We start from the raw sequence: 72,089 nt of genomic DNA, 5'->3' as shown, positions 1-72,089 counted from the left end.
CCTGCATGCGGGTACTCCATGTAGGCATGCTCCCTTGCCCCTCCACCCCCCCACTGCACCCCAATTCCACCTTAGCGTTGGTATGCTTCAATTTTGCCGTTGAGTAATTCCCTGTTCATGCGTCCTGTGTACATGCTAACTTCCAGCAGCCAATCTGCCAGAAATATTCAGTGTGGTACATCCTTTGTACTTGATGAAGGGTGTCTCACTGTGCAGAGGTCAGATGCCCCGCAGGGACATGAGTGCCCATTCATGCTCCATGTGTATTCCTCTCATGCCCCTATGTGTCCTTGACTGGTTGATCATTGTAGTAGGAGTCCAGGGGGACCTACATTGCATGGCATTTCATCAGCCTTCCCATGTCCACTGTGGCTCAGTCCTGCGTCGCACACATGTTTAGGGTGTGACAGTCTGTGTGGGTCACAGGCCTCAGCCTGTATAATGGCCAATGACTCTGTCCAACTGGTGTAGTGTCTTCTTCACACGTGGGTGTACTCCAGAGGTTTCATCATGTGTCCTGCTTACTGTCCCATCATCGTTTATTGTGTTGTCACTTGACTCACATGATGAAGTTGATGCTAGTCTACACTGTCTGTCAATACACAGGTCTATGGTCAGCCTTTTGATACCATGCTAGGCATCCCTGCATTTGCACCTGGGGGGAGGGGTGGTTTGCTTGTAGCCATGCTAGCCATTGAATGCACATTGCACGTGATGGCTGAAGTTGACCTTGCACTGCCTTCACATTTTCAGATACACATCATGAAGTACTTGTACATGTAGACAGTAAGTAATGTACAAATTTGCTGCACTGCATCGACCCACTTCTGTGCAAAATGACACCATTCTACATGCCTAATCACATAAGCAGTGTCAAGTTGACTCAGCATGCATGGCAGGTTCTCTTTTGTGTGTGACATGTCTGCTTGATGTGTTTGGTGTCTGTGTGATGTCTGTGTGTGTGTGTGTTGTGTGCTTCTAACATGTGTAGTGACCTTTTTTCTCTCTACTTTTCAGATGATGACGCAATGGAGCCAGAGGATGGTGTTGTCATGCCAGGCACAGGGTTGTTATCACTACAGCAACCCGGCACATGTGGGGGTCGTGGGGTGGTTGGCCACGAAAACCCACATGTGCTACAGTCCATCTTGTCTCTGGCTGGCAATGAGTCCAGCCCTGATGACCACTCTGACGTCCATGTCGAGTTGGATGAGCAACAGGTCCATCTGTCTGGGGTGAGTGATTCTGATGTGGGCACTCCTCTGTCCGCGACACCTGCACTGAGGGGTCAGACAGTCTTGGAACCTCCGCCTGTGTTGGATCGGGACGCAGGGTCACCCTCCACACCAGTCACTGATGTGCCTGGGCCATCACGTCGACGGGGGCATGTAGTCGTGCAGCCGCGGGCAGTGCCAACACAACGAGGACACCCAGTCCTTGGGTCCCGCAGGGGTGAAGCCCGCTGTATACTGAGCGGGAGCAAGAAATGACTGCCAATTCTGAACGCCAGGGGGCAGCAATGGAGAACATCGCTGTGAGCATGGAGCGTGTGGCCCCATCCGTGCTCCCCCCTGCTAGGCAGGTGCTTCTCCAGTTCAGGCGGCACGGTCCACGGCCCGCTCGCTCAGGCTGGGCATGGCAGCCTCAGACAGGGCACGCCAGGCTGAGATGGTGTCTTTGCGTCGAGCAATTGCTGCTCATGGAGAGGCACACATGGAGGCCCTGAGGGAGGAGTATGCTTCCCTCAGATCCACTCTGGGTGTCCATATGATGTCCCAGAGGGAGCGGGCAGAGGAGAGGTTTGCGCAGCTTGAGTGTACCATCTCGGCTGAGCTACATGCTTGCCGGGAGGTGCAACAGTTGTCCAGCCAGGCCTTGCAAGAGGAACTCCGTGTTACATGTGTTACGTTGCAAGAGGAAGCACGCGTATCACGTGAGGTCCTGCATGCAGACCTAAGTGTGATCGCCGCACAGAACCAGGCTCAACCATCCGGCAGACTTGCTGCTGAGGAAGGTCAAGCTGTGGCTAGGCGTGGTCAGGCTCCTGTGCCACGTCCTCCTTTCCAGGAAGAGCCAGACTCGGACGACAATCTATCTCCCACATAGGTCGGGTTGTGCAAGCGTTGAGCCCATGGAGGTTTTTTTTTTTCCTCAACATCATTGCATGTGGGTGTTGAGCAGCACCCTGTACCTCCCCCCTCCTGGATTCCCTCCCCCTGGGTCGTATGTGGCCATTTTTGATATTTCTTTTAGTTTAGTTAGTTAAGTTTCTATTTGATAATTAGTTTAATTAGGTAATGTAGGTTTTTCATAGTTAGTGTAATTAGTTAATATAGTTTAAAATTGCTTGTCTATTGTGCTTTCATGTGACATTGTGGTGCTTTGTGGCTTTTGAAAGCATCCACTGTCTGTTCCAGCTGGGCCCGTCAAGCTTGTCTTGTGTATGTGTTTGCAGCTTGGGGTCCTTGACTCACATATGCCACTCCTGCTTCCCTTATCCATGGGCTCACAAGGATGATTCAGTGTAACAGCCTATTACACAAGGGCTCTGGGCTGTCATATCTGGGGCATGTCTGCTGCTGTCGAACTTGTGTTAACACCCCTAGTGGGGATGATAGGGGTGTTATTGACCACTGTTCTTCTTTCGCTAGATGGGGGGTTTCATGATTCATGTGTACATTCATTGCTATGCATTGTGTAGTATGTTTCTTATCTTTACTGTACATGTGCTTGTTGCAATTCATGCAGTAGATAGTGTGTTCCACACTTTGCCTGTGAAAGACGGACTGATGTTGTGATTTCTGATGTACGTCTCTGACATGGTCCAGTCATGATATGCCTGAAGAGAGACACACAGATGAATTTAAAGCATTCATCATGTGTTTCATGCCCTTTCTGCAGGGGGATGAGCCTCCAGACCACCTTTGCCAGCAGACATGGGCCATTGGACGTCTGCAAGCTGGACACGTTTGGTGGTGCCGACATGCGCATGTGTGCGCAAGCAGAGGCACAAGGATTGCGCTCATGCATCCGAAAACAGCTGACATGTTTCAATGGACTCCAGGCAAGGTGAGCAGCACTGGGGGGCCACAACACAGCAAACCTTCCACCAGGCCAGTTGCACATGCATGCTTAGTAGCAGCACTGACGGTGATCTTGGACAAATATTGGTGTTGAAGCGCACAATACAGCTGAGATGTGTTGGTGGACTAATGGCTAGTTGATGTCAAAGTTGTCTGGGGCACCTGCAGAGGCAGTGGCACATACCCTACGGTCCACCATGGTACATTGAGGCACTTGTATTAGCCAAGTATCATTGCGAGACATGGAAAGAAGCAGCTCACAGGGACAGACAGCAAGGGACAGACTCGTGTGCAGTGCATTTAATTTCCATGTACAATTTGACACATGCACTACCTACTTCATTTCGGTCATGGTGCAACACGACTTGTTCTGAAATGATACCTTGCTATATGCGTTTGGCTGCTTACCCAGGGAACATTGCATGTTGTGTAAATCGTGACACATTGGTCTTCCATTTGCCACGCACCCACCGGCGCCTGACTTACTGCATTGACTGTGTATGAACCATCACAGGGGTAATGTTACATATGGGTACAAAGCATCCACACCAGATTGTTTATTCGTAGAGTAGTTTGTTAGTTTGGGGCATATATGGTGGTGTGTTTGTGTGTTATGGGCACGCACAGATTAGTAACTGTGGCTCTCTTTGCAGCATTGAACTGCTCCTGTTACCGGACCTGAGAGTGCGCAGGCAGGAGGCCAGCACTCACCCCAGAGATAAGTTTCTCTTTGTCTTCCACTTGAGTAATTTGTTACTATGTGCATGATGATCAAGTTTGGTGTACTTGTGTATGTGTTAATGTGAGTAGTACAGTTTTGTGCATTTTCTACTTTCCTGTGTCAATCCTACTCCCCTCTCCTGCCCCTCATTCCGGTTATCCAGTATAGCAATGCCTGTCCCGACTACATATCCCTGACCCTCCTTCCCCACCAGGGTCTAAGAGGCCTGTGTGAGTTTGACCTCGTGGTTGGTTCGTGACACTCCTGCGCCTGTACATGGGAGCTGTGACAGTACACATCAGTTCGTGGTGCATCATTCTGTGTTATGTACCACACATGGTACACATCCTGTTGTGACATTGTTTTACTGTGGTACCTTATTTGTTATGTCATTGTGGTAGTACTTGGGCTTTGTGACATACTGCTACTTCAAGTCGTCTACTGGAGGCTCTTCTGATTTGTTTTGCTGCCTGCAGGCTTTTTGCTTGGCTTCTGTGTTGGCCTGCTTTGAGTTCTCTTTGATGTGGTGTTTTCGCAAGTCAAGGTGGCCTATGAGGGTGCTGGACGCTTTTTGCAAACAAGGTGGGAGATTGTGACAAAGGGGAAGGGTGATCCTGTGGCCAGGTGAAAATCAAGGATGAAGGCTACATAACACAGGTGCAGTTGTTCAGTGGGTCATGGTGATTTTTGAGGGAGGGGGGGTGTTTTGTTGTTGACAGTTGCCTTGCCCTACAGTGTGATGTGCACCCTGACATTGTAATTGCGGTATCCTATTGTTATGCTTGAACTAAAACTGCGCTGGCGCGCAGTGTATTCTGGGAGCGCTCAGAGCCATGATGGATATTTACTTCATGCCGCAGTGAAAAGCTGCACACATTTTGCTGAGTGTTAGATTCACGGTGCTGAGAAAAACATGCTTTCCAAACCTTATTGCGGTCAAGGACATTTCTGCTGGGAAAGCTAACTTTGTTATGGTTTGCTACTGTTCTCCGTGGAGCGTGTTTTTAGAGAAGGGAGGCACTCCGCTTCTTGGGGGTAGCTCTCGATTGACCCAGCTGGCAACCGACGGCTGCTCATCAACTGCGCAAGTGCATTTTCCGGAAGGTTCGAGAATTGACTCCCCTTTGTGGAGTGTGTATATATGCGGAAACCCGGAGGTGGTCAGCTGAGACTTCAGCCGGAGAAGGACGCTTACGTCCGGCACTCCTGTGAGCTGTGGTGCTCTCGGCCTGGCTGTTCCCGGGGTCTTCCAGCCGCTTCTGGGCGAGATGAGGAATCCTGGTACGCTCACGCTGATGTATTTCCTTTTGAATTCTTTGCTTCTTCTGGGATTCATGTCCATATTATTTTTGTGAGTTATTTCTATGTACTTCTAAGCTTTAAATAAATAGCCGTATAAGAGCTGATTATCTTCTAAGAGTGTGTGGCTGTGAGTTACTGTGTCTGTCTGAGTTCAAAGTATTTGCTGTGTAATTGCATTGGTGATTTATGTTTTTTCCGTGCACTTTGGGGAGAGCAATATATTTTTGGCGTCACGAACAGGATACTTGTGATGAGTTGTGCCGAATATTCAATAATCTGTTGAAACGTAGATAGGATTTGGTTGTCTTGTAAGTGAAGTTTTTGAGTAGTGAATTTTTCGTTTGCCGGTGTGTGAGTGCCTGTGGGAGTGATTGCAGCGTGGAGAGAAAAAATATATAGATACATCGAGGTTTTGTTTTGTTTGCGATAATGAGTAGTTTGTTCAGGAAGAAGAGCGTTACCGCTGGCGTTGACTGTTCTGATGTTGTTATTCCAGGCTGGACTAAGAGTCTATATGATAAGTTGGCCAAGGCGTGGGCATGTGGTGCAGGTCTAAGTGAAACATGGGATCAAGGATTGGGAGATGCCGATCCGTGGCAAAGAATGTGCGGCATTAGGTAGGCGAGGTTGGGTTCTTTTGCATGCTTATAGCAAAATACATCAAATGAAGGTAGAAATGAAAAATGAGGTTTTGCGATTAGAGAGAGAGCTAGCTGCAGAACGGCAGACTGCATTAATGCAGCAGATTCAAATGAAACTGTTTAAAGATAAGGCCGACACATATCAGGCGGTGGCCGAGAGGGCAGCAGTCAGAGTAGCCCGGTACAAGTATAGGAAAAGACGGGGAGGGGTCAACAAAAGAAAGGTGGCAACTGTAATAGCTACCGCTGGCGTGGACTGGGATACGGATAAGTGGGATGGTGATATTTTTGATTCGACCAGTCTAGAAAGTAGTTCCGCAAATGAGTCTGACCCCAAAATGGAAGTGAAACAGAAAACAGTGGCGGCTAAGCCCATTAGAAGACGGCGAGCTGGACCCCACCCGCAGAATCCTGCCGGCGGAATGGTGGATTTAACCATGCTGGAGGATTACACACAATAGGAGGTTGGGGAAATTATTACCCGTCTGAGGCAAAAATCAGGGGAAGCTTTATTGACATGGATGGTGAGATTACTAGATGGAGGTTCTGCAGGATTGTTGGTAGATTCTACGGATTCGCCACGTTTTTTACCGCTGTCAATTGACACCAATGTACAGGAGGTCTTAAGGGCAGGACCACCCCCTGATGCAAATGGTCAAGATACTCATGTGTCTTTGTTGCACCTGGTAGCCCAAGCATGTAACCGTAAATACCCCATTACCACAGATTGGCCCAGTGAAGAAAAAAAATGGTATACATTGAGAGAAGCAATTCAAAAAGTCAGGGAGCATGCTATGAAAGAGGCTATTCACATAGATGCTCCTGATCACATGGGAGCTGTGCCGCTCTCAGTTTCAACTCGAAATATGGTGATTAGAACCGCGCCACCCGCATACAAAAGTGTCATGATGACTTTGGTCGTAGGTATGACGGGCAAGGCTACTGATGAGATAGCAGATGCCATTCGGCAACTTGCAGATTTGGGGGAGTGGGATAAGAGCGATAACAAGCCACGGGAGAGAGAGGGGCGTAGTGAGAGAAGAACCGAAGGCAGGCGGCAAGATAGCAGAGACTCCCGATGTCCCGAAAGGACATGTTTTTGGCTTTGTTAAAAGATGGTGTGCCACACGAAGAAATTGATGGCATTGAAACCAGAGTAATGTATGAATTATACAAAAAACGAGGACTTGCAGCCAAAGAGCGCTATAAACAGGTTAAGAAACAGGTAGTTACCACGCCACAGAGGGACACCTCACCTTCTGCTCCCCCTGCAGAAGAACAAGACGAAGGGTCTATGGGGACGCCTTCCCCATACCAGCCAACATACGCTGATTTGAGAAAGGTGGTGAATGCGATGCTAGAGGCGGAGTCGAATCACACTCATTCGAAGTTTGACTAGGGCTTCGGCCAAGCTCCAGCAGTGTCTGCCCGCATAAAAGTGGATAGGCAGCCTCATGTTGATGTAAAGATTTTTTGGGGTCAGGAAATACACAAGGGGTGCGAGCATTGATAGACACCGGGGAGGAGGCCTCTTTGATTCATGGTAATCCAACACAATTTAAAGACAAACAGTTTACTATTACAGGTCTACGGGGAAAGGAGACCCCCGCAGTACAAACGAAAGTGGAGATGAAAATAAGCAATTTGAATAGGCAGAAATACCAAGTGTTGATTGTCCCGATACCTGAATATATAATTGGCTTTGACATTTTGGAAGGGTTAACCTTGTGACTTGGCGGTAAAACGTACCAGTTTGGGGTGAGTGCATTGATCTGTACACCCATTACCGTAGGCAAATTGAAGATGCCCCCAGTGCAAGTGCCATTGGCAACCAAGCGGGTAGCAATGAAACAATATCGCATTCCTGGGGGGCACAAGGAATTTCAGACACCATCAAAGAGTACGTGGAGGCGGGTGCATTACGCCCTATTACCACCGCATGGAACAATCCTCTCTGGCCTATTAAAAAGGGAGATGGGTCGTGGAGGATGATGGTGGATTACAGGGAGTTGAATAAACACACTCCTCCCTTAGTGCCTGTAGTCCCAGATGCCATTACCTTGATTGAAAATGTTCAAAAGTTTGAGGGTACTTGGTATGCAGTGATCGATTTAGCCAATGCATTTTTCTCCGTGCCAATTGCTGAACAGTGTCAAGAGCAGTTTGCATTTTCATGGATTGGACGTCAGTACACTTTCACGAGGCTAGCTATGGGGTACATACACAGCCCGACTATCTGTCACCGGCTGGTGGCAGAGCACTTAGACAAGATACCGTGTAAACCTGATATACAGATCTCTCATTACATTGATGATATGTTGATCCAGGGCAAGAATGAGCACAGTGTGCAAAGCCAGTTAGATGTCATTATGGAAGGATTGAAGAAGGAAGGGTGGGAGATTAACCCGAGTAAAATTCAAGGTCCAGCTGAAACAGTGATATTCCTCGGGATTCAGTGGCATCATGGGCATGGAGAAATGGTGTCAAAAGCCCGACAGAAAATACTTGAATTCATCACTCCAATGAACAAAAAGCAAGCTCAGCAGTTTATAGGGCTGTTTGGGTTTTGTAGACAGCGCATTCCCCATTTAGGGCAGATATTGGCCCCCCTCTACAAGGTGACACAAAAGAAATATGAGTTTCAGTGGGGGGAGGAGCAGCAGAAAGCCTTTGAGATGGCGAAAGACATTGTGCAACAGGTGCTTGATTTATGGCCATTGAAGGAAGGTGAAGTGGAATTAAATGTGTCTGTACAAGACAATTATGCTAGCTGGAGTCTGTGGCAGAAACAAGACAGGAAACGTGTGCCATTGGGGTTTTGGAGTCGTAAGTTGCCTGACGCTGGTAACTCATACACTCCGTTTGAGAAGCAATTGCTGGCGTGTTATTGGGCTCTTGTTGATACCGAGCAGATGACGGTGGGCTATGATGTATTCATGAGACCAGAAATACCAATCATACAATGGGTACTGAGCTCTCCTAAAACACATAGAATAGGACATGCTCAAGAAGCCAGCATAATTAAGTGCAAATGGTATATTCAAGACAGAGCCAAATCAGGAAAGGGTGGAGTGGCAAAATTACATGAGCAAGTAGCCAACATACCGCCCTCAGATTACATACCACAGGAAGTGCTTGAAAATCATGAGTCTCCTGTGAAATGGGGAGTACCTTACAGAGATTTGACCGTGGAACAAACAGAACATGCTTGGTTCACGGATGGTTCAGCTCGATATGTGGGAATTGAGCGGTACTGGAAAGCAGTGTCGTACAATCCCAAAACAAAAAAGATGTTGACAACGACAGGGAAAGGGAAGAGCAGTCAGTTTGCAGAGCTTTACGCAGTTTACCAAGCATTGAAACAAGAGACCCCTGGTCAATGTTATGTGTACACAGATTCATGGTCAGTGGCGAATGGATTGGCAGCGTGGTTGCCAACTTGGCAAAAGAATGGGTGGAAGATTCATTCAAAAGAGTTGTGGGGAAAAGAACTGTGGCAAGATATTGCAGAAATGTTATTACAAAATCACTGTATATCATGTGGACGCGCATTGTGCCACAGACTCATTAGAACGTTGGTTTAATTCTGTTGCAGACAAACACACCAAGATTTCAGCTGTGGATGCAGAGGCTCAGAAAGACGATTTGGAGGGTTTGGCCAAATGGGCCCATCAGAAATGTGGGCACCTTGGAGAAAAGGCTACTATCAGGTGGGCACAAGGTCGAGGAATCAGTCTTCCTTTAGAAGTAGTGAAAACAATCATTTTGCAATGTCCCGTGTGCCAACACCAACTGCATAGACCTATCCCTCAAATTGTTCGAGGCACATTGAGAAGAGGAAAATTACCAGGTCAAATTTGGCAGATTGATTATATCGGTCCCATGCCAATCAGTAGAGGTTGTCAGTATGCATGCACTATTGTGGATACATACTCAGGATATTTGATGGTTTTGCCGTGCAAACGTGCAACACAACTGAACACCATCAGGTTGTTAGATCAGATCATACTACATTATGGAGTGCCTTTGCAGATTCAAAGTGACAATGGGTCACACTTCAAAGGCAAATTAATCCAGGAGTTTTGTCAGGAAAAGAGCATTGAGTGGTTATACCACGTTCCCTATTACCCAGCTGCTTCAGGGTTAATTGAACAAATGAATGGGTTATTGAAATAACAGTTGCGCAAATCTGGAGACAGCAGTTTGGCAGGCTGGCATGATTGTGTGTTTGATACGGTACAAGTATTAAACAATAGGCCTGTGTATGAACATGAAACTCCTTTGATGTGATTAATGACTCCTACTTTACAGGTTCAACCCAATTCAGTCAGAGAAACACTATTGTACTGGGAAATTACTCCAGGTTCTTTAGCTCCCTATCGAGCAACTCCAGAGTCAGCAGGGGTAGACTTGCATTTCCATGAAGAAATCAGATTAGACCCAAGAGGAATAGTAATTGAAACAGGGTTTGGAGTACAGATTCCCCCAGAGCATATGGGATGGATTGCCCCTAGATCTGGCCTAGCATTGAAGGGAGTTCAAGTGCTGGGAGGGGTAATTGATGCTGATTACCAAGGTGAGATTAAAGTCATCCTAATGAATAGTGGGGACCAACTGTTATCAATCCACAAGGGTGATTGAGTGGCCCAATTGATAATTATTCCTGTTAAATTGTCCATGATTAAGAAGGGGGAGCCTCCTACAGTGTTAACTAGCCATGGAGACCGCGGTTTTGGCTCTTCAGACAGTATGGTACCGGGTACAAAGGTGTGGGTGGAAAAGCCTAGTGGCCCACCAGTGCCCGCAGATGTCATTGCATCGGGCAAAGATCAAGTAGTTTTAGTTATGGAGCCTGGTAGAAAGAAATGGCAATATGTACCCGCAGACAAATGTTACCTGAGAGAGTGATGTGCCACACTGATATCTCTTTTCTGGGTTTGCCTTGTAGATCCTGTGTCTGGCTGGTGTAATTGTGGTACTAAATGGACTCCATTTGGAAGAGTTAAACAGTCTGCTGCTACCAACAAAAAATGTCACATCTGTGCCAGTGATCAAGGGAATACTGATAGTGATGAATAATGTTGTCCCAAAGCAGCCTTATGCCGATGCCGAAAAGCCAGCCAGACTGAAGACATGGAATCGTGAAATGCGGCAAACACATCAGGAGCAAGTGAAAACAACCTTGATGCCAGTCATGCAAGATGCACTTTCAGGAAGGCGAAAAACATTCTCCTATGATCACCCAAGCGGAGAATATGTGGATATATCTGGCACAGCAAGTACTGAACATATCACACTTTTGTCTTACTGATGTGCCCAATGCTGAAGCTTTATTGACTACGTGTTTAGTAGCAGTGCCAACGTCTGTTCTGGTTTTAAAGCATATCTTCAGCATCACACACAATGATTCTTTGGTTCAAGACTCAGATATTAGGCAATCTTTTTCCGTTTACGAATATTGTAGGTTCTGCCAAGAGACTGATTGTAAATGGAGAAATTTGACACGTGTTATTACTTATAATATAACCCAATGTGATGTATGTTTTATGTTATGACCTGCAAGGCACAGGAAATTGGCAAATGCCGACAAATCGACTTAACCAACCAGCACAATCATACAATGTTTGAGAGACGACTATGTTCGCGAGTGCCACGCAAATTCACAAGTGTAAACAATACTATGTCTTGTAATCATACAGTAATAGCTGCCAGTCATTTGAATCATGTGAAATTTCCAACAGGATGGCTCTTTTCATGTGGTAACATTACATACACTTATATTCCAGCTAACATTTCTGGAGGTCCATGTGCTTTAACTTGATTAGGACTAATGATGTTTCCTTTACACCCAGCGATAACTCGAGGTAAAAGGTCAACTTTCAAATCTGTAGGTCTGTCTCCTGATTGTGATTCACATGTACACTTATTATCAGAAGCTGAGGTTCTAGCATTAACCCTTTCATTAGTGGGAGTTTGGGGTTTAGCTGCTGGAGGTTACAGATCTTTGATGAAACTAGCATGTTTAGTAGTCAAAAGCCTTAATCATACTTCTCAGGCATTAGAAGAATTACTCCTTGATAGTCAAGTTATTAGAAAATCAACTTTGCAGAACAGAGCTGCTGTTGATTATCTATTGCTAAAACATAATTTAGGGTGTAACGCATTTGAAGGTATGTTTTGTTTCAATTTAAGTGACCAGTCACGATCTATTGAAAGTTATATTCGAGGTTTGAGGGATTTCATTTCTCAAGTGTCTCAAGATCGTACTAGTAATTGGTGGGATTGGTTATTTTTATGGATACTTGATATTGGGGGTACACTACGTTACGCTTTTGCTTGCATTTATATTATAGTAGCTGTCATAATTGCTTGTTGTTGTTGCATTCAATGTATTCCCAATTTAGCTTTAATGTTTCGTAGGTTTCAGAGACCGGTTCCTGTGCCACCGGGCTATGGAAGGTAAATATCCAAGGGTGGAATTGTTAGCTTGAACTAAAATGGCGCTGGCGCGCAGTGTATTCTGGGAGCACTCAGAGCCATGATGGATATTTACTTCATGCCGCAGTGAAAAGCTGCACACATTTTGCTGAGTGTTAGATTCACTGTGCTGAGAAAAACATGCTTTCCAAACCTGGTATGCGGTCAAGGACATTTCTGCTGGGAAATCTAACTTTGTTATGGTTTGCTACTGTTCTCTGTGGAGCGTGTTTTTAGAGAAGGGAGGCACTCCACTTCTTGGGGGTAGCTCTCGATTGACCCAGCTGGCAACCGACGGCTGCTCATTAACTGCGCAAGTGCAATTTCCAGAAGGTTTGAGAATTGACTCCCCTTTGTGGAGTGTGTATATATGCGGAAACCCAGAGGTGGTCAGGTGAGACTTCAGCCGGAGAAGGACGCTTATGTCCGGCACTCCTGTGAGCTGTGGTGCTCTTGGCCTGGCTGTTCCCGGGGTCTTCCAGCCGCTTCTGGGCAAGATGAGGAATCCTGTTATGCTCACGGTGATGTATTTCCTTTTGAATTCTTTGTTTCTTCTGTTTTTTATGTCCATATTATTTTTGTGAGTTATTTCTATGTACTTCTAAGCTTTGAATAAATATCCGTATAAGAGCTGATTATCTTCTAAGAGTGTGTGGCTGTGAGTTATTGTGTCTGTCTGAGTTCAAAGTATTTGCTCTGTAATTGCATTGGTGATTGAGGGTTTTTCCGTGCACTTTGGGGAGAGCAATACACTTATGTACACGATGTATTCTGTAGTCCCCTGTTCATGTGTTGTGTTTACCTTTCAGGTGTGAGGGAATAGTTGTGGCTTGACATGCTGGGGTGTACACATAGTTAATGTTCACATGTGATGTGCAGAGGAAACTGATGGTCACTTGATTGCACTTGCATATATTGAGTGCATGTCCCTACTGACCCACACACTCGCACTATGATCCACTCATGTACAACCACCCTTCCATGTCCACATGTACACTCTGTTTGCCTTCTGGTGCCCACTGTGTCTCTGCAGCACATGATCTATGACCAATTGTGGATTCTGTACATGTGTAATTTGCTTTCTGATGTAGTTTGTCACTTAGATGTGATGCTCAGGGTGTGCGTCACACACAGTGGCTGTTCACTATGCTGTGCGCTGAGCAGTGGGTTGCAGGAGGTGGGCACGGCACACAGAAGCTGCAGTGTTGATTTTGCAATGCACAATGTGCATGTAGACAGGCATTCATTGTTATGTTACAACTACAACTGTTGGAATTCATTTGGGTATGACTTATTTTGGGTGGGAGTGTGTTGGTCAGTCATTTCATCTGATTCCATGTAAGGCATCATTGTCTGATGCCACTTTAGATTTTTCACATGTCAATATGTACCTTATTGGTACTGTGTTGGTGTATAGCTATTGCTTGCCATGTCATGTTGTGGTTTGGGAGGGCTTTGGTGACATAGCAGTGATAGTCATGGCCTGATTTGCAGGTCTGTGTGATTCACACCTTGCATGTGTGCCTTTTGGTCACACAGGATTGCTTATGTTTAAGTAGCTAGGATGCACACAATGTGGCACTTCCATGGAAACATTGTCAGGGTGGTAAGGTTGTGACAGTTGGCTGTCTCTTTGTCATCATCGATTGTCACCTGGTATGTGCCAGGCCTGTGTGCACTCCGCAGGGGTGGGAGTTTAGGTGAAAAATGTGGCCACAAACTGGGTCCGGGCTGCCTCGCCACATGCCCTGTCCCCTCCCATGGGCAGCACCTGTGCCTGTGGTTGGGGATGTGGGGGCACCACCATGTCCACGGTACACCCTGCCGTGTTGCAACATTGTGCAGGACACATGCTGCCACAATGATCCTGCACAATACTGGGGGTGCATAGAGTAGCTGCCTGCCACAGTGGTCAAAGGAGCGGAAGTGTGACTTCAGCACTCCGAATGTGCGCTCCACTATGGCCCTGGTTGCAATATGGGCAGCGTTGTATTTTACCTGGGTGGTGTTGTGGGGTTCCGGATTGGTGTCATCATGTGGTTGCTCAGAGGGTAGGCACTGTCCCCTTGAGAGGTTATGATGGTTGTGATCATTGGGGTTTGTGTATTTGTACTCACCTAGGAGCCATGTGTCACCATGCTGCCCAGATTCCAGGGCCCGGCCCAGGGCGGACATTCTGTATATGAAACTGTCATGGGTGGAGCCAGGGAAATTTGCATAGACAGAGGTGATGATTCCCTTTGCATTGCATACCACCTGCACGTTGATGGAATGCCAGTGCTTGCGGTTTTGGTAGATGTGCTCAGTGGCCCTAGGTCGACGTAGGGCCACATGGGTGCAATCTATGGCACCAAGCACTTTGGGGAAGTGTGTCACCCTGTAAAAGTCCTAGACAACGGCGTGCCTTTCTGCGGGTGTTCTGGGCATGTATATGTGCCTGCGGACTGAGGGGCGTGCTGTCATGATTGCCAATACCTGGTGTAGGAAGCGTGACTGCGTGGCCTGTGAGACCCCCCCCACTATGTCAGTAGTCCGCTAAAATGACCCAGTGTCCAAAAAATGCAGGACATTGAGCACCTTCTCCAAAGGGCTCAATGCTTGGGAGCAGAGGGTGGGGGATGTAAGGTCATCTTCCCACTCCCTGACCAGGTCTAGGATGATACAAGGTGGAAGCCTATACCGGCCGTAGACCTGGTCATCAGGCATCCCAAAAAGGCTTGTCCGGGGTGAAAAAATGCATGCCCTGGCTATTCTCCTCCTCCTGCGGTGTCCCACGATCAGTGCTGCGACAAATGGGGCATTCATCGTAGCTGAATATACGTGTTTGTTGTTTGCGCGCACTTTTATACTGTGCGCGGGGATGCTTCCGCCTGCCTTCCTGTGGAGGACGCGTTGACGCCTATGCGCGTCTTTTGCCGTGCACAGGTTGGTTGTTCGCGTGCGTGTGGGCGTTCCGTGTAGTTCCCTGCAGTACTTCCCCAGTTACGCCTTCTTTTTCACAATTTGTTCCCCATTCGGTGTGTTACAGCCACTGTTCCGCCCACTTTTTTTGTGTGCACCGCGCTATGTGCGCTTTCGCTGTGCGCGTAGCCACGCCATTTGATGATGTGTGCACCTGCGTGCAGTTGACTACATGTGTAGTTGAATTTGTACTAGACAGTTTTATGGTTGTATTATTTGATGGAGAAGCAGTTGGTTGTTGTTTCTTTTGAGGTATTATTGGGAGATATGCTATAGGTTCTGTTTGTATTAGTTCTCTTTTTAATGGTTTTCTTTACTGAGGTACAGGTTATATATCTAGATGGGGTTGTACAGTTCACATAGCCTGTTGTATCCTAGGATACAAGAAATCTCAGCATTGACTTAGTTTGCATCAAAGTTAACTAGGAATAGACCATTGAGTGTACACAGACTTGAAAGAGCTGTTTAACTTATACCTTCCCTAAAGACTGAGCTGCCAATGTCAATCAATGCGTGATCTAGGATTACACCTTACGATTTTTGAACATTGACAGCAAATGCAACAGATAGAGAGAATTGTTCCTTGAGTAAGTACACGTCTTTGAAAAGAAGGAAACATGCTATTGTGCACACATTGTTTTAACTTCTGCAAGTTTGTCAATGCGGTGTTGACAAACTGAATGTTTTTGTCATGTGGATATGTTTGGAAGCCGACAACTGTACCAATTGCTCCATTGACTAAACCTTGTTCTACTCCAAGGTTACGTTTTAGAATAACTCTGCAGTTCATTAACAGAGTTAATACTATTTCTAATCAAGCTGTGTTGGATATTATTTTTTCTCAGCTATTTAGTCATGCTGTTGCTTGTTGACACATATGGAGTGTCATGCCATGCACTTCTAGTAAGTCTGTAGAGCTCAGTATTGGTTGCACTTCTTTTTTAACATTGTCTTGTTGAATTGACTACAGCTTGCAAGAGTTGGCATTAAGGACATGCATTTTATACTTTTTTGAGTTAATTGTTCCATGACATCAGGAGCAGATATATTTCGCCCATGTAGCTCATGGACTAGTCTACTATTTAAGATGAATTTTGGATCTTTAGTAAGCAGACCAGTTATAATACTTGAAAAAAAAGTTAGCATAGGTCAGGTCTACATGTTTTGATTTAATTCTTTGTAGTGAAAATGTTGCCACAGATATACATTTCCAATGCTGCCGAGTGCGATCGGCACTGTTTGTGTCCTAATGTTTTGAACATAGGTTGACATTTTCAGGCCGATTCATGGAATAATTACCGCGGCGCAAGTGGGCAAAAACGTGCGAATCGCAGTGGAATAGCGAAAATCGCAGTGCAAGTGCGAAAATCGCACGAAAAGCAGCGCACGTCGATTCATGGAAGTCCGTGCGCGAGAAAACCAGCGGATGTGCGATAAAAAAGTGCGCGGCGCACGTTGGCGCACAGGCCATCTAACAGCGTGCGCCAGGTCACAGCGAAAATCGCACAGGCCACAGCGAAATTCGCACATAGCGCGGCGCACGCAACAAAAGTAGGCGGAACACGGGCGTAACACTCGGAATGGGGAACAACTTGCCAAAACGTGGGCGTCACGGGGGAAGTACAGGGCACAAGTGCGCGGAACGCCCACACGCTCGCCTACAACACGTATTCGTGGAATAGAATAGGGGAAAAAAGCGCACGCTCAAACCAGCGCACAGGCACAAACACGACCGCCACAAGAAAGCAGGCGGTAGCGTCTCTGCGGCTGTAAGAAATGTGCGCCAAAAGGTGCGCCAACAAATAGCACCTATATACTGCCATGATGAATGCCCTATACTGTGGCCCTCCAGGACAAATGACCTGCAAAGGGGTACCCACAAACACGGACACCCGCTGACAAAAAATACGTGTGCGTGTATACCGGGGTGCGCGGGAAGTCTCACACGCGATTTGGCCTGGTACATGGATTTCAGGGGTGCGCGGGAATTTCCACACGCGATTTCAGCAGGGTACGTGTATTTCAGGGGTGCGCGGGAAGTTCCACACGCGATTTCAGCAGGGTACGTGTATTTCCGGGGTGCGCGGGAAGTTCCACACGCGATTTCAGCAGGGTACGTGTATTTCAGGGGTGCGCGGGAAGTTCCACACGCGATTGGTCCAGTGCGAGCAGGGTACGTGTATTTCAGGGGTGCACGGGAATTTCCACACGCGATTTCAGCAGGGTACGTGTATTTCAGGGGTGCGCGGGAAGTTCCACACACAATTTCATCAGGGTACGTGTATTTCAGGGGTGCGCGGGAAGTTCCACACGCGATTGACCCAGTGCGAGCAGGGTACGTGTATTTCAGGGGTGTGCGGGAATTTCCACACGCGATTTCAGCAGGGTACGTGTATTTCAGGGGTGCGCGGGAAGTTCCACACGCGATTTCATCAGGGTACGTGTATTTCAGGGGTGCGCGGGAAGTTCCACACGCGATTTCATCAGGGTACGTGTATTTCAGGGGTGCGCGGGAAGTTCCACACGCGATTGGCCCAGTGCGAGCAGGGTACGTGTATTTCAGGGGTGCGCAGGAATTTCCACACGCGATTTCAGCAGGGTACGTGTATTTCAGGGGTGCGCGGGAAGTTCCACACGCGATTTCATCAGGGTACGTGTATTTCAGGGGTTCTGGGGAGTACCACACGTGAATTGGCCGTGTGGGCCCTCCCAGGTGTACGCTCCACAACCTCCACGGACCCTGCAGGCAGCCCACACCACGGGGGACTACCCTGCACCCATGCTCATGTCCCGCAGGCAGCCCATCCACCATGGGCATGCCCCGCAGCCAACCCACATGTCACCTTGCACTACTGATCAACAATGCATGTCTCCCACCACCCCCACCCCCCTGCCACCATGGGCAGCCTCCACCAGGCCCCCACTCATGTCTACCATCACCCCCACCCCCCAGCATCCAGGGTCACCCTCCACCAGGCCCCCACTCATGTCTCCCACCACCCCCACCCCCCAGCATCCAGGGTCACCCTCCACCAGGCCCCCACTCATGTCTCCCACCACCCCCACCCCCTGCCACCATGGGCAGCCTCCACCAGGCCCCCACTCATGTCTACCACCACCCCCAGCCCCCAGCCACCAGGGGCACCCTCCACCAGGCCCCCACCCATGTCTCCCACCACCCCCACCCCCCAGCAGTGCAGGGGCAGCCTCCACCAGGCCCCCACTCATGTCTACCACCACCCCCACCCCCCAGCAGTGCAGGGGCACCCTCCACCAGGCCCCCACTCATGTCTCCCACCACCCCCACCCCCCAGCCACCAGGGGCACCCTCCACCAGGCCCCCACCCATGTCTCCCACCACCCCCACCCCCCAGCAGTGCAGGGGCAGCCTCCACCAGGCCCCCACTCATGTCCCCTATCACCCCCACCCCCCGCCACCAGGGGCAGCCTCCACCAGGCCCCCACCCATGTCTCCCACCACCCCCACCCCCCAGCCACCAGGGGCACCCTCCACCAGGCCCCCACCCATGTCTCCCACCACCCCCACCCCCCAGCCACCAGGGGCACCCTCCACCAGGCCCCCACCCATGTCTCCCACCACCCCCACCCCCCAGCCACCATGGGCACCCTCCACCAGGCCCCCACTCATGTCTCCCACCACCCCCACCCCCCAGCAGTGCAGGGGCAGCCTCCACCAGGCCCCCACTCATGTCTACTACCACCCCCACCCCCACCCCCCAGCAGTGCAGGGGCAGCCTCCACCAGGCCCCCACTCATATCTACCACCACCCCCACCCCCCAGCAGTGCAGGGGCAGCCTCCACCAGGCCCCCACTCATGTCTACCACCACCCCCACCCCCCAGCAGTGCAGGGGCAGCCTCCACCAGGCCCCCACTCATGTCCCCTATCACCCCCACCCCCCGCCACCAGGGTCACCCTCCACCAGGCCCCCACTCATGTCTCCCACCACCCCCACCCCCTAGCCACCATGGGCACCCTCCACCAGGCCCCCACTCATGTCTCCCACCACCCCCACCCCCCAGCAGTGCAGGGGCACCCTCCACCAGGCCCCCACCCATGTCTCCCACCACCCCCACCCCCCAGCAGTGCAGGGGCAGCCTCCACCAGGCCCCCACTCATGTCTACCACCACCCCCACCCCCCAGCAGTGCAGGGGCACCCTCCACCAGGCCCCCACTCATGTTTCCCACCACCCCCACCCCCCAGCCACCAGGGGCACCCTCCACCAGGCCCCCACCCATGTCTCCCACCACCCCCACCCCCCAGCAGTGCAGGGGCAGCCTCCACCAGGCCCCCACTCATGTCCCCTATCACCCCCTCCCCCCCGCCACCAGGGGCAGCCTCCACCAGGCCCCCACCCATGTCTCCCACCACCCCCACCCCCCAGCCACCAGGGGCACCCTCCACCAGGCCCCCACCCATGTCTCCCACCACCCCCACCCCCCCGCCACCATGGGCAGCCTCCACCAGGCCCCCACCCATGTCTCCCACCACCCCCACCCCCCAGCAGTGCAGGGGCAGCCTCCACCAGGCCCCCACTCATGTCTACCACCACCCCCACCGCCCAGCCACCAGGGGCAGCCTCCACCAGGCCCCCACTCATGTCTCCCACCACCCCCACCCCCCTGCCACCATGGGCAGCCTCCACCAGGCCCCCACTCATGTCTCCCACCACCCCCACCCCCAGCATCCAGGGTCACCCTCCACCAGGCCCCCACTCATGTCTCCCACCACCCCCACCCCCCAGCCACCAGGGGCACCCTCCACCAGGCCCCCACTCATGTCTCCCACCACCCCCACCCCCGAGCATCCAGGGTCACCCTCCACCAGGCCCCCACTCATGTCTCCCACCACCCCCACCCCCTGCCACCATGGGCAGACTCCACCAGGCCCCCACTCATGTCTACCACCACCCCCACCCCCAGCCACCAGGGGCACCCTCCACCAGGCCCCCACCCATGTCTCCCACCCCCCCCACCCCCCAGCAGTGCAGGGGCAGCCTCCACCAGGCCCCCACTCATGTCCCCTATCACCCCCACCCCCCCGCCACCAGGGGCACCCTCCACCAGGCCCCCACCCATGTCTCCCACCACCCCCACCCCCCAGCCACCATGGGCACCCTCCACCAGGCCCCCACCCATGTCTCCCACCACCCCCACCCCCCAGCAGTTCGGGGCGCAGCCTCCACCAGGCCCAAACTCATGTCCCCTATCACCCCCACCTCCCCGCCACCATGGGCAGCCTCCACCAGGCCCCCACCCATGTCTCCCACCACCCCCAGCCACCAGGGGCACCCTCCACCAGGCCCCCACCCATGTCTCCCACCACCCCCAGCCCCCAGCCACCAGGGGCACCCTCCACCAGGCCCCCACCCATGTCTCCCACCACCCCCACCCCCCAGCCACCATGGGCACCCTCCACCAGGCCCCCACTCATGTCTCCCACCACCCCCACCCCCCAGCAGTGCAGGGGCAGCCTCCACCAGGCCCCCACTCATGTCTACCACCACCCCCACCCCCCAGCAGTGCAGGGGCAGCCTCCACCAGGCCCCCACTCATGTCTACCACCACCCCCACCCCCCAGCAGTGCAGGGGCAGCCTCCACCAGGCCCCCACTCATGTCTACCACCACCCCCACCCCCCAGCAGTGCAGGGGCACCCTCCACCAGGCCCCCACTCATGTCTCCCACCACCCCCACCCCCCAGCAGTGCAGGGGCAGTCTCCACCAGGCCCCCACTCATGTCCCCTATCACCCCCACCCCCCCGCCACCAGGGGCAGCCTCCACCAGGCCCCCACCCATGTCTCCCACCACCCCCACCCCCCAGCCACCAGGGGCACCCTCCACCAGGCCCCCACCCATGTCTCCCACCACCCCCACCCCCCAGCCACCATGGGCACCCTCCACCAGGCCCCCACTCATGTCTCCCACCACCCCCACCCCCCAGCAGTGCAGGGGCAGCCTCCACCAGGCCCCCACTCATGTCCACCACCACCCCCACCCCCCAGCAGTGCAGGGGCAGCCTCCACCAGGCCCCCACTCATATCTACCACCACCCCCACCCCCCAGCAGTGCAGGGGCAGCCTCCACCAGGCCCCCACTCATGTCTACCACCACCCCCACCCCCCAGCAGTGCAGGGGCAGCCTCCACCAGGCCCCCACTCATGTCCCCTATCACCCCCACCCCCCCGCCACCAGGGTCACCCTCCACCAGGCCCCCACTCATGTCTCCCACCACCCCCACCCCCTAGCCACCATGGGCACCCTCCACCAGGCCCCCACTCATGTCTCCCACCACCCCCACCCCCCAGCAGTGCAGGGGCACCCTCCACCAGGCCCCCACCCATGTCTCCCACCACCCCCACCCCCCAGCAGTGCAGGGGCAGCCTCCACCAGGCCCCCACTCATGTCTACCACCACCCCCACCCCCCAGCAGTGCAGGGGCACCCTCCACCAGGCCCCCACTCATGTTTCCCACCACCCCCACCCCCCAGCCACCAGGGGCACCCTCCACCAGGCCCCCACCCATGTCTCCCACCACCCCCACCCCCCAGCAGTGCAGGGGCAGCCTCCACCAGGCCCCCACTCATGTCCCCTATCACCCCCACCCCCCCGCCACCAGGGGCAGCCTCCACCAGGCCCCCACCCATGTCTCCCACCACCCCCACCCCCCAGCCACCAGGGGCACCCTCCACCAGGCCCCCACCCATGTCTCCCACCACCCCCACCCCCCGCCACCATGGGCAGCCTCCACCAGGCCCCCACCCATGTCTCCCACCACCCCCACCCCCCAGCAGTGCAGGGGCAGCCTCCACCAGGCCCCCACTCATGTCTACCACCACCCCCACCCCCAGCCACCAGGGGCAGCCTCCACCAGGCCCCCACTCATGTCTCCCACCACCCCCACCCCCCTGCCACCATGGGCAGCCTCCACCAGGCCCCCACTCATGTCTCCCACCACCCCCACCCCCAGCATCCAGGGTCACCCTCCACCAGGCCCCCACTCATGTCTCCCACCACCCCCACCCCCCAGCCACCAGGGGCACCCTCCACCAGGCCCCCACTCATGTCTCCCACCACCCCCACCCCCGAGCATCCAGGGTCACCCTCCACCAGGCCCCCACTCATGTCTCCCACCACCCCCACCCCCTGCCACCATGGGCAGCCTCCACCAGGCCCCCACTCATGTCTACCACCACCCCCACCCCCAGCCACCAGGGGCACCCTCCACCAGGCCCCCACCCATGTCTCCCACCACCCCCACCCCCCAGCAGTGCAGGGGTAGCCTCCACCAGGCCCCCACTCATGTCCCCTATCACCCCCACCCCCCCGCCACCAGGGGCACCCTCCACCAGGCCCCCACCCATGTCTCCCACCACCCCCACCCCCCAGCCACCATGGGCACCCTCCACCAGGCCCCCACCCATGTCTCCCATCACCCCCACCCCCCAGCAGTTCGGGGCGCAGCCTCCACCAGGCCCAAACTCATGTCCCCTATCACCCCCACCTCCCCGCCACCATGGGCAGCCTCCACCAGGCCCCCACCCATGTCTCCCACCACCCCTAGCCACCAGGGGCACCCTCCACCAGGCCCCCACCCATGTCTCCCACCACCCCCACCCCCCAGCCACCAGGGGCACCCTCCACCAGGCCCCCACCCATGTCTCCCACCACCCCCACCCCCCAGCCACCATGGGCACCCTCCACCAGGCCCCCACTCATGTCTCCCACCACCCCCACCCCCCAGCAGTGCAGGGGCAGCCTCCACCAGGCCCCCACTCATGTCTACCACCACCCCCACCCCCCAGCAGTGCAGGGGCAGCCTCCACCAGGCCCCCACTCATGTCTACCACCACCCCCACCCCCCAGCAGTGTGGGGGCAGCCTCCACCAGGCCCCAACTCATGTCTACCACCACCCCCACCCCCCAGCAGTGCAGGGGCACCCTCCACCAGGCCCCCACCCATGTCTCCCACCACCCCCACCCCCCAGCCACCATGGGCACCCTCCACCAGGCCCCCACCCATGTCTCCCACCACCCCCACCCCTCAGCCACCAGGGGCACCCTCCACCAGGCCCCCACCCATGTCTCCCACCACCCCCACCCCCCAGCAGTGCAGGGGCAGCCTCCACCAGGCCCCCACTCATGTCCCCTATCACCCCCACCCCCCTGCCACCATGGGCAGCCTCCACCAGGCCCCCACCCATGTCTCCCACCACCCCCAGCCACCAGGGGCACTCTCCACGAGGCCCCCACTCATGTCTCCCACCACCCCCACCCCCCAGCCACCAGGGGCAGCCTCCACCAGGCCCCCACTCATGTCTACCACCACCCCCACCCCCCAGCCACCATGGGCAGCCCCCACCAGGTCCTCACAATCCCCAATCATGTGCGTAATGGACAGCCTCCACAGCCAAAAAGCCCTACCAAGTAACCCATTCACCCACATGGAAATGGAAATCACATGTTACACCCCCAATGTTCATTAAGCTAATGAACCCATGTCCGTCACACACAATGGTTGCAATTGAATGGGAAAACACACAACATGACATGCATGAAACCAATGAGATGATACCACACAGTGAAGTATGGAAACAAAATTGTATTGAAAAAAATAAAGAATGCTAAAGAAAGAAAACAAACTACAATGTGAATGAGAAAAAAAAATCTGCATGTCCGTATAAAAACACAAAACTGCAAATCAGAATCCAAAAAATATTTGCCCAAAGTCAAAAGTTAAAAAATCTCCATGCAATAAAGAACTATGTAAAAAACTACCAAGGGTCCATGAGCCCAACTGAACAAAGGAAACCTACTAAAAAACCTACCTAAAAATCAACTATATACAAAAAGTGGAGCAGTGTCCGTCGACTCCAAATCATAATAAGAAAGAAAGGAAACCTAAAACTAAAGAACTATATACAAAGGCGGCGGGCAAGTCCAGCGGCTCACTCCGTGGTGTCCCGGGCCAGGGCATCATCGAACTCCTGTTCGATGTCCCGGAGGCGGTCCAGTTCCATGGCCCCGAGGGTCCGCAGGGACGACGCCGTGTCCTCCTCAAACCCCCTGCAGTTTGCCTCGAGGCACTCGGCCCGCCTCAGGGCCCTCCGCATGGAGTTCTCCGCCCTGACCATTGTGAGCAGCTGCCACACGGAAGACACTCTCTGTCCTGGGTCCCCCTGCCCTCCGGCCGATGCCTGCCCCTCCGATGTCGAAAGCCCCGAGCCTTCATGTCTCCCACCATGTTGCTGCTGCTGCTGCTCTGCCTCTGCCCGTGCACTGCCTCCTGCTGCCTGCACATTCTCCGCCGGCTGGGGTGCAGTTGTTGATGTGGCCACCCCTGCTGGACCTCCGACTCCCGACTGTGGCAGGGATGCCTCCTCCACCAGCCTGGCCGCACCGTCAGAGGCAGCTCCACAGGGCACCCAGGTGACTGATGGGTGGGAAGATGGCACAGAGGACGACTGGCGCGTAGGGGGTCCAGTTGAGGAGGGGGTCGGAGCAAGCCCCATCAGATGGAGGAATCCAGCCTGGGTGACCTGTCCCAGCAGGCTGACGTGGTCAACGAGCCATTCGAGATGACGTGCAGTCTCTCCATGAAAAGACTGCAGGTCACCTCGCATGGCCCGTTGACGCAACGCCACACCAGCCAGGACAGGCTCAACCCGGACCTGGATGGCCACGTCCGCAGGCAGAGGAAGGCCAGTTGACGTCAGCTCATCCCCTGCCTGAAAACGGGTCTGGACGTAGGCATCTCTGCTGGTGCAAGATGATGCAGGGACAGGATCGGGGATAGGATTGCACACAGGCACCTCCGCGGCCGCCTGTGCTGCCTCCTGTCCCTGGTTCAGCACTGCACCTCTAGCACCAGTGGGATCCCCACCTCCAGACCCCGTCTCTGGTGCTTGCACGGCCCCCTCCTCCACCAAACCCCCCACCAACATGGATGACTCTGTGCCATCTTCCCCTGTTGGGCCCTGTGGGGTCCCAGCTGCCCCTTCTGCTGCCGAGGAGTCCAACTGCAACCTCCGCCTCTTGGACCTCCTCCCGGCAGCTGCGGCCTGGGACGCGGCACCGGACTCCTCACTCCCCGACGAGATGACAACACGGGAGGGGAGCCGGGCCTTGCGTCTCCGGCTGGCGGTCGGATCCCCGGCACTGTGCTCCACAGCACCTTCTCCGCCCTCTTCATCAGTTGACGCTGCAGACAGGGAGAAACAAAACACAGGCATCAGGGCACTGTACAATGGACACATACACGCATGACAGTTGCACATGAGTGGCATTGGCAAACCTCAGACATGTCATCACAATCCCCAACACACATGTCATTGCAACTCACACACATGAGCCATACCACAGTCATATCGCAACTGCCACCACCATCCCTACACATACAACAGCATCAGCAGCCAAAGGGGAGCCAGACATCACATGCAACACAGGAAGTGCACCACACATGTACACACAGCACCACACTTGCATGCATGTCTACACCTCTGCCAAGTGTTGCACTGTTCAGACGGGCATCCATGTCACATCTGCCAATCAGGCTTCCACATACCGCTGTCACATGCATCCATGTTGCATCACTGTTGCACCCTTGACAAATACACACACGTGCACATGTACACAGTGCTCATACATGCAGCCGAAAACAACATACATGCCTGACATCACGGACATGTCTACTTACATACACATTCATCCAAACATGTGTGCACGCACAACTGCATTTGCCATGCAAGCCCACACACACAAGCACCATCCATGTCTCACACATTACAACCCTCGCATGTGTCAGACCCACGGCCCTGTACACCCCCAACCATACTCGACCCCATACAAACAGATGTGCAACCGGCACAATGCCGAATAATCACCACACGCACTGCTCACAATCAGGATGCATGTACACTCACCGCTCGACTCCAGACGGGTCGGCTTCTCTAGGACCTGGACGTGGAGCGCTGGGGATATGCGTTCCAGGACCCCCATCTGTTCTTCCGACAAGTGGCCCCGGTGCCCCTTGGCATCCACTGCCTTCAAGAGGCGCCGGGCCTTGTTCAGGGTCCTGGACCTGAAGTCCTCCCAGCGCTTCCTGACATGTTGGAAGTCCCGGACTGCCACCCCCTTCGCGTTGATGGCAGTCACGATGTCAGTCCAGATCCGAGTCCGTCCTTCCTTGTCGCCGCGGGAACTTCCGAAGAGGGCATCATACTGCCCCAGGACTTGCTCCACCAGGACACCAACTTCGGTGGCACTGAAGCTGGTGCCCCTCTGCCTCTCTGGCCGGGGGTTGTCAGTGGTCACAGATGGTGTTTGCCCCGACATGACAACCCCAGAGGCAGGAGTGGGTGGGCAACTGGGTCCTGGGGCTGGGCTGTGGAGCGATGGAATTCCAGTCGGGAGTCTTTGGTTCCAGCAGGGGTGGTCACAGCAACAGCACCCCTGGCTGATGTGCAGGCAGCAAATGGCAGTGCACGTGGGCAGCAGGCAGTCAGGCAGCAGCAGATGGCAGGTGGGAGCGTGCTTGGGGCTCTGGGGGGCAGTAGTTCGGCCTTCTGGGCAGGAGCGTGGTCTTCCGTGTGCTTACGCGTGGCCAGCTTGTACGGAGTGATTTGGCACGTGAAAATCCTGCACGTCAGCGTGAAATTCGAGGAAAGGCCCTTAGCGCGTAAGCGCGTCAGCACGCATACGCGATTCTATTGGACCAAAGGCCCTCAGCGCGTAAGCGCGTCTGTGACGTGACCCGCACGGGTGTTTCCCACACAGCACGTGATGACAGAGCACACGTGGAAAGACTGCACGTCAGAGTGTCATCGCGTGTGATTGGTGGAAATGGCCCTACACGCAGAAGTGACAAAGCGTGTAATCGGTGCAAATGGCCCTAGCGCGTACACGCTGCGTAAGTGACGCTGGACGTGTGGGCCTGTATAAAAGGTACGCGTAGAACACCATTTCCTTGTACGTGCTTTTCGTGGAGAGCGAGTGGGTGAATTCTGTACTTCTTGTCGTTTCACACGCGATTTACTTCATGGCGTTTCAAGTTCGTATTCCCTGTTACCTCTGACAGCTTTTTCTCTTTTTTCTCTTTTACTGGTTTACCTGGGCCTGTTCCCTCAAACAGTGTTCCCTTCTACTGTTGTCCTGTCTCCTCAGACAGCGTACAAATCTTCTTTTGGCGGGGGTGTTGCCAACCAAACGTGCTCCTTTTTCACGCTCTTTTACCTGGCAGACGGTGAGTCACGCACGTATCTAACATCTGTGCTTGCCCCGTGTGTAGCCTACCCCTTCAGAGGTCATTCTAGGCTGCGTGTGACACGCATACGTTCATTCTTGTGTTACTGGGTGCCACAGCGTAGTGCAGGTTTTTCTTTCTGCACACGTGGTCTAGGAGGGGTTGCGTGCACGTCATCTCCCATTTTAGGGGCTCCTGTGCGTAGCGTGACCCGTCATCTTTCCCCAGGGGTTACAATCAGCCTTGCAAGAGCACTAGGGTACAATTACCATCTGGTACCCAACCCCTTTGACCCCAATTGCCCAGGACAATAGTTTACAGCCACTCCCATACGCACATTAACATCAGTGCCATGGCTGGGAGGCAAGGATTCCGTAAGGGTGGCAAAGGTGGAAGAGCCACAAGTGGTGGCCGTGGTGGATCCGGTAGGGGACGTGGTCGTTACTTGCAGGGTGAGCCTGTCCCCCCATGTGTGGAGGACCAGTCAAGGGCACCCATAATCAACCCCCACCCCGCCCGTTGAGGCTGATGTGGCTGACACCATCCATGCTCAGCCCTTGTTGGACCAGCCCATTGTGGCACCAGACCTGGCTGACGCCATGGCTGACTTCCAGGTCAGCAGGCCTATGACACGTGCGCTGGTGCACGTTGATGTCACCATGCCACGTGCATCTGGGGCAGCAAGGTCATCTGCTGCACCAAGTAGGCAGGGCGGAGAGGCTGCAGGGGCAGCTGCGGCTCCATCCACCCCAGCCCTCACACACCCAGCCCGGACAGTGTCGGTCCTTGTCCATGCTGCTGACATTCCCCCTGACACCATCACACTAGAGCCAATGCCTGCACCAACTCCCATGCTGAGTGTGCAATCCCACACTCCTGATACAGAGTCCACCAGGGCTCCTGCCCCTAGTGTCCAGAGCGGCACAGGACACTCAGGATCACCACCACCTTCCAAGCGGAAGAGGAAGAGTGCTCGTCCGGCACAGGCTGATGCCCCAGACACGGCTACACAGTCCGGCCCATCCAGGAAGCCCAGCTTCACGGATGACGAACTGAATGCACTTGTCGAGTATGTGTCCGCACATGACAACGAGATGGTCATTGTTGCAGGATCCAAGACCACACCTGCACAACGCCAGGCACACTGGCAGACCGTTGCGGACATCGTAAGTGCCCTTGGAATCGTGAGGCGCACAGCCAATGATTGCTATAAGCGCTGGAATGACCTAAAGCGCAGGGCAAAGAGTAAGCTGGCCTCAAGTCATGCCGCAACTCTAGTGACTGGAGGTGGGTCTCCAGTAGTAGACATGGAACTCACTCCACATGAGTCAGTCGCTGGGACCTACGTCACGGAGGAACAGATCCAAGGCGTGGGAGATTTGGCTGATTACGAGGCATTGTCCGGTGAGTGCACATGCATGTGTGTGTCATCCATGTGCATGGTGTGTGTGAGGGCTTCTGTTTGTGTGACAGGTGAGAGTGTGTGCGCCTGAGTCGTATGGGTCAGCCATGTGCTTCATGCAATACATCCTGCGCAGCTGCATTTGGCCATAGCAGTATCCCTTCTGCCAACAGTAGACATCTAGCCCAACTGCACGCCAGTTGCCCTTGAAGTGTCACCTTGCCACAACATTGTTGCTTGATTTTTCACTGTTCATTTAGTCAGATTGTTTGCATTCCACCACTTCTACTAGGCATGTCGCAGTCCTCTAGTCACATGTCTGACATGGCTATGGTAAAGCGGAGTGACTTTGTTACCTGGATCTCATTTGTTCAAACATGTCCCTGTGCAATTGCACCATTTCGGACTGGCAGCTCCAGGTGAAGAATCTGACCTGTTTGAATAAGAAAAGCTATTACATGCGGGAACTGGACTGAATGAATAGGTGCTGTCCTCCTCTCCATCTTCACTCAATAGCAATGGTACATCACATCTGTGTGATGGCATGTGTGTTTCACCTGCCAATCACAGGCCAATGTGTGATGCCACTGCCAGGCAGCATGCAGAAAATGTGTTCATCTTCCATCTTGGTGTCATCAGTGTGTGCCATTTGCCTGCCCTTCATACGCAGTGAGGGTGCATGCATGGGAGGGTTTTAGTCATGTGGGACATGTGTCAAACAAGTACTGGTTCTCTTGCCTCTCAGCCCTCATTGTGTTCCATGGTGCTAATGCCTGTTTCCATTTCTTTGTTTTTATGTCTTTGCAGTGGAAGACGCACCTGATACTGCTGGGGTTGTGGAGATGGTGCAGACCCAGGAGGGGTCCGAGGGCCGACCAACCACCAGTGAGGGACGTGGTGTGGTGGTGGGTGAGAACCCACAAGTGCTGCAGGTCGTGCTCTCAAGGGGTGTCTCTGGCTGCACTTCCCCCGAGCTGTACTCAGGTGTTGATTCGGATGAGACCTACGTGCCGTCGCAGGTGAGTGTTCCAGGGAGGGATTCTGTTCTGTCTCACCCACCTGCACCAGGGTCAGAACCCTCAATGGGGATGTCAGTGTTGGCAGCTACGCCTTTGGTGGTTACGGATGCAGGGTCACACTCCGCGACATCTGATCCTGTTCCTGGGCCAGCAGATCAGAGGGGGAATGCAGTCCTGCAGCCTCAGGCAGTGCCGGCACAGCAAGGCGCAGTTCGCCTTGCCCCAGACAGGTGTGGTGCCCGCCGACGTGGTGGCCGTACGCCACCTGGCAATACCGCATGGGAGCAATCCATTTACGGTATGGCAACCCAACAGGCAGCATCATCCGAGATGATGGCTCAGGCCATGGATAGGGTGGCCACTTCCATTGTCCCCCCTGAAAGGCTGATGGAGCGAGTAGAGCAGGCAACCGACTCCATCTGCCAGTCACACAGGGAGGACATGTTGGGGTCCAACAGGGACAGGCGGGCGGCACTGGCGACTCTGCAGGAGGCCATCTCCATTGAGTCCCAGGGCCACAGGGAAGCCCTGAGGCAGGAGCTCCTTCACCTCAGGACGACTCTTGTTGAGCTTGAGGCTTCAACACACCAAAGGACAGAACAGCAGCTGGAGCGTCTCACCCGTACGCTCTCAGCTGAGATGCAGGCAACAAGGGCGGAGGTCCGGGCATCCCGTGAGTTGTTGCATGGGGACCTCCGCACACTCATCCTCCAGAACCAGACCTACCACACCCGCATGCTTGCAGCCATGGAGGAGCAGACTAGGGCCTTGCGTGGGCTGCCTCCCATAGTGCAACCACCTCCGGATGCAGCTGCACAGGGTGATAATAGCGACAGCAGTGATACTCCCACAATAGGGTAGCCGTGTGGGCCATGAGCCCATGGAGGTGTTTTTTTTCCCCAGGATCCACGCAGGTGGGTTCTGGTGTGCATCCTGTCCTCGGACCTCCTGGGTGGCCTCCCCAACCCCTCCGGGCCCTTCAATGGCCATTTTTGTTTTTTTTTTATTTTTATTTTTATTTATTTTATTCCCAATTTTTTTGGGACGATTTGTTGGCTTCCGTGGTTCCTGTGGGCATACGCTGCATTGTGGCTGGGCACATGCAGGCTTGTAATGTATTTGGTTCAGATGCTTGGGTTTGAGTCACACACACCCCTCCTGCTTCCCGTTTCCATGGGCTTGCAAAGGGTGTGCCCAAGTGACAGTGAATTACACAGTGACGTTGGACTCCCATGAGCTGTGTGGGCAGTCTGTAGTCAATACTGTGTATACATTCCTAGTGCATATTGCTGTTGTGTTGTACACTGCATGTTGCATTGATGTGTAACTCATCTTCTGTGTCTACCTCCCAATTTGCAGGTCCCTTCCTCATGTCTACACAAGGACCTCTAGTCTGGAGATGTGGTCCATGTTGGCAGCAGTGCACCTACAACTCTACATGGCGCCAACACTGCACAGTTGGTAGTGGTGGGAGTGCAGGCATTTCCAGGTGGTGAAACTACTAATATTTAACATTAGTGATGTCATGTTAATGGTAGTACCTGCTCAAGTTTGTTGTTGGTCCGGCATTACTGTGAGCATTTCAGGTGTTGCAAGTTTCTAATAGGGACACTGTACATTGTGACACTAGTGTCATGTTGTGGGGATTACTTTGTTTACCTGCAAATAGCATGACATGGCACGGTGTGTCGTGTGGCGGTGCTGGGGTTGGGTTGGCTGACATGGCACTGTCCTCTTGTTGCATTTTGCAAGTGGGTATTCATTTTAGCTGCTTGAATGTGTAACTTCACAAAACTGCATTGGTGGTGTCTGTGTGGGTAGGGATGCACACATTGTGACACTTCCAGGTGAACAATCTCAGGCTGATATAGTCTTCACGGTTCTTTCTCCAGACATTCAGGTGTCAGGTTGAGTCATCATTGATTGTCAGATGGAATGTGCCAGGGCAGTGTGCACTCCACAGGGGTGTGATTTCTATGTGAAGTAATTAGCCACTAGCTGTGTACGGGCTGCCTCCCCCGTGCCCTTTCCCCTCCCATGCGCAGCGGCTGTGCATGTGGTTGGGGATGGGCGGCACCACCATGTCCACGGCCATGCCCCGGCGTGTTGCAACGTTGTGCAGGACACATGCTGCCACTATGATCCTGCACACTACTGGGGGAGCGTACAACAGCTGCTCGCCAGAACGGTCAAGGGAGCGAAAGCGTGACTTCAGCACTCCGAATGTGCGCTCCACTATGTCCCGGGTTGTAATGTGGGCTGCGTTATATCTTACCTGGGGTGGCATGGTGGGGTTCCGAATTGGCGTCATCATGTGGGGGCTGAGAGGGTAGGCACTGTCCCCTGTGGAGGTGGTGATTGGTATCATTGGTGGGGTTGTGACCTTGCTCAGTATCTGACATGCATGCATGTGCAGTGGCATTCATACTCACCAAGCAGCCATGTATCGCCATGCCGCCCAGCTTCTAGGTCCCGGCTTAGGGTGGACATTCGGTAAATGAAGCTGTCGTGGGTTGACCCGGGATAGTTGGCATATACTGAGGTGATGATTCCCTTGGCATTACATACTACCTGCACGTTGATGGAATGCCAGTGCTTGCGGTTCCTATAGATGTGCTCAGATGCCCTGGGGGGACGTAGAGCCACATGGGTGCAGTCGATGGCACCTAGCACTTTGGGGAATCGTGCCACAGCGTAGAAATCCAGGGCGGCAGCCTGCCTTTCTGCAGGGGTTCTGGGCAGGTATATGTGCCTGCGGACTGATGGGCGTGCAGTGATGATGTTCAAGACCTGGTGTAGGCAGCGTGACTGGGTGGCCTGTGATACACCACCCACAATGGCACTTGTCCGCTGAAATGATCCAGTGGCTAAGAAGTGCAGTACATTGAGGACCTTCTCCAGGGGGCTGAGTGCTTGGGAGCACAGGGTGGGTGATGTGAGGTCATCCTCCCACTCACTCACCAGGTCCAGTATGATGTGTGGTGGAAACCTGTACCTCCCATGCACCTGGTCATCAGGCATCCCGAAAAGGCTGGTTCTGGGTGTGAATATTCTGGCCCTGACTATCCTCCTCCTCCTCCTTTGGTAGGCCACGCCCACTGCTGCTAGGAACGGTATGTTCATCCTGGGTCTGAGCTTGTAATTTTTTTAGCGCGCAAATTAATGCGTTGCGCATGTTGTAGGCGAGCGTGTGACCCGCGCACCCCTGAAATCCAGTACCCAGTCCAATAGCGTATGGAAATTCCCGCGCACACCGGGATACAGGTGCGCTGACGTACTTGCGTGTCTAAGTGTCTGCGCACACCTGATATACACGTACATAGGCCAATGGCGTGTACGCTCACTTTTGTCCAATTACTCGCGATGACACCCTGACGTGCTGTCCAATTACACGCAATGAGACTCTGCCGTGCTGTCCAATTACACGCGATGAGACTCTGACGTGCTGTCCAATTACACGCGATGACACTCTGACGTGCAGTCTTTCCACGTGTGCTCTGTCATCACGTGCTGTGTGGGAAACACCCGTGCGGGTCACGTCACTGACGCGCTTACGCGCTAAGGGCCTTTCCTCGGTTTTCACGCTGACGTGCAGGATTCTCACGTGCCAAATCACTCCGTACCAAGCTGGCCACGCGTAAGCACACGGAAGACCACGCTCCTGCCCAGAAGGCCGAACTACTGCCCCCCAGAGCCCCGAGCACGCTCCCACCTGCCATCTGCTGCTGCCTGACTGCCTGCTGCCCCTGCACTGCTGGGGGGTGGGGGTGGTGGGAGACATGAGTGGGGGCCTGGTGGAGGCTGCCCATGGTGGCAGGGGGGTGGGGGTGGTGGGAGACATGCATTGTTGATCAGTAGTGCAAGGTGACATGTGGGTTGGCTGGGGGGCATGCCCATGGTGGATGGGCTGCCTGCGGGACATGAGCATGGGTGCAGGGTAGTCCCCCGTGGTGTGGGCTGCCTGCAGGGTCCGTGGAGGTTGTGGAGCGTACACCTGGGAGGGCCCACATGGCCAATTCACGTGTGGTACTCCCCAGAACCCCTGAAATACACGTACCCTGATGAAATTGCGTGTGGAACTTCCCGCGCAACCCTGAAATACACGTACCCTGCTGAAATCGCGTGTAAAACTTCCCGCGCACCCCTGAAATACACGTACCCTGCTGAAATCGCGTGTAAAACTTCCCGCGCACCCCTGAAATACACGCGCCCAGGCTATTCGCGTGTGGAACTTCCCGCGCACCCCTGAAATACACGTACCCTGCTGAAATCGCGTGTCAAACTTCCAGCGCACCCCTGAAATACACGTACCCTGCTGAAATCGCGTGTCAAACTTCCCGCGCACCCCTGAAATACACGTACCCTGCTGAAATCACGTGTCAAACTTCCCGCGCACCCCTGAAATACACGCGCCCAGGCTATTCGCGTGTGGAACTTCCCGCGCACCCCTGAAATACACGTACCCTGCTGAAATCGCGTGTAAAACTTCCCGCGCACCCCTGAAATACACGTACCCTGCTGAAATCGTGTGTCAAACTTCCCGCGCACCCCTGAAATACACGCGCCCAGGCTATTCGCGTGTGGAACTTCCCGCGCACCCCTGAAATACACGTACCCTGCTGAAATCGCGTGTCAAACTTCCCGCGCACCCCTGAAATACACGTACCCTGCTGAAATCGCGTGTAAAACTTCCCGCGCACCCCTGAAATACACGCGCCCAGGCTATTCGCGTGTGGAACTTCCCGCGCACCCCTGAAATACACGTACCCTGCTGAAATCGCGTGTCAAACTTCCCGCGCACCCCTGAAATACACGCGCCCAGGCTATTCGCGTGTGGAACTTCGCGCGCACCCCTGAAATACACGTACCCTGCTGAAATCGCATGTAAAACTTCCCGCGCACCCCTGAAATACACGTACCCTGCTGAAATCGCGTGTCAAACTTCCCGCGCACCCCTGAAATACACGCGCCCTGGCTATTCGCGTGTGGAACTTCCCGCGCACCCCTGAAATACACGTACCCTGCTGAAATCGCGTGTCAAACTTTCCGCGCACCCCTGAAATACACGTACCCTGCTGAAATCGCGTGTAAAACTTCCCGCGCACCCCTGAAATACACGCGCCCAGGCTATTCGCGTGTGGAACTTCCCGCGCACCACTGAAATACACGTACCCTGCTGAAATCGCGTGTCAAACTTCCCGCGCACCCCTGAAATACACGCGCCCAGGTTATTCGCTTGTGGAACTTCCCGCGCACCCCTGAAATACACGTACCCTGCTGAAATCGCGTGTCAAACTTCCCGCGCACCCCTGAAATACACGTACCCTGCTGAAATCGCGTGTCAAACTTCCCGCGCACCCCTGAAATACACGCGCCCAGGCTATTCGCGTGTGGAACTTCCCGCGCACCCCTGAAATACACGTACCCTGCTGAAATCGCGTGTCAAACTTCCCGCGCACCCCTGAAATACACGTACCCTGCTGAAATCGCGTGTAAAACTTCCCGCGCACCCCTGAAATACACACGCCCAGGCTATTCGCGTGTGGAACTTCCCGCGCACCCCTGAAATACACGTACCCTGCTGAAATCGCGTGTCAAACTTCCCGCGCACCCCTGAAATACACGTACCCTGCTGAAATCGTGTGTAAAACTTCCCGCGCACCCCTGAAATACACGCGCCCAGGCTATTCGCGTGTGGAACTTCCCGCGCACCCCTGAAATACACGTACCCTGCTGAAATCGCGTGTCAAACTTCCCGCGCACCCCTGAAATACACGCGCACAGGCTATTCGCGTGTGGAACTTCCCGCGCACCCCTGAAATACACGTACCCTGCTGAAATCGCGTGTAAAACTTCCCGCGCACCCCTGAAATACACGTACCCTGCTGAAATCGCGTGTAAAACTTCCCGTGCACCCCTGAAATACACGTACCCTGGCTAATCGCGTGTATTACTTCACGCGTACCCCTGATATGCACGTTACCCGCTTTGCGTTCCTTATTTGGCAGCCCTGTAAACTGGTCCAGGGTTAGCGCAGCCCTTTGCGATGATTTTGCGATTTTGATGGCTTTTCCTTGCGTGAGGGCGTTCTTGGGGCGTTACGGGCGCTGCTGCAGGGTCGCTGCGATACTCTGCGCCACGGCTGGTTTGGGAGCCTAAAATCCATGAATACGCTGTGCGCGGAAATCGGTTTTAGCGCACGTGCCTGGCGCAGACAATCGCACGCGGACACTCTGCGACAGCCACTTGCGACACTTTTCTGCGAAATTCTATGAATTACCCTGATAGTATTTTCTACCTCAGTTATGGCTATTTCTGCTTCATGTAAAATGAGTGGTTCTCCAAGCAGTTCTTAGCGCCCTGTAAGGAAGGTTTACTGCCCCCTCAGGTGTGTCTTTATCTAGTTGAGTTTCAATTACTTCCTCTTGTTAGGGTTCATTGTCCAACATGTCTTTTTATTGTTTGTAATTGACATTTGTTATACTGTTTCCATTTGATTTGAAAGCAGCTTCAAATGAGCCATAGTTACTTAATAATTATTTTTCTTTACTCCAAGTTTTAAAAAGTTGAAATAGGGTAATTTAATAAAGCACTGTATGTTGCACAGATTTAAGTGATAACTTTATATGATTAATTAGGCTGAGTTTGGTAAGTTTCACTAGGCTTCCTTCACAAGTTGAGACTGAATATTTGCCAGTTGTGTCATCTGGTGTGACATTGTTTTTGTTGGAGTCGTTTTGGGCTATGTCGTACCTGCACACGTCTTCCAAAGCAGTGCTTCTTTTTGGGTATTACGTTTCAATTAAATAATTTTTTTTAAATGTCATGGCTGTTGTGATCATTTATGGCTATTGTTTTTATCTCTTAGTAGGATTTTAGTACTCTTTTTCAGGATGAAACTGGACCAAGCTTTAGCCAGGCAAGGTGTTCAGATGTGCCATATGTGGTTATAACTGTTAAATGGTCTATGTTAGCAGTATTTGCCACACTTATGTTTTTGGAAGTGTAATATTTGTGTATGTAGGTCACTAAGTTTGGTTTCTGAAGGGATGTTGCAGGTAATGTATTCCTCAATAAACGGTTAAACAGTGGCATCACTGTCATGGCCAAATGTGGGAGCATCATTTATCCACAAAAGCATGTGGATGTGTGGTGCTCCTGTGGATTGATATTATTTTCTCCAAAAGAAGTGTTGCGCTTTTCCGAGCAGAGGAGTAGTTTTATTGCATATGAAGTGCAGCATGGCAATGATGCGATGTGAAAGTACCTTGATACATTGACAGCTTAAAGTAACAAACCATGTGGGTGGGCCTGGGTTCCATAGCATACAATGTACATCAGTGTGACATTGGAACCAGTATTCTTTTGTAACACACATGTTTGCAAAGAGATTTGTGAAACTTGACTACAAAACTTCATCTTTGTCTTGTATCTTTTGAAGCAGTTTTGTAGTGGACATGTTTTAAAAAGTAAAGCCTGTTTTTAAGGTGTATGCAACTCTATAACATAGAGTTGCTAGTTCACTTTCTAACAGGAGGTGGAACATGTGTTCTACATTTTGTCTGAATCTGGGGTCTTCAGAACACAGTCTGATGCACTGATTTGTGTGGATCTTTCATCATATCTTGCTCATTTTCCTGAAGGAAAGAGTAGAGGAAATAATGTGGTTCTAAACTTTTTTTCCCCATATGCTCATTGGGCATCCTTTGGCTTGATGCATTTGATATGTTTCTAATGCATCTTCAGTAGCGCCTTTTGTGTGTAGTGGGTGAATTGTGTACTGGTCTAAAATGTTGGCAGCAGTAACAGGATCTACAGGTTCAAATTGGCCAGTTGCTGGTGAATCTTGAAATATTTGGGTGGTTTCTCTTAAGTTTTCCTCTTTGTTTATATCTTTGTAGTATTCATTGTTTTTAGATATTGTTGGGCTTGTCTAACTTTGTTTAAGTTGACTAGTTGTTTCCAAATCTTATTGTCTTTTGTGGGTACATCATTAACTAGTACAATCAACTAGTACAATCAACGATTGATCTACTGGCCGTTGTACTCCTAGAGTTTCTCAATTTTCTTTAAGATCTAATATAGCTGTATAGACCACCAGCAATGGCTGTACCGGGCGTTATGGGCCCTGAAGACTGAGGTATGAGGGACCATAATGCCCGGTATGGCCCAAGGTGCAGTGTTTAATTAAAGTTGAATAAATTAGACATGTATCATTGAAGTACAAAAAATTGCAAAATGGTTAATAAATGTTGCAGGAATTAAGTATTTATTTGGAAAAGGGCTACAGGTTGGAAAGTGCAGTTTTCAAAAGAAACTTTTCCATTTGAGGTTTAAGTGTCTGATGCCATAGAAATGAAGGCTTCAATTGATAAATTGCCCATGTGGCACAAGACTGGGGACTCCACTTCTGGTTATATTTGTGGTTGATAGACTGCAAATTATGCGACAGGATAAACTTGGCAGCACATCTGGATATGTTTCTTCAGCCTCTTTGTTTCTTTTCTGGGACAGTTTAGGATATGTATTATTTTTGTTGGCTGTAGGAGTGCGTATGGTACCACTTACAGTATTTGTCATTGATGATGTGCTTGGACGTTCATCTGGTAAAATTATTGCAGTTGGTTTTTCATTGCTTTCTATTACTGCCGGATATTGGCTGTTTCTGCTTGTTGTAGTTGTATCTGTGTGTACTTTTGTGCTGGAATGCAAAGTTTCAGTTTTGTGTTTTGGTTTTCCTACATTGTGTAGAAGTTCAGACCATTCTTGAAAATTGAGGGATGTTCAGATACCTATTGAGGCTAGCACAGATTAAAATTAGGCTTGCAGGTTGATATTCAGCACCCAATAAATTACGCACCACTGCATAACATTTCTGTAGCAAGTTGTTCAACATTGGGAGTTCAAGTTCTTCAAATTGCAAGGAAAGTTTGCACTGTGACAGCCAGGTTTCAAAGATGTTAGTTGCCCATTTGGTAGCATTTGGGTGTTGGCTTCACACCTGTTGATCTCGAAGGCTTTTTGGCATCTCCTCCATGCCTTCAGTATCTTCTTTCATCCACTCTTCCAGGGTTTTATTTCCAAGGAGACTAAATGATATCAATGCCATTGCTACCAAAGACGACAGTGAAGCACACCAAAGTAGAAACTACAATGCTGCAGCCATTCACTTGGTTGCGTTTTTTTTAATACAGTGGTGGGTGGCGATTGGGTGGGAGGATTATGATGTTAAACAGAAATCAGGTGTGGGTATGCCTGCACAGTGTTTGGCTTAAGGTAATTTCAGGTGGTTTTTTTAACCCTACATAAACATATGCTTCCAATTACACTAAAAGACAGTAAAAACACATGGTATACCGTCATTTCATTGGCGCACTTTTCATCGCAGGGTTTTTTGCCGCAATTTTTTTTCATAAAAAAAAACATCGGATTTTTTGGGGGGTACATTTTTAAAAAAAATGGGTTTGGGTGTTCGGGATGAAAAAAAAAGAAAAAAAAGAAAGGAGGGTTTGGGGGGTTACCCCCCCACAAAAAATAAAAAAAATAGATGTTTTTTCGGAAATAAAATCGCGGCAAAAAACCCTGCGATGAAAAGTGTGCCGATGAAATCACATAGAACCAAACACATTACCAAGGTAACTCTGCATATTAATTACCTCAGTGTGCTATCTACTTACATGGGCCTGCTGTGGTTTCCCATTATCCTTTCCATACTAGGCTTCTCCAAACAGCGTGACGAGTTGAGGGAAAGCTTCCCCATATTCTCATTGTGGTGAAAACAGAAAATGCCACGTTCCATATGTAAGAAAACAGAAGCTTTTTTTTCTTGTCGTTTTTACAATCCTTGCAATGCTTTCCTTACACAGCCAAAGTGGAAAGCGTTTCTTCTGGCTTGCAATCAGTGGGTGGGGCTGTGTTGCACTTGTTGGTCTTGCAACGTGTAATTCAGAAACAGAAAGTTAACTCTTTCTGTTCCGACATTACACCCAGACTAACGCAGCAACTTTGGGTGCCGGCAGCAGGAACACGTAAGTAATTTAAACACTACTTGTGGGCTGTTTACAATCTGCGGACTATACCAGTTTGTATAGCCTGCAGATTGCCCAATCACAATTGTGAACCACCCGGTAGCGTGTTCTAATCACAAATATATTACTTGGCCATGGGTGCCTTTTAATAACTCAGATGGAGGCTTTTTTGTCTTTTAGTTTCACATCTATAAGGGTTTTGTTTGCTACAATGCTGTCCCTTACCTTGTCATACTCTCGGCCATGACTGTGTATGGCAATTGGGTTATTCTGTTCTTGTTTATAATCCTCTTCATTGAAATGTGGTTCTGGGCTGCTTGTGTGTACCCATTCACCTTCACAGAAGTTTGAAATGGTATATATATTGATATTGCAGATGTTTAGAAGTACTTTTTGAAAATTATTGATTCATTTAGTTAGTGGTTTCATTCTGTTTAAAATCAATATAAACAACTTTTTCTTCAGTAGAAATGTGCTGAAAATGAAAGATTCGAGAATTAGTTTTTAAGGGTAGATTGTGACTTTTCAGCTGTCTTTATAAGATTGTGAAGAATTCTTTGGTGGAATTATTTTGTAAAATGAATGGGCCTCATTATAAGTTTGCCGGTCCGGGAACTATGCTACCGGTAAGCTTGCTGGTACCATAGTTCCCAGACCGGCAAACTATGAGTTGTGCTTGTGGGTGCCTTTCTGCCCACCAGGTCGGACTTGGAGGGCAGAAAGGCACCTGCAAGCACTGCATGTCGGAAGCCGGTGCATCCGACCTCCCCATTCCCATTCAGCCCAATGGGGCCGAATGGGAATGGGGAGCATCTTTTTTCCGGTGCCCGTGAATGGGCAATTTCCGGGTCTGGTGGGACCAGAATGCCCCGGTAATTGGCCATTCGCGGGACCCGAAAATATTGCAAGTTTGGCAGCAGCCTGCCCGTTTTACCAGCAAGGCTACCGCCAAATGTGTAATGAGGCCCAATTTTTTGGATTGCTTAACTGTGGCTACGGTAATATTGCTAGATATAATGTTATTTTCATTAGTAGGTCTGCTTTTGTTTGTACATTTTTTTTGTACTGTTTTGTTTTAATGTTTTCTATAAATTCTTTTAAAGGTGGATGCTTATATGGCTTGTATTATTCTTATCAGCTCTATTTTTTCTTTGCTTTCTATGGTGTTGCTTTTTAATAGGCATTCTGTTCTGTCTCTTGGGAAAGAAGAAAGTTTGGCGTTGGGAAGGTTGTAAGAGTAAGAATGTTTGTAGGTGTGATGGGCTAAGGTTAGTGAGTAATGGAGTGGTAGTATGATTGAATATGTAGGGACATTATGACGTTTTGAGGAAAACGTGTGTTGTAATGGTGGTGTTTGGATCGGGATAGAAAGAAAGTGAATGGTGCAATATAATGCGTAAGAGTGAAATAAATGTTGTTGATTCAAAAATAATACTCTAGGCTAGTATATAGTGAAAGTACATTGTTACAATTAGAAAAATCTGCATGCTCTATTGATGTAACCCTCTTCTTTCCTGTAATTGTAAAATAATATTAGTGGGTTTATGTGGTAATGGTGAAGTACTTTTAGTAAATGAGGTTGTTGTTTATGAAGGCTGGAGGAGTTCTTGTGAAGAAGAGTTAATGAAGTTGTGTTAACAGTGGTGTACGAAAGTGTGTTCTTAAAACAATTGGAGTATGAGTGGTGTTGTTTGGCACATTAGAGGGAACAGGGCAAACATGGGTGTGAGAAAAGGTGCATGTACAGGTTATTTAGTTGCTGCTATCGAAGTGCTGTGTTTGTGGTGTAATGTATTTGTAAAATGTTGTAATGTTTTTACAGAATAAGAAACTGTGGCCTAGTGGTAATGGAATGGCGGATTGTTGTTGCAGCAGTGTTTGGTGTCTTATAGTAGAGGTTCGGAAAGAAGAGTACATTATATGTAAGCTGAAGTGTTGTATATAAATACTTTGTTGGTATAAAAATATGTGTAAGCAGGTGGAGAATGGTGGCAGTGTAAGGGATGTAATGAGTGAGGTTGGAAAGTGTGAGGTTTGTATCGAATGAAAAATGTAAAATGCTGACCAGTAAAAATTGTTGCTTTTAAGGAGCATTTTCATTAAAGTAAGAAAATGCAGATGTGAATTTATAGCAGCACTGTGTGTAATGTTTTTGTAAAAGAGAAGAAGTGTCAGTTGGTGTGTGGAAGTTTAATATGTTGGCAGTACATGATCCATTGCAATATGTAGGTGTTTTTTTTGTATTGTATGAATTGTAGTTGCACTTTTTCCATTGGAAAATGTGGGCTACAAGTCCCAGAATACATAGAAGATAGTAGGACTGGATAAGCACCTACAGATTGGAATGGGTCCTGTTAGCAAGTATGCATGTACTGTCAAGATATTAAACTTCCACACACAAAGTGCCACTAAAAATGTTGCAAAAATGTGTTGCATCTGCTTTTTGTATGTTTTAAAAAGAAGTTACACATAGTGCTGCTATAAATGTATATATGAATGTCTTAACCTTTGGGAAAATGTCCCTAAAAGAAATATTTGTAAACACACAGCATTTTTCATTTTGTATTTAATATAAATGTGACACATTAAAATCTGGCAGTCCAGGTCTGGTTATTTTTTGGGCTTTCTGGGACTTGCAGTCTGAGTTGTGTAATGGGAGAAGTGGCATTACAAGTTACAGAATACAAAGAAAAAAACAAGACTTTATAAGCAGCTATAGTTTGGAATGGGTCATGTTGGCAAGTATGCATGTGCCAACATATTAAACTGGCACACACCAAGTGTCACTTAAAAAGGGTCGACCCATCTTTTCTAACTGTTTTCCTTCCTTCTATAAAAATGTTACACAGAGTGTACCTTTAAATGCACATATGTATTTTTAAAATTTCATGAAAATGCTGCTAAAATATATTTTTTAAACACACAGCATTGTAAGTAAATGCCACTTCATGTGAGCAGGTGATGAATGCTGCAATACATGGCAATCGCTAGAGTGGCTAAAAAAGAGAATATTCTTATTGAGAAGATTATTGCGGGGTAAGTGGCAGGAACCCTGTATATATACATTTGTAAAAGAGTTGAAACAAAAACTTACACAAATATAAGCATACATGAACTATGTCTTGGTAGATGCAGATGTTGTTGGATCTACAAATATAAATCTTGGACGGTTTTACAGTAGTGTTTGATGCAGGTGGCTGTGAGTAACAGGGGACATGTACTCTGAGAGTTCAAGAGTACATCTGAAGTGTTGAACTGAGATGAAAGGGTTACATGTAATGTTTTTGGATGTGATTGGTGGATGGATGCATGACTGTTTAAAAGAAGCCAATGAGGGACTGTTATTAACATTAAAGTAGAAAGGGTCGAAGGGCTGCCAAGTGCTAGGGTGTCCATGTACATAGCAGTAGTCTGCAAGCAGCACATGCCACATCCATGTCTTTTAAGGATGTCTGGCATGGAAAGGGGACTATGGGGATTAGCCAATGAGGAGTTCTGGTTGTGGTTTACAGGAAGACAGGGTAGCAGGTTTTGCATTTGTTATGTGAAGGGAAAATGGCTGTTGCTATTGGTAAGAAGAAAATGAATGTGCGGATGGTGGGAGATTGTTGGATGAAGTGTTTGAAAGGTCATACTGAATCTTGTGGAATACATGCTAATATTGGATTGCAGTGAGGGAATGTTTGGTGGCATACAGTTTCACTGGGTGAGTTTATTATCTTTTTATCAGAGTAAGGCTCAATGTCAATCTCCAGATATTATTATTGTACATTGCTGAGGAAATAGTTTGGGCTATATCATTCCAGTATCTTTGCATGTTCCATGTTGCTCAAACAGAAATGCTTCCATAGGAAAAGATATTTTTTATCAGAAATAAATCCAAGGGATTATGGAGATATCCAAATGTGTTTTATGTAAACATGGAGGAAGGTAGGCACCATGTGAATGAAGGTATATGTACTTTTTTGAATGGCTTAGGCATGGCATCTTTTCAAAATGAAAATATCATGTTGGATGGTGTAATTTAATGTTCAGAGCAATGGAGTGGATTCAAATAATGTTGGGTTATGTTAAAAATGCTTTGAAAAAGTTCATGTGAACTACTTACATGGGAAAATGTAGAGACCATAGGAAAGCATGTGTTAGTAGGAGTAAGATATAAAAATGAGAGTGAAAATAAAAAGTGAAAACCGAAAAAAAGGAGCCACCATTGCAAATTGCAAATTGAGTGTATGGACACCACACCAGCCATTTGGGTCTTTCGAGGATGCCTGGCATGGAAAGAGTACTTTGGAGACAGTAGGCATTTGTGGATGTCTGCAGACATCGGGGGATCAGCCAATCAGGTTTCCAGGGTGTGGTGTGTAGTGTGCAGGAAGACTGGGTAGCAAGAGTTATCTTTGATGTGTGCAGGGAAGATGGCTATGGCTATTGCTTTGAGGAAGTAGACTAGATTGTGGGAGACTCTTGGATACATTGGCTGAAGGCGTATTCTGAGCACTGTGGATTGTCTGATAATCTTGATTGGTTGAATTTCAAGTTTCATGGTATGGAGTTTGAAGAATGAAGTGGGCGGAAATCCTCACATTTTGTGAGAATATGGTTAACTTAAAGCATTCAGATATTATTGTATTTCACTATGGAGGCAACAGTTTGTGCTATGTTACCAGAATTTCATTACCATTTGCAATGAAGAATGCATTTGGAAAGTTGATGGAACTGATTTCACAGGCAAGAATGATTTTGTCACAGATAGCTCAGAGACAAATGTTGACACATTCAGATTTATTTTGCCCACAAATTGAGAAAGCAAGGCGCAATATGAATAAAGTTTTGTGGGATGTTGGGATGACATCTTTCCATAATGAAAATATTAAATATGATATTGTCTAAATTTTCCAAAGAGTTGGAGTGCATCTCACTCAGGTGGGCAATCAGATTTTTCTTGAAACTGTTCAAAATGCATTGGAGCAGTTTTTCTGAACAGCTAGAATATGGATTCAAGTATTCTTTAGTAATTGCAGTAAACAAAAAGGAAAAACAGAAAAAGACATTAGAAGCATGTTTTGTGTAGTTAGAACAAATAATTAAGCTCATTAGAATATTTGTTAGTTCAGTATATAAAACCAGAAATGTTAAAAAATATATAAAATCCACAAACAGAAAAAAAGGTTCTTTTAAAGCAACCATTTTTGAATGAAAAACAATTAAAATGATTTGAATTCTCTCACCCCACGCCTGGAATTTTCCAGGTGTCTGCAGATTACTGCACTGTCCGCAGATTATGAAGGCTGCAAAGGGGACTATGATTTCATTTTTTCAGCTCTATTTTTTAACTGTGAAAGGTGACTTCTAAAGGAACAGTTCTTTTTGTGATTTATTATTTTTTTGGGGCTTTTAAATTTTTTTTTATCAGAGGCAAGGTACGGTGGGGGAAGGAAGGGAGGGAAGCGGCACCTACCACAGAGACAGAGGGGCATGTGGACAGATGAATATGTTGGAAGGACCTTTAATTTAAGGTGTAGTGAAGTGTTTCTCAGGCTCCTCGACAGCGGCCTAGAAATCACTATAGCTGCCCCCCCGGCAGATTGGTGCATTGCAGTCAAAACATAGTACTGTTACCCTCGAAAGGTAAGGATCAACAGTGTTCTGTATGGCCTGTGAAGCAGCCGTTGGGATCCTCTTCCCCAAAGGAGTAGGCTGTGTGGTGACAGGAGGGGTGGACGAAGATGGAGTAGATGCTGTCAACCTGCTTCTCCCTGAAAAAGGTACCACCTTTTTCAGAGTACCCGGATGGTTGGATCTGGGTGGTGGCACATGGAGGTGGTCCTGTAGGAGTACAGCCCAGGTTTTCTGTGACTGAGTGCAACTTTGCACTCAGTGCATCTGACCTTGGCTCCCACAAGCATTTGGTACACCCCCAGAGGTGGTGAAAAACCACCACACCCAGGACTCACTCAGGTGCTGGAAGTAGGCACTTCCTGTACCTCATCTTCATCTTCCTCCTCATCCTCTTCTGCATCCTTGCACCTGTTCCTCTTTCCAGGCCCTCCAGATGGTGATGGTGGTGGTGCTGGGGGTGGCTGGGAAGGAGGGATGACCAAGAAAAATGTCATTGTAAGTCTCATGCAATTCTCCTGCAAGCAGCTCCCAAAAGATGCTCTCTCCTGGTCTGCCAGATTGAGAATGACTACAATTAATGGGTGGGTCCCTTCAAAGCAACTGTCCACGGACCGCACAACTGTCCGCAAACTACCAAATGGAAAATAGGCCTTCAAAAGTTATAAAACGTTGCCAGATCAACTAAGAATGGGTCTAGGACCTCTGGAAACTTTCAACTTGAAACACCCGAGATTGGTGGAAAATGCAGTTTTAGACTGTCTGCGGTTAAGCCATCACACTGCATGGGTGCAGTCAAATGATGATGCCCGGGTGCACCTGCATCTCTGACAGATGTCTGGGGACACCCATCAGGCGGAAGACGCATGTCGCATGTGCATGGGTGTCTGCAAATGGGCAGGCTGTCCGCAGACTAATTAAAAGTACATCATGCGAAAAACGGACATGCCCGGATACGGCGCGCTGTCTGTGGACACCCACGTTTTGAAACAGACATTCCGGACAGACGTATAGTTTGCGGATTATTATTTGGGCTTTAAAAAAAAAAAAAATCACACAACAATATGCAAGACACTTGTAGTAGAATGATTTTTTTTTATTCTTGATAGGGGTGTGGTATCGGAATGGGAAACATAAATGGGAGAATTTAGAATGTGTAGTCAGTCATCATTGGGAAGGGAGAGATAGAAGTTTCATCAAACCGTCTGTCCTGTACCCGTAGTCCTTCATAACCTTGGATATAGCCGCAAATATCAGCAAACCGTCCAAGATAAATGCTTTTCTGTCCACCAGGCCCTCACCAAGTATCCCCCTCATCTCTGCCAGCTCACCCTTCTCCCCAGATGGCCTCCTCTGCCCTCTCCCTTTCCTCACACAACACACGCTGTTTCTGTGACACAATTTGCTTTGAGTTGTCAGTTATTCGAGGATATAGCCGAGACTACAGAAAGCTTTTTGTTGCAAACTCAGTCCCTAGATCCCCTCCAACTCACAAATTTCACTTGGTGCCCTCTAGCCACCCCCAACTCTAGCCTGATGGCATTGGCATGTTTTGACCTACAAATAGCTTTTTTCCTGTGTTTAATTTAACCATATCCTCGACTATAGCCACAGGTATCTCTCGCATCAAGAGGAAAACAAGATGGGGCACCCTGTTCTCCGTCAAATATTTAAATAACTACTGCACGAAATAACCCCAAACCATAGATGGATCGTGAGTCAATGCTTCATGCCCAATTTGTTTTGGACCTGGTCGAAATCCGTAGAGTGGTTTGGGCTGTGCGCTTTGCCAAGAATTTACCTTGTTTGTCGATGGGAAAATGAATGGGAAGTAGGCTTTACTTTTGTTTTTTCGTCTTTTTTTAATGCTTAATAACTTTTAATTGTTTGAAGAATTTTTACGAAACTTTGCAGTCTGAGTGGGTTGGGGGCAGGTCTTTAATCACTTTTGAAATTTCAGCTAAAATCATTTCTCGAATCAAAATTTATTAATGATCAAATTTTGAGGGGTCCTACGGGAGTCCTACCCACCTTAACTATCCCCGCCCTATAATATTCAAGGAACATTTATTTGTTGCAGGGACATTAAGATGAGAACCTAATGCAACAAAACCCCTGAAAATGTCTAGTGCTTCTATAGTATGTAATATAACATTATTACAATTATATAATTTAATTAAAAATAGAAAAATATTAATATACCATGTTTCGTCCCTTGATGTGGGAAATGCTCTCTTAATTTCAGAACAGTTTTCAATGTTTGGCTTGACCATTCTATCACAAAGTTACAGAAATACAAATGTTCTGTCTGATAATGTAACATCAAGTGAAGTTTTGTTTCGGTCCATGCTGCATCTGCAGTTTCATTTCAGTTGATTGGGCTTCTTAGGGTTGAAGGGTTCCATTAGGCAGCCCATATTTTCTTAATGGTCAGCCTGTGGTCCTAACAGAAGTACTTTTGATGTATTGTTTCTGAAAGCAGGCCTTGCCCGCAAGTGACTAACTCGCAACCATAAACCGGATACGAAGATCACAAATTTTATTTTCTCTGTATGTATTTAGATGTATTTACTTTATTGAGATAGGTACACATGTGTGGAGTGCATCCCATTTATCACACTGAGTGTGTGCAAGTAGACAATGATACACTTACAAAAAACTGGACGTGAACTAAGAAATGAGTTGCTCTTTATGAATATGTGTAAAGTCAGCAAGCTTCTTACTCGCAATAGCTGTTGCCAGGTACTGTCAACACTATGTCCACATATAGGACAAGCAATGACAGTTGTCTGTGAGCTGACATCTTTGATTTTACTACATAAGGCAACTTAAAGACACTATACATATTAAAAAGAAACACCACCTCTGATGCCAGTGATTCCCGCAAACCTTGCTGCTCAAACAGGGACACTGAAGGCTATGGCAGCAAAAGATGGATGACTTAATGCATGGGCCTTTTGACAAGGGACACATAGGGACAATTGTTATGCTATGTTAAGTAATGTTATGGAAGCCTGTTTAGCTGTCGGTCACCTGAGGGTATCATGGCGCTGGAAGGAGAGAGGTCAAAATCCGACTGCAATTGGATTTTACTAAACAGGTAGGTTTTTAGAGCTTTCCTAAAAGCCGAGTGGTTTGATACATTTTTCAAATTCAAAGGAAGAGTGTTCCATAATTGAGCTGTGGCAACCGAAAATGCCTCCAATGCAGGAGCGGAGATATATGGGAACGCAAAGCAAACCAGCTGAAGCAGATCATAATAACCACGCAGGAAGATAATGAGTAAATTAAGCACGCAGATATTCAGCCCCTTGATTATGCAGGGCACGATGTACCAAGCATAGGGCCTTAAAATCAATGTGCTGAGTGACAGGCAGCCAATGTAAAGAGTGCAGAACCGGCAGAATGTGGGCCCCATAGGATGAACCGGTAACCACCCGGGCAGCCATGTTTTGCAGGTGCTGAAGTCACTGGACTAGGCCCTTAGGGTGGGCCAGATATAGTGAATAGCAGTGGTCCAAGTGACTCAGTAGCAGGGCTGCAACTACAGGACGTGTTAGTTTGGAGGCATTAAAGGAAGCACCTTTTTAAATATTTGTAGATGAAAATGGCCTAATTGACAGACCGCCGAACTTGTGCCTCCATAGAAAGGGAAGCAGAGATAACCACACCCAGATTTGTCATCTTAACAACCGGAATCTGAAGTGGACCAAGAGAAGAAGGCCAGAAAGAGAAAACCTAAAGTGAGGGATCAAGGGGGAACCCACCACCAACACCTCCATCTTGTCTCCATTTAGCTTCAGCCAATTGTGGTTTATCCATGTCCCCATGGCAGACAGGCACTGATACAAGCATGATGACAGCTCAGCCTGATCATGTTCTAAACAGATCAGGATCTCAGTGTCGTCAGCATATGAATAGCACATGATACCGAAGGAGCGGATTAGACACACAAGAGGCCAGATGTAAATATTGAAGAGAATAAGAGACAAGTTTGAGCCCTGCAGAACACTGCAGCCGAGGAAAGATGAACCTGAAAGAAAAGGAGGGAGTGAAAGAGTTTGAGTTCTATCGGCCAGGAACGAGGTGAACCAGGTAAGCACCTGACCTGAAATTCCGGTCTATGGTGTTAAACACATCCGAAAGGTCTAATAAAATCAGGGCACTCACCTCTCCTGCATCAAACAGTCTGGCCATGTCATCCTGAACTGAAACTACAACACTCTCTGTACACCAACCAGGCCTAAAGCCTGACTGGGCGGGGTCAAAAAGCTCTGTAGATTTCATAAAAGAGGACAACATGGGGGAGACCAAAGACTTCAACAGTTTCATGAGAAACAGTAAAAGTGACATTGGGTGGTAATTAGAAGACAGCATAGGATCCAGCAAGGGTTTCTTAAGAAGTGTATCACAGTAGCAGCCTTAAATTCTGGTGGAATACAGCCTGTCTGGCAAGAGGCATTGACTGCCTCTGTAATCTCAAACAGCAGCTCAGGGGAGATATCTTTCATCACAGCAAGGGAGATGACATCAGAGGGGCCCTCCGACTTAATATGTTCAGTAGCATCGAGTACATCTGATTCGGTGAAAAGAGGGAAGGAGGACCAGCCATCCCAAGCTGTCAAACTCCTAGGAGCTTGAAGTTCAATCACAGGGGTGGATATTGTTGCCACCAGCGCAATATTGGCACGTATGGTATCCATTTTTGTAGTAATAAATTGTGCCAGTGAATCACAAAATTCCTGAGTGGGACTAACAGAAGGAGTGAATTTAGTTGCGGAGGAGAGAGATATCACCACAGAGAAGAGGGCTGCAGATTGGCATAGCGACCACTCAATTCTCTGGGCAAAAAAGGTCTTCTTAGTCGTCAAGATAGCTGCAAAATATGCTGCTGCACTAAGGCCCGGGTCATACGCTGTCCACTACTTGCTATCTGCCTGTCTCGGGGCAAGACATATCAGCTTGAGATTTTCTGAAAACCAGGGTTCAGATGGATGCCTCCATGGCTGGATAAGCCATAAAGGGGCCACCACATACGCTGCTGCAAGCAATGATCGTGAGAGTCCCGATAAAATAGTTACTGAAGCATCACTACATTTACCTCTGACTGATGAAACAAGGGCCAATAATTCAGCCGAACACCAACAACGTTGCCATCTTCTCAGAGGAACAGCCTTTTGCTGCACCCGGACCACTTTGAGTAGGCAGGTCACCCGATAGTGATAAGACTAAAGTACTGGTTCAGCTGGAAAAGTGGTCAAAAGGGCTTAATTTGCCAAAACCAAATACAAGGTGTTCCCCAATCTGTGGGTAGGTGCTAAAACAGATTGAATAAGGCCCAGATCAGCCAGACTGTCAAAGAAGAGGCTACGTGCTTGTGATTGTGGCTCATTACATTTCAAATTGAGATGTCCCAACACGAGATGTACACTTTTTGCAGAGAAGAAACTATATGCTTTCAAACAGATGCAGGAAATAGCAGCACACAACACCAAAAAATCAATACTGAAGCAAGGCAGAGATGCAGTGAAACGTGTGGAAATGACTCCAAGAATAGTCAATGAACAGAAGCTAGGGAAACAGAAGGACTCACCACTTCCTTTTCCGGCCAACGGAACAGAATGCAAATGCAAAACGAGTGGTCATTTTCGCAGAGAGGGGACTCTCGGGGATCAAGGTTAGACTGCAGAACACAGCTGAGTACTAACCTATGGCATAGACACATTGAACTGCTGAGGAACAGGAAAGCACTGAAAACGGCTGACTCAAAAACGGAAGGATGCTAGAAAGTGAATCCAGGAATCAGACAATACTAATAAGCAAACAGAAATGGAAATCCAGGGAATCAGGCGAAATTATTTTGTAGATAGAAATTAAGAATAAAGAACCAAGGAAGAGGGCACACACAGGAACACTGCAACATGATCAATGCTGCACAAAAGAAAAAAAAGCCCTTTCGGCTGAAATGTCTACTGATCACATGCCCCATGTCTGAACTGCGTGAGCACCTACTAGCTTCATGTGTTCCTTATCCTCCACCTAACCTTGACTGGTAGGGTCAAGATGAAGCAGAGAAGAAGGCACAATGTGTTGGATAAAATAAATACACGGGCAGCCAAACACTTGAAATGAATAGATGGGAAATGAAGTAGAAAAAATGGTCCAGGAGCTCTCACATCACCACAGTCATGAGTCAGGTGGTATGGCAGCAATTCCAAAAATTAACCAAGCCCAAAGCATGCCCTCAAGTGCTGGGAAGGAAATTTAAGGGAGGAAATTGTGACCGTTTATTGTGTTGGTTATTAACAAGTATATAATTTGGTGTGATACAGATATGGAGCTGTTTCAGTAACAAAGAACTAACACTGTTTAAGTCTGATATGATATAAAGTGTTGGACTTCTTGACAATGGTGCAAGGTGTCTTGGATTTTTGGTGAATATAGAGTTACCTAAAATTGTATACAATAGCAATAAAATAGCAGTAACTTTAATTTTGTTCCTGGTATGTACAAATCCTCAATAAAAAATAATGAGAAAATAATGTCTCTGATGCACGTTCAAACATGAATATGTGCTAATGCTGAATCTCTTGAGAACTCACGCGCCCACAGAATCACAGACATGGGAATTGCTTCACTCGCATATTTGGTGTCCACCCACCACTAATAATGACCCTTGTGTAATGCAAAAGCAGAGATGCGTATTTGCATATTTTTAGTGAGTAATTATCGTTGGTACTTTTCTCTTGCAGTTATCCATTTGTTGTCGCCCCTTTACAAAGGTGCACACCTAAATCATGCCATGTGCGAATTGAATAAGTCTGTCACTGGGACTACAAACGCATTTAACTGATATTATGAGATCCTCACCTCAAACTGCTCTTTTCAGACGGACGACACTTTGCAAACAGTGCTCAGTAAACTGCTCTCAAGGATTTCCACAGCAGACACCCGGTTTTAAGCACTAGCGTGGAGGCCTTGACCTTTTCCTTGCGATTGTGTCTGGGAATCGTATCGCCAACAAGATACAAGGCCTAAAGAACATTACATTTTCACAGGAGGAGCTCCCCATTGAATGTAATCGAATGTACTTAGAGGCTGGAGCATGCCATGCAAGGCCCAGTCATTGATTAAACACAATGTCCTTTCTTCTGCTACAAGCCCTGTGAGAAGTCACAGATATGGTTGCAAGCAGTGTCCTGTGGAACACACACGCTTCCTGCAATAGCGATGCCTGATATTTACACAGTAGACTCCAAGGCCATCATTTTTTTTCCAGTGGCTGATCCCTTATTGTATTTTCAAAATCAATTTTAAATGTACGGATAAAGTATAATCAAATGACAACCTGCCCATTCAGTTAATTCATTTCATATTACACCAATAGATATCATGAGCACGATTTTGTTCTCTTAGAATTACAATTAGGTTATGTAATTTACCCTTTTTTTCATCACAATTCTTAGTGTATGCTACTGATTATATTATAAAGGTCTAATAAACCTTTTCCCATCACCCTAAGAGCATATTTCCTAATGATGCAGAGAAATCATTAAGCACTACACGCGTGCAGCCATAGAGTGATAGAATAAACTCCCAAACTGACAAAAGAAATGAACGAAACAGAAAAATGACTCCGTTCCAGGTCGCTTAATAACTACTCTCTCTACCAATTATTTGTGATGAACAGACTTAAATTGCACTATTAGACTTTGGCAGAGCTAAAGTAAACTTGTTTTTTTGATGTTTTGTTCGATCTGATTTTGGGATTTTGACGGTGAACGAGTGGGTAAAGAATATCGATTTTACCGACCGCGTGGTGCTGGCTGCAATGAGAGCACGGGCGCCATAATGGTAACTTGTGCGCAATCCCAGTTTGCGCCGGCTTAAACAGAATGATCACATACATGTTTGGGCTTGGAATACATAAACACTTTTGGCTTCCTTTCTTGTGTGCAGACAGTCAACTGTTACCATAGAGTTAGTGTCGAGAGTCCCATGCTATTTATACTTTGACATTATAGTAAAGAACATCCGCACTGTGTCACTGTATCAGGCATACCATGGTACCACTTTTTTAGAAATAGGAAATGACTTTGTACACACAGCTCCACCGTCCAGCACAACAACTATAATAGTAACACATGAACTATATTTCTGTACACATGCAACACATTCAAACCATCACATAGACGCTTCTGTTGAAATATAAGGATATCTTTGTAAAACGTACACTGTGCAAAAAACCAGAGGTCAAACTTAGCATTTCGCTCTTGTTATTGTTCATTATTCCATGACACCTTTCTACTTTATTTTAAACCAATAAAACATGCTTTTTAAGTACGTGTTTTATCATAGTGTGGTCCTTATCACAACAGCACAGCAACAATAACAGCTAAGAGAGCTACCAACTAGTATCTTTTGCCTTTCAACCTACATAGTTTAACATTTCATCTCGGATTTGAGCAATCTAATGTGTGCACATACCTTTGCAACGGTAAAATCAGGGTCGGATTGGCACGTCGACCATTCAGCCCGTGGCCTGGTTGAACATCATTTCCTGAGGGCCGGTTCCAGCCCACGCCTTGGCTGGTTTGGTTAATGGATTTGTGAGACCCTGGGGGTAGGTTCTTTCCTTTGCGGAAATGCGGCCCACTGCAGGCGCTGATGCAGTGAAAGGTAATACCTTAGTTTTATGTTTATGTTTATTCATGTTTATTCATTTATATTGCGCGCCAGGCGCGAAGGTTATTCTCAGCTTGGTTACAGTGCTGTACAATAATTACAGGGTGTACATAGGTACTCTTGCGACAGATGCATTGATAAACAGTTTACAAATAATCATATTTACAAGTATACATAGGGTAGGCAGTTGAGTTATTGGTCATTGTCCTTTAACCACGGAATGTAATTTCGTAGTCTAAAGTGGGGGTCATTTTGAGGTGTCCTTAAGGAAAGTGGCAGGGAGTTCCAGTGTTGGGCTGCTTTCACCTGGAAGCTGTTGCCACCCATTTTGGTTCGTTTGAACCTGGAAACTGAGAGCAGGTTTTGGCGGTTCTGGTAGGTCGGTTGGGGGTGTATCTTTTTATTCTGTCGGCTAAGTAGCGGGGGGCTGCATTGTAGAGGCATTTGTGAGTTAAGGAGGCTACTTTGAGCAAGATATTGTCAGTGGTAATGAGACAATTATGGGCTCTCCTGATGTTGGAAATGTGTTCTCTCTTGGGAATGCTAAGCGCTGCTCTAAGAGCATTGTTTTGCAGAGTCAGGATTTTATTTGTAACATATTTGTTGGTTCCTACTTAAAGGGTATTACAATAGTGCAGTTTTGATAGTATCAGGGCTCTGGCTAAAGTGGTACAGCTCTGGGTGGAAAGGAAGGGTTTGGCTGCTCTTATTAGTTTACATGTGTGGGCTGTGGAGGAGGCCATAGAGCTAACCTGTTTGTGGAAGGAGAGGGAAGAGTCTAGATAGATTCCTAGGGTTTTAACTTCCTTGGCTACCTTGATGGAGTTGCCATCTATGATGTAGCTAGTGTAGTTGTGATCCAGTTTGTTTAGGTTGAGGGTGGAGCCGAGGATAATGAGTTTGTTCTTGTCATCATTCAGGCATAGACTGGGGGAGGCCATCCATGCCTGGATGATGAGAAACACCCTGTTCACCAAGGCCAAATCATTGTTGTTATCTCCTGTTAACGGGATGAGGATCTGGGTATCATCTACGTAATTAGTGTAGGTGATACCCAGGCCGTCAAGATCATCAAACAGGGCTTCGTGAACACGTTGTACAATGTGGGGGAGATGTATGATCCCTGGGGGACCCCGCAGGTGATGGGGATAGGGTCAGCGGATGCTGAGGTAGAGAAGACATGCATAGACCTGTTGTTCAGGAAAGACTCAATCCAACCGATGGCTTCTTGAGAGAAGTGGGCTGCCGAGTCTACGTGGTTGCAGAGAATTTTGTGATCTACTAAATCGAATGCTGCAGAGAGGTCAAGTAGAAGTAGTAGAGCCGTTTTCCCATTGTCTCTGAGGGTGTCGATTACCTTTCTCTTTGATGAAAGCGGCATGCCATTGCCTCTACCTGCATCAGAGAGGCCTGGGGACCAACCGTGCTCAGAATGCCTGCTGCAGTCTGCCCTGAGCTGTCAACACCATGGCCCGAGCCAGCCCAGCAGTGCTACTTTTTGGGAGCGGCTGAGCTGGGTCGGGCCCAAGGCTGCTTCAGTCTGGCATGCTCCCAGTGAATTAACTTGTATTTTGCTTTGCGCCTTTAGTTTGCCAGTGCGTAGTATGGAGCTCAATGGGCCTCATTAAGACCCAGGCGGTAAGGGGTTTACGGCGCCGTAAACAGCGCCGACCCTTACCGCCTGAGTACGAGGTCCCTTAGCGCCATGGCGAATTTAACACCTGCTTTTAGCAGGTGTTAAAATCCATGGCGCTAAGGGACCATGGAGTTAATTACGCCACCGTAATTTACGGTGGCGTAATTAACGCCTTCCCCACTCCCATTATGCCCTATGGGGCAAAAATGGGAATGGGGAAGGGTAAATGGGGATTGGGGACTTACCGCCCCGCCAAGGTCGGAATGGGGCGGTAAGTCCGCCAACCACCATGGCGTAAACGTAGTTTACGCCATGGTGGTAAAGTCACGGCCCAGGCGGTAAGTTACCGCCTGGGTCGTGATGAGGCCCAATGTCTATTGACTAAACAGGCAGAATGGTCCTTGTCATTCGCAGCCAGTTGTAAGTGCCCTGCGCTGCTCCAGCGGGTACTGCCAGAGTGGCGGTCCCATGAACAGCGGGCATGGGATTCTATTATTGCTTGTCCCTCCTGCGGGGTGGTAGTGGGGTGCCACTGATGCATAGAGAGATGATACTGCGGGTGCCAGTGGAGAGGCTGGGGGCACCTGTTAATTCCACACCACCCCAGCATCAATTGCTTAACACGCTCATGACACCTTCCTGGACCCATCATGCTTCCGACTAGAGCAGGGTTGGCTCCACAACTATTTAGAGTTAGTAGTGCCCAGAGCTTCGACTTCTCCATATCTCATTCACCCTCTGCAGCGGTGCAGACCCTTTTACCAAACAAGAGAGCTCCAGAGGCATAGGAACTGCAGCGACTCCTGGATCTCGCGCTCATGGGGCGCTGGAGGTGGCAGATAACGTCAAACTTACTAAGGTGAGTCAAACTAGCTCACTGTGACTGTCACACTTGGAAGCACTTCCTTACTTTATCCTCACTCAACTTAATAAGTGGCGTACACATTATGTGCATAGCGGGGAGATCCCCATTGGTCACCACCACCTCCTGTGGCCAGTATACAACACACACATCATGAAATAACAACAGACAACTTTTTAAGGTTATTTGGAAAATACAAGGTCACTGTTTATTAGGAGCAACAATAAACTCGGGACGGTCCCAGCCACACATTACATTACACTCAGGTAAGGGTGAGCTGTGTCACCCTATCCGCCAAAGGCCGAAATGACCACACTTCTGGTTACTACCAGGCAAAACACTGGTTACTACCAGTAGGGACACTTTGGAGCACTGACCAGGAGGTTGTTGGCATAAGGCCCTAAAAGGGGGTGTCAGTGCCCATCGATGGATTTGGCTTGAGCCGAACCAATCCTGAGCCACTGACACCTAAGCTGCAGCGTGAAAATCCCTCGTTGGCTAGGACCGCCCCGATACTCCGCCTGTAACAGAAAAAGGACACTTAGACTCAACATAACACAACACAATACCATTACACCGTAACTATTTTTTGTAATTTCTACAACATCTACCTGCACGCTTTTGGTGATACGAACGCCTCACTGTGTCGCTTAAACTAATCTAACTACATTAAACACATGACACTACTTCTTTCACTACCAACTAATAGTAATTCCAGAAAAACAGGGCGTGGGTGGGTGGGGATCAAAAAACAGCAGGAGCTGCTGGACAAAGAGACTGATTGCCCGCAGCTTCCACCTTATAAGCGTCCCCTAAGAACCTGCCCTGAAGTCAGGCCCTGGGGGACGTCCCTTCTCCGACCTCCACAAGGGAGGAAGAGTAGAGGCTGGCCACCCCCGGAAGGTGGTGGCCAGAGGGGACAGCCCGCTATGTAGGCTGTCCTCTAGCGCCCCCTGCTGGGGCTGGTCATCCTCTTAGCAGGGAGATCCCCATTGGTCACCAACACCTCCTATGGCCAGTATATCACACACACATCATGAAATAACAACAGGCAACTTTGTAAGGTTATTTGGAATATAGAAGGTCACAGTTTATTAGGAGCAACAATAAACTTGGGACGGTCCCAGCCACACATTACATTACACTCAGGTAAGGGTGAACCGTGTCACCCTATCCGCCAATGGCCAAACTGACCATGCTTCTAGTTACTACCAGGCAAAACACTGATTACTACCAGTAGTGACACTTTGGAGCACTGACCAGGAGGTTGTTGGTATCAGGCCCTAAAAGGGGATGTTAATGCCCGTCAATGGATTTGGCTCGAGCCTAGCCAATCCTGAGCCACTGCCGCCGAAACTGCAGTGTGAAAATCCCTCTTTGGCTAGGACCGCCCGATACTCCACCACGCTTTGTGGGTGGATTACGCTGCCACCAATGCCCCACACCCTACGGCCATACTCACCATAACAATTATCTACAGCCAGCCCTTCTCAGTGCAACCTGTATTGCTGTCAAGAACACATTGTTGCCCTTGTCTGGTAGGTGAACACTGTCAGCATGGAAGTGAGAAGGCAGGGAGTTCAAGCAGCACTGCCCCACGTAACCCAAGCCTTTTGCCCTTGTGAACTTCTCCACGCTTCTATTTGAGACGCTTCCCGGACTTTTCCATGCCTGCCAAGAAAATGCCATCCCTCCAGAACTGTCTTTGCACTACCTCTGACCAAAAAATGTCTGTGCCCGGTAACTCCTGGGCTGCTATGCGCAGGGCCACCTGTATCTTGACCAGCAATCGCCCCCGACCCAACTTGGCCAGATCGTTGCCACCCAAATGAATTACCATCATCCTTGGTGCCCGCCGCCAATGAAGTTGCCATTGAATGGCAGGCAACAAAGAGTGCCACCTCGTTCCAGGTGTACCCAACCATACCAACTTGGTCCCCTTAAATCCTAGGTTGGGGCCAACCGTCCATTGAAAGGCCCTCTTTTCTGCCCGCGTTATCAATGAGTGGCCGATCACCCATACTGCATCATCTTTAAGGAAAAATAGAATGTCATACGTCGGCAATACTACCCCTCCGATCCCCCACAACCAAAACCTCACAACCTGGCCATGCGGGAGAGGGGGGCTCCCTAACATTCTCCCGGGGATGTGCCGGGCTGGGGGCGTACCTAAAGCTGATAGCGGCCAGATTCCCATCTGCCCAACTTCATAATAGTCCTGGGAGACATGCCTTGTTGGAAAGCCGTGGTGGCTGCACCTATCCTAAAACTGTGAGTGGACCACCCCTCCCCTTGAATGCCAAGAACCCTGAGGGACATTGCCAGCACCTTCCTAAATTGAAACACAGAAAGGGGGTAACTGTCGGCATCAATTAACAGGGGGCCAGCCACCGGGGACCTGATCGCCCGGAAGAGCTTGAGGAGGTGAACGGGGCAGCTATCCTTGAGAGGAGACTCGTGGAATTCTTAAAACCCCTACCTTGCTGGTCTGTTTTGCTTTTCCTCAACTGGATCCTGACGCCTTCGCCCCTGCCCTCACTGAACAGAAAGACATCATCCAATGCAATGCCCCCCCCAGACATGTCATTCTTGGATGTCAAAACCAGCTCACTGATCCTGAAAGCCCTAAAAAAAGCCCATGCAAATGCCAGCCTGAATAGGGATATTTCATATTCATTAAAAGATACGGTTGACAAGGCAAAAAGTAATTTTACAAGTAAGACAAAATCGATGGGCTTGTGCATGTCCTTTCTAATAGGCTCCGATCGGGCCCAGCCCTTCAGTGTGGTGCGCACCAGGAACCCTTTTGTGGGATTACTCTTACCTTCCAGTCTAAAATGAAAAGCTACTGCCGCCAAGTGAGATGCCGCCCAGCTTTTTGATTTCCCTTCCCTTTGTGCCCAAAACAAAAACACACGTACCTGTTCCTCAGCATCGCGCTCCATGCAATTTAAAGCCACCATTACACTCCTGAACTTACCATAATTCTGCTGGTATCTACACCGTACGCCCGGTGTGAGCGAATGCTCACCTAACTCACAGAGTGCCCTGTCCACACTCCCAGCTGCCACCACTCCTTTCCGAACTGAGCTCTTTCCAGCCTGGCCACCGGGTGGGCCTTCCGAAACTTGGACCACTGAAATCGAGAGAGAGCATCAGCAGCAATAGTTACAGCACCCGGCACATGCCGAGCCCTAAATTCAACATTACTGTAAAGGCAAATCTTCACCAATTTCCGCAACAGGCTCAACATTGCCGGGCAAGATGCTGACTGTAAATTGATAGCCTGGACAACGGCCTTGTTATCGGGCCAAAAGCGCACGCTTTTGTTGGCAAGTGCTTTGGGCTTTAACAACAGTGCGTCCACAATGGGAAACATTTCCAAGACCATGATGTGTCTTGTCCTGCCTTTTTTGTGCCACTGTTGAGGCCATTGCTGGGTGCACCACTCAGGTCCTAGAATCACCCCAAAGCCCTCGCTACCTGCTGCATCAGAATACAGATCTTGTTCCTTGCTTGTCTCCCAAGGGGTCCGCCAAATCTGCACCCCATTGAAATTTTCACGAAATTTGAGCCACATCCTTAGGTCAGCCTTTAGGGCAGCACTCAATCTGATATGATGTTGTTTTTGGACCACTCCTACAGTTGCTCTGGCTAGCCTGCGTGCAAAAGCCCTGCCTGCTGGGATCACTTTGGCTGCAAAATTAAGTTTCCCAAGGAGTTGTTGCATTTTTTCCAAGGTGGTTCTGTCTTTTGCCAGATTATTCTCAATCTCAGCAACCAGCTCTTTGACTTTATCACCTGGAAACCTGCAAGTCCCTTGCATAGTATCAATCTCAATTCCTATGAAAGTCAAGAACCCACAGGCCCCTCTGTCTTCTCTGGAGCAAAAGGAACCCCCATCTCCTTCATTAAAAACTGGAAGGAAGACATAGCATGAGCGCAGTCCCTGGAGCCAACCCTGCCTGAGAACAGAAAAATGTACAATGGTGCCCCGTTGCTCTAACCTGTGCGCTGCCCACTCCAAAAAAGTTGCTGAATGTCTCAAAAAGGGAACATGGCACTTAGCAACCCATGGGCATACATTTATCAACATAGAAGCTCCCTTCCCTTTGAAAACCGAGTAGGTGGAAGCTGGCCGGGTTCACTGGCAATAGGCGGAATGCAGACTCAATATCCAACTTTGTCAGCAAAGGCCTACTTCCCATGCCCGCTACTACCACCATGGCCTGGTCAAAAGAGGCATAATGAACAGAACATTGTTCAGGGTTCACCCAATCATTCATTGACTCACCCTTTCGGTAGGATAAAAGGGCAATAAGCCTGAATTTACCGGGTTCCTTCTTTGGATCTATGCCTAGTGGTGAACCGATAAAGTTGGGTGGGGTTAGGAAACGGGCCGGTGATTCTACCTAATTCAAGTTCCTTTTTTATCTTTTTCCCAACCTCGGATGGCTGATCCATTCACGAGGGTAGATTTTTTGCTAACTGGCAGGTCAGTGAGCCCTGATAAGGAATGCAGAACCCTTCCGTAAAACCCTGGAAAAGCAAATCTCTTCCATGTCGCTTGGGGTAATCATTCAGATGCTCCACTAAACTGCGCAGATTAACTGGAGACGGTCCCTTTGTCTGTAAATCATTGCTGTGCCCCCTTAGATCAGTGACCATCAGTAGAGGTAATTCAAAATGTGGTCAATTACTGACCTTTCCGCTGGCCCCTGCCCCCGGAGGCACCCTCTCGCTTAATGCACTTGACCAGTGGATGCCCTCCCCCACATTTCTCACATTCATGGCTGTACTTGCACTTGGCGCCCCAACTGCAGTTCCCTTTGTTGAAGTACCGGCATGTATTGCCGCCTGTCTTCCAGCCCTCATGCGCTCCGGTGGTGTTGGGGCTGGGAACTGCAGAATTGTGACCCCCTGACCCTGGGGGCCGTTAAGAAAGGGGCGACCCTTACCTCCCTGGTCTTTTTTCCATACAAATTTTTCTTACCTCCCTTGCACAAATCGGCCCAAACCACGCTGGTCCTCTGCTTTACTCCCATATAAGTGACCCACCCCTCCATCTCCTTTTGGTCCCAGGTCATTTCCGGGCAATCAGTGATCATTTTCCTGAAATGCCTATCATAATCCAGCCAACCTGTAGACCCATATTGTTTGGCCTCTCCTACAATTGTCTCCCTATATTTTACCTGGCCCGTGTTCGGGGTTCTTCTCCATCACTATCACAGTCATTATAGCGAACGCTTTTTCCCAATTAGCAATGTTCGTTTCTGGATGATATTTTTTCTGCCTCTTATTGTTTTCCTCTGCGGTTAGTGTTAAGTTAGGGCCGGCATCTTCTACAGCCAACAGGCTGAAAATGTCAAAATACTCTCTAGACCAAACCCGCTCTTTCATGTCCCGGGGAATGAGCCAAGCTATTGGGGACTTACCAGACAGCAGGGGGGCGACCGTTACTGCGGGCTGATTTGTTGCTAGGGCGGGGGGGCCGGGTGGAAGCTGCACCCAAGACACTGCTGCTCTGGATAAAAGTGGGCTCAGTGAGGGTGGGCGCAGGAGGGGGGACCATTGCTTACACTGCTTGGTGTCAGACCCTACAAAACACTCTTTGCCACAGGCTGCGTGTCCACCCTTACAGGTATGCCCCCACCCCCTTTCACCATTAAGAACATTTCCCCCAGAAGTAAACCACATCTTTCATTGCCCAAGATGCCCCCTCCCGGAGGCACCACTACTTGGCTAGCAATTGGAAATTGCACCAGTGTTGGTGCCAGAGCCACGGCTTTTATGCCATTACCCGTCATTAAATTTGTCAGTGCCGCTATTGGCACCACACCAGCCTGGGCCAGCTAGCCACCCACTGGTGGCGGCGCCAGCACCTGACCTTCCTCTAGTACTTTCTTACCCTTCTACTGATGCTTCCTTTTGTGGGTAACGGCTTGAGGGGAATCTCACTCAGTGGTGGAGTGTCCACCAAAGGGGGTGGGCAAATCTGTGTGTTTAGCATCAAGGGCTGGGTGGGTGGGCGCTGTTCGCCCTTCAAAAGCTTCTTAGCCCAGCATTTCCTTTCATTGCACATTTTTTCTTGGAACAAGGCCCAAAGTGCTCCTTCGTCCTCATCCTCGCTTGAACCTGGGGTGTTGGCAACCTCGTCAATGGTGTGGAACAGGTCCTGTGATCCTTCCACAGACATATTGGCCTAACGATGGGGCAAAAACTGAAAATTAATACCTAATGGGTTTTTCAGTGTACAAGGGGGGGATAAACTGTGTAAAAACAATATGTTTCTGGGAACCATAAAAGAAAAAACCCTGGCCTGGATCCTGACCTGTATCAGTTCCTAAACTTGTGCCAATAAATTCTGTTCTCAAATTGCACCCAAGCTGCACTAAGCCCTGTGCTCCCCTGCCAAATGCATTGGATTACAACTCAGGTTCCCAATTTGAAAACCAAGCACTTGCCACTTGTGCCAGCGCAACGCCACGTGACGGCGGCAAAAAACAAAACATAAAACATTTACATTGGCGAGGTGGAACCTTCCCCAAAAATCGCCATGGATGGAAAAGTGGCCAGTCAGTGTTTAATCCCACAAACCTGGTTTAAAAACATAAAAAATACCTCCATCCTTCTGACAACAATACAATCCTTTACCCTGCACGTTAAAGAATGAACCCCAATGCATGAAAATAAAAAGTGGAACAAAACAGGATGTAATAAATAAACCCGTGGAGCGCATTCCTTGCACAAAGCTCTATACGTGCATCAAACTTACAGTACCCCTGTGGATGCGCTTTGCCACACGGTGTGCTCACAGATAAACCCATTAAGCGGTTGCTTCCACAAGCAAACCCTAATTCATTATAATTATGCATGTATATAGTACTACTTATCTGAGTGCTGCTTATTATTACCCACAGTGTATGGTGCTCATTTATCGACCCCAGAAGGATGAAGGGGTGAGTTTGGCCCTGCCGGGATTCAAAATTGTGTTGGCAGGCTCTGTGCAGATGCCAAAGCAAGTGCTCTACTTGCTGTGCTATATGACCGGCTTTGTCACCTTTGTGGAACAAACCGCTACTGGCTTTTACATACATGAGGCACCTGAGGTGTCCAATTAAGAAAAGGAAAAGATCCCATACAACTGGCATATGGCCTTTGTAATCCCTTTACAATGCTGCCCATAAGGTACATTTTTACTGCTACCTAATTTGGCATGATTCGAAGGCCCGCAACCGAAGACCTTGTGCCAACACAGGCTGCACTGAGCACACACGTGCCGGCGGCAGCAGCCGGAAACAAAACATTATACATTAAAATTGCTGAAGAGAAACTTAAAAATCACCCTGGATTAGTATCACAAAGTGGCCAATACATGATGCGAACCCACAACGTTGTTGTTATTAATATAGCCATCTAAACCACTGCACCAACCAGCCAGCTGAAAGGCGTAAGCCAACAATCATCTACGATCTCACCCCACTCTCAGCAGGCGGGGCAGTGGCTTCAATTACTTGAAAGCCTAGTGCAGCCGCCCAAGCCCCACCAAAGCAACAAAAACAAAACCTGCTGCAGGTGTAACCAACCCGTGCGGGAGCCTGTTTTCCACGCTCGGCACTGAAAAAAGAGACTGAGGAGGATGAGGCACATAATAATCAGACCGAACCAGGACTTCCAGTGGCCAGCGTAATGGTTATACCCAAAAATTCACACAAGTCCACAGCCATAAACTTAGAAGCTTTATACCCGTAACAATACGCTTGTGACAGAGGCCCGATCTTAGCAGTGGCGCTGTGGCCAAAAACACGCCCAGGAGATTCCGGACGTTAGATTAAAACTTGGGTCTCCAGCATTCCATGAGCCAGCACTTACCACTTGAGCCACTGGTGGCTGTGCTGGCAATGTTCATGCACATGTAAACTATTTGTAATAAAAACACATGCAAAACCACTGACACGTTTGCACCGCGATCATTACAAGTGGCGTGGCGGCCATGAAACGACGGGCTCCCGTGCCCTACAAAGGAGGGCCCCTCGGCGGGGGCCCTCCTTAGTGGCGACTCCCTTACGAGGCACGGCGGAAGGGAAGTCAGGGTGGGTGGGGGATTGTGGCGCCTAGCAGTTCCCCACCCTGAAGGGGGAGGAGGGGGGCAGGGGTGTGACACCATGCCGAGCGACATGGGCCGGTGCGCCCCAGCCATTCGCTACATACGGCACGGGAAAATGCAAGTTGGGCCTCTTCTCTGCCGACTCCCTGACAAAGTTGCCCCCCCGCCCTCCCATTCATTGTTGTATTGATGTGTGATGTTTTTTCTTGCAGACAAGCCCAGCGGATGTCACATGGTGTTCCCGTTAGAAAGCACTGGCCGATACCACAAGGGGAACTGCACAGCCATCAGTTTAGTATGAACGGCGCCTAGGAGTATTAGACTCAGGGGAGGCCCACGTTAATGGGGAGGGATAGGGGGCTTGGAAGACCTTCTAACTCCAAAAGTGGGTGGGGGAAATGGGAAATACATCGTTGGAAACAAAAGTGGAGAGCAACAATGAAGTCTGCAAGAGGGGAGGTGAATTGAAAGATTGCACAGTAAACGGGGCTCCGGCAAGTAGGTTGGAAACTGAGGGGAAGGGGGCCCATGGGAGGTTAGGGGTTGCTGAGGGGAGGTTCAAGAGAAGTGGGGCATTCGATATTGGCAGCTCAAGCAGATCTAAAGAAACACTGGGGGGTCCTTGGAATGCAGGGGGTAGGGGCCAGGTTGAGCGGGGGGGATAGTTGAGGAGGACCCATCTTTAGCGAAAGGCAGGGGAAGATGATTGGGATAAGGAGGCGGCTGGGCTCTGGGGTGTAGGTAGCGCTGGATGGATGGGGCTCTCGAGAACAGGAGGGTGCAATGGGGAAGGGGCCGGAGTGGATGGGACAACTAAGGTGGGTAGAGCGCTGGCAGCCCGGGGTCTTGGTGGAAGGGGGAGGGTGGCTCCCTGGTAGGACAGGCTAAGGTAAGACCTTTTTGGGGGTGAGAATATTAAGAAAGATTAACAAGCCAACCAGTGGAAAGGGGAAGATGGAATACAGGGGAAAGAGAAGCAAAAAGGGGGAAAAAGGAGACCTGAACGCATCCTTGAAAAAGGAGCCTAAGCGGAAATGGAGAATGAAAAGAAAGTAATACATGGAATGAAAATTGCACTTAAATAGAGATGGGGAAAAGAAAATGAAAAGAAAATTGCAAAACAAAGAAATGGCCAAAGGGTAGAGAGGGACTGTTGCGGAAGGGACTGGGCGCCTGCGTCACGTCCCCTAAGGACCCGAAAGGGCGGGGGGGGAAGTTGCATTGCTCTCAGCGCAGAATCCTGAGTATAAAAAGGAACACCTGTAAGATAACTCCTGACTTTATGTATGTAAATAAACTTTGCTGTGGCAATTTTTCTCCCACTCATCCAACTGGTCATGCCTCTCATTGGGGTTTTAAGGGGGTTGGGCTCCGTGGGAGGAGGAGGGCCGTGAAGGAGTGAGAGTCTGAATGAGAGCCTGGGGGGGGGCACTGGGAGCAACGAGGGCCATCAACGTGCCCCCCACTGAGGGTGTCGGCGCTACGATCGTAACATATGAAAACTACAACCGGCATTGCATTGTACATGGCACGGCGGCCCCACAAACTGTTTACAATATATACATGCCAAAACATTGCAATCCCGACAAAATTGTGCCATGGCCGCCGACCAAAAAGAAGCAGGGATAGATTACATAATACCCAGCAAGGGTAGCCTTTTTGGCCGCTACAGCTGGCACGGCGGCCAGCGAGCGACGACCCCCCCCCCTCCAAAACCCCCTGACACCCAGGCGCTGCTGTGCGCTTTATGCTTACCACTGTGTGTCGACGGAACGGGTGGACTGGAACGCTGGAACGGATCAAGGATCAAAAAACGGCGGGAGCTGCTGGACAAAGAACACAAAGAGACTTGCAACAGCCCCCTAAAATGCTTTAGCATCTATTGACTTGAATGATATTGTTTCTTTAATTGCAACTTTGTTATTGGAAAATGAAATGTTTTACTTTGAGTGTGTTTCACATTAAACCGGTTATTATCATTGTTTTATAATCAACTTATTGTGTATATTCCAATTATCTCGCTTGTGTGGTGCCTGGGCATTATGTTTGCCGAGCCACAGCTTGAATTCTTCATTAGGAGCGACAGTTTCTCCTGTGAATACGATGTGGTGCAGACATATTTGCCAACACTATTTTAGCAAAAAAGAGGTAGGTCTTTCAAAATTCAAAAAAAGTTTAAAAAAGAGTAATTAGAATTATGTTGATAGCAAAGGGAACATCAAAATGCGACTTTTGACCTGATGACATTACATTTTGATCAAAGGCGATGTTTCCGGTTCAGCACAGTGCAGAACAATCTCTAGCTGTCTCTGGACAAAATAGTTCTTGTTCCAATTCAGTTTAAGTGACGCAGAGGGCGTTGCCCAAAGAGGCTCATTCTCCTGAATACCTTGGTTTAAGTGTTTCGTAGCATACAGGGCGAACAACCGTAAAGATATTCCTTGTCTGTGGGATTGTGTTCCTCTGCATCACATTCTGGTAAGAGTAACGAGACTGGGTCCTGCATGAAGTCTCCAGGGATGGGAGGTCTGTTTGGTGAAGTTGGTTCCAGGTGATCAGGGTTAATAGTGCCTTTAATGGTGCAGTGCTAGTGCTGCATTTGACTAGGGAGGTTTTCAGGCTAGGTAGTTTCTCTCAACGTGTTTCTGCCTAGGTATAGAGCCCTAGAGCTTGGATAAGAGAAAATAATTCTCTGTGGCGTATCCAGTCGAAGTTGGCAGTTAGTGGACCATAGTGTTGGGCTCTAGGACTGCATTGTTGGAATAAGGCTGTCAGTCTGGAGGGCAGAGCGCGCTAAAACAGGACACAAAGATACAACCCAATCTCATGTTCATCCTTAACTGGGGTACACATAACCAAATGTCCCGCAGGAGTTACAGGCCTAGCTGATATAACGACACAGCTTTGCTACACACATTTGTCCCATGAATACAACTCTACAAAGTGTGCCTAGAGTCAAACTATGAAGGATTCACATAAATAACCATCAACCCTGCTCACATCTAGGCTACTATCACTGTCTCTCAGTATAACTATATTTTTCTCACCTAAAGCACAGAAAATGTGCAGTAAGCCTTTCCCTCTAAAAGCAACAGCACAGCACCTCCTTTTCCCTTTTCGCCATGGTCTCTACTTTGTAATCCCCACTAGGTCCTTAGTTGAACTCTGTGAGTGAAGCCCTGAACACAGTATGACTAAGTGACGTCATCTCACTTGTGGGCCACACGACAATGGAGTAAAACACACATTCCACTCCACGCAGAGTAATGAAGCCGCATTAACGCATGGATGCCGGTCCTTGAAATCAGTTCCCATATTCCGAGCACACCTGGTCTGTCTGCGCCTAAGTGTACATTACGCTAACATAATGTACACCGCTATTAATTGTTCTATAGCGCTGTATGTTCACTGATGCTTTTATTGGGATTTATACCATAATCCTCTCACGTACATAAAAGGTACTTGCAGATACAGTAATTGGCTCTGTAGGTGCTCAAGGAGCACTGCAGGTAGCCAAGGTGCCCTGTGTGGTGCAATCCACAGGTGTAGTTAGTAGTCCTCTCAGGTATCACAGGTGCTGTGTGTGGTTGAATCCATAGGTTTTGTTAGTAGTGCTCTGCAGGTAGCAACAGTGCGGGTTGTAGTGCAATCCAGAAGTGCAGTTAGTAGTGCTCTCAGGTAGCATAGGTGCAGTGCAATCCAGAGGTGTAGTTAGTAGTGCTCTCAGGTAGCGTAGGTGCGGGTTCTGATGCACTCCAGAGGTGTAGTTAGTAGAGCCCTGCAGGTAGCAAAGGTGAAGGGTCTCGTACAATACATATGTGTGGTTAGTAGTGCTCTACAGCTAGCACTGGAGCTGTGTGTGGTTGAATCTATAGGTGTAGTTAGTAGTGCTCTATTCAGAGGTTATAAGAGGTTGTCCTGTGGTGTTTGGTGGGAAAGGTGCTAGTAGACCCTGTTACAGAACTGTATGCAAAGTTATGTTATTTTATGAGTTGTGTTGTAATGTAACAGACACATGAACCCTCCATAAGTAGCATTTTCTGTAAAATCATGAATTGATGTGATTCACGGATGATGCTTTGAGGACCACTTTTTTATGAGGCAAGGGGTGGGCCACTTTTTTGAGGCGAGGGGTCGGCCACTTTTTTTTGGGTGTCCGGGCCTATTTCTTCTCCCAGTCCAACCCTGGGTAAAATTACATAGTGTTATGTTTCTGCGAGAAATTCACTTGAAGAAGACATGTTTAGAAACTGTTTGAATTATTTGTATAACACAAAGCACTGTTAAACTAGAAATGAAAACTGTTGCTTCACATTTTGACCTATGCTTGAAATCATATGTCATGTTATTCAGTATTTATATAAATCACATCTACGCTGGTGTTGCTGTATGCTTGTGGGGAAGCATTGTAGGCCAGAGCCTAGGTTTGTGGATGAAAGAGCCAGTGTCTGGAATATGTCCTACGAAGTGCTTAGAGCCAGCGATGTTTTCCAAATGGATGGCAGTGCTATGATAGGTTATTTATAATGCACTTAATACCCAGAGGTTTCTAAGCGTGGACCAGGGTATCGAACCTGTGTTGATCTATGTCTTCTTGCTTCCAAAGCGAGCACGTTGCTGCTGAGCTATCCTCCTGAGATGATTTTCCCACTTGCAACTGTATACAAAGAGTACCAGCTTTGTGGGAAAATCTGTTTTTTGAGACAGTAAAAGAAGACTGGTCATTGGGTCTGTATTCTGACTCTCAGTATCCTGTAGTTGCAGCAGAAAGTCCTTAGATGTTTTGATAGATTAAATCGAAAATGGGCTTGAACCAGTGTTTGACCAATGGTATGCGTGAGTATAAGTGGAGAAGAATCAGTTTTAAGTGTGTTTGTTATTTTTTTATGAAAGTTGCCATGCTCCTAGTGGATCCAAAACAACAGGCAAATCCAGACCTTGGATGTTTGAAGCAAATAGGAATCATTGCCTAGGTCAGATTTAGGGAATCCAAATCCAATGTTGCCACTTAAAGCAGGGAATGCATCTAAGTCGGTAATTGGGCAATCTTGGCTGTACAACCTTTGGGTTCATTTTCTAGATTACTGGGTGTTCAATGAATTGACTTTAGAGGTGTTATGACTACTCACTGGTAGCAAGTAATGCAGTAAAACAGAGCGTAAATACACCACGGTGGAAGTGTAGGATTTTTCGGAAGGAGCATCTTCTTTACTCTATCAGTTTGTGATCCTCCCTGCTCCAGCTTCATGGATTCCATGACTCGGCACTGCTTCACTTGTGTTGTGACTCAAGACACTAAACCCAGTGGAAACCTATACCAGAATTTAAAACATGGACATTCTTTTTCTACTAACCTTCCCCAATCTTTGGCCTGGCGTTCCTGTTCCAGTGGCCCATGACACCCACAGGCACCCCAGCGCTATCCTGGCTATTCTGATAATGTGGGTTACAATAGGTGATGTTCGTAGAGGGATCAAGGTGCAAACACGGCAGAGCAAGTGACACAGGGCGTATGGAGCAGTAATTTGGAGTAGAGCAGAACTGGGGGACAGATATCTGTGATTCCTTGCCCTTCTCAAATTCACTGAACATGTGTTCCATGGCTTATCTGGTACCTGTTGTCTGCTACCTACTCTTGCCTGTTGCTTGCTGCCTGATGCTTACCACATGCTATACACTACAACACGTGTTATCTACATGTATATTATCATCATATATATGAAGCGCCATTTGCCACGCTACAAGACATTTTATCTCTGCAAGTGACCTCTGGTGAATGTATTGCTTTTTCCCACTGCCGACAAGCCTAAAGAGAAACTAAGAATACCTCTCTACTTCCTCCAATGTGGGATGCTGTAGTGCTAGATGGAAAAAGTGCTGATACGGTTTCGGTCAAGCAACGTACAAGTGATTATATATTGATGTGCCTCGATGCATTGACTATTATGTATGCTTCTTCAGGCTTCATTGATATGGAATTGGTTGCTTGTATCTTTTGTCTCACTGAATGACTTGGATGACATTTTCACAAACTAATTCGAAAAGATATTAAGAAACAAAATATGCTGTTTTCGGCCTAGTCCTATTCACAAAAAGTGCTTCAATTAAACACCCATAGTGTGATGAGCGCTAGCTGAATCTGCACCCTATAAGAAATAACTTGGGCACAAATAGTTGTAGATGTTCCTTTTAGTGGTTTGGGGTTAATCCGTCCAGTATTTTTTTAAATATTCACATGAAGGGGTTGCCACTAATCCCACAACCCCTTTATATATCTCCAAAGATGCTTTGATGCAAAAAGGCTTTTTCAGAAATAAAAAGCTGCAATTTTGTGCATACTCAATGCATTCGATTCCCACGATATTACAAAGGGAAGTGGGAATTGAAAAGTGTTCAAAATGATATTTGGAGGATGAAAAGGGGTGCATTCAAATCAGGATACAGGTGGGGAGAGGGAAAGAGGTCCGCATGTGAAGTGGGAGAGCTTGAGGTAGGCTGGGGAGACTGTTTCGAGCAGGAGATGTATGCCTTACCAGGAGAATACTGCAAGATTTCCATAGTAGCATGGCAAGGCACTTTCAGAAATAAAATGCATTGCAGGAACAGAAAAGTGAAAGGGGGTAATGGGAGACTGTGAGGAAGATAAAACACAGGGAAGGAGAGTGGGGCATTCAAGGAAATGTTAGAGGCTTTGTTTAGGGAGATACCCCTAATCTTGTGGTATTCTTTTATTGTGGTAAAATTGTGGTATAGTGTTATTTTAGTAATGCCCTGATATAGAGTGATGATGCACCCCTAATAATACCCTAACACCAGTACTACATCCTAAAGGAAAGTTACCAGACTTATTACACTTAGAGTTTGACAGTGTCACTTGTTGTTCACAGCAACTTACCTATGAGGCTGGGCTACTGACTTGATGACAGATCTGTTCAGCTGTAAGCATGCACAGCCGAAATACCGCCCACTCACACTCTGTCTAACTACAGAGCCCACAATATATCATTTATATGAAAGCCTTTTCCATTACACTCTTGCCTTTGTGAGCGGATTAAATACAATGACCCAAATGCCATGAAATGTTTCAGACACAAAATGATTTTTATAATGTGCATTTATCTTGACAGATAACTTACCATTTGTACACAGAAATCATTACATGAACTATATTTTTCAGTGCAAATATGAATAAAAAGGAGGAAAGCAAGAAAGGAAAAGAAAAAAACAGTTTAAAAAGAAAACACAACTCGGTAATAGAATGAACTGTAATTATCTCACCCGAC

Source organism: Ambystoma mexicanum, chromosome 2q, assembly GCF_040938575.1.
Source record: "Ambystoma mexicanum isolate Mex_15411 chromosome 2q, UKY_AmexF1_1, whole genome shotgun sequence".
In the NCBI taxonomy this organism is placed as follows: Eukaryota; Metazoa; Chordata; class Amphibia; order Caudata; family Ambystomatidae; genus Ambystoma; species Ambystoma mexicanum.
The sequence above is the reverse complement of the archived record's forward strand: the minus strand, read 5'-3'. Positions refer to the sequence as shown.